Here is a 72,089-nt window from a genome sequence, read left to right as displayed (position 1 = left end):
CAGTGGTCAGGTATTCACTGTGTACTCTCTGTTTAGGGACAAAAAGTAATCTAGTTTTCTCTGGGTAAAATTTTTTTTATTTCCAATGTGTCAAGTAATTATCTTTGTCTAATTGTGTTGCTGTCCTGGGGCTCTGTTTGTGAACAGAGTCCCAGGACAAGCTTGTGTAGCAGTATAACTTTAGACCGTCCCCTCGCCCATACCCGGGTGCGAACCAGGTACCCTCTGCACACATCAACAACAGTCACCCACGAAGCATCGTTACCCATCGCTCCACAAAAGCCGCGGCCCTTGCAGAGCAAGGGGAACTACTACTTCAAGGTCTCAGAGCACCGTTTGAAACGCTATTTAGCGCACACCGCTAACTAAGCTAGCCGTTTCACATCCGTTACACTTGCTTAGGGGGCTCTTCTACAGGTTTATTTCTCTTTAGGTGATGCCTTGTTATGTAAGGTTTGGGGATTGCTTCCTTTTAGGTGGTTGTAGAATTTAGCGTCTCTTTTCTGGACTTTGATAATTAGCAGGTATCGGCCTAATTCTGCTCTGCATGCATTATTTGGTGTTTTAAGTTGCACACGGGGGATATTTTTGTAGAATTCTGCATGCAGTCTCAATTTAGTTTTTGTCCCATTTTGTGAATTCTTGGTTGGTGAGTGGACCCAAAATCTCACAACCATAAAGGGCAATGGGTTCTGTAACTAATTTTTTAGACAGATTCTAATTGGTATGTCAAAATTTACGTTCCTCTTGGTGGTATAGAAGGTCCTTCTTGCCTCGTCTCTCACATCATTCACAGGTTTGTGGAAGTTATCTGTGGCGCTGATGTTTAGGCCGAGGTATGTATAGTTTTTCTATGCTCTAGCCCTTGTGTGGTCTTAACCCTTCTGTTGTGTTTGTTTCATGTTCATTAATTCTGTGTTCCCGGTCCAAAATGACAGCCCCATTATAGCTGATTATAAATCCATAATAATCCATATATTATCACCTAATGTTGTGTTACATCTTTTTATCAACTTTAGTTCTTGTGAACATTACAAGTTTTGAACTTCTATTTGATATTTATGGCCTGTAGGCCTCATTGACCTGAGCTCATTACAACTCGTTTTTGAGAAAAAAGCATAATGTATGGATTATTTTGACTATAACAAATACTCAGATGAAACATATTGTGCTATTTATCACATACTACTTTGTGTCAACGTTTAACAAGGACTCTCTCCTCCTCACCAGTCTCATGATCAAAGATATGTTCAAGAGCCTCACATACAGTATATCGTTAGGTCATTGTGCTGCCACAGAGTGAATTGTGAGTAAGGCCTCAAATAAGCTTTATATACCAGAGCTGCGAGAAAAGTTCTATGTATTATTGAAATAATGTTGTGATTGTTTGTGAGAATACCAACAGGTGTGGTTCCCGTGGGGATTCTATTGGGGAAAGTCAGGTTTCCATGGAAGCCAAGAAGGGGAGTGAGGTGCGTGTGTGTGTGTGTGTGTGTGTGTGTGTGTATGTGCTCAAACACACATGTATTTGGGGGTCTGGGAGAGGAAGTGTGTCTATCTGATGAATAGGCATTTGCCTGAACTAAATTTTATACAATAATTGTAGTCTCACCCATTCATTTCTAATGACCGGTCATTTTTGACCGGGAACACCACAGATGTACAAAGGTAAAAAAATCATCAAAATGTATTTGTCACGCTGGTATGAAGAGATTCGAGAGACAGGCGCAGGAATGTCTAATCGTTTTTTTAAAATGATGTCCCAAATTACGGTGTGCCATGTAAAGGCACGGGGATGAAGACCAAACAAACACACATCAAAAACACAGGGATGAAACCCAAACAAAAGAGCGAGGAGTACCTTGAATAATTAATGATTAACATTGTGATTTGGGGAAATAATAACAAAGATGGCGTAGCAGTCGGACGTGTGTTGTCTTTGTCTAATCCCGTGTCTTATCCTGTGTAAATAGCCATTTTTTCCCGTATATATCTTAATCTCACTTTCTATCTACGAACTAAATATACTTTCCTGCAACCCGCCTCACCCAATGTGATACTGATCTGCTATTTTTATTCCTTATAACTGGAAACTCCATCAGGAGCAAGCCAGCTAACTAGCTGCTAGTCTTTGTTAGCCACGGCTTCACCTTTAGCTCGGACAATACAGTCTGCACAGCGCAATATCAACCCAGAGCATATCGGACTGCTTCTCTCTACCTCATCACCGGATTCCCGCCACTCTGGATCATTACACCGGATCATCTCAGCTAGCTAGCTGCAAACGAGTGGCTACTGTTGGCTAACGCCTCTGTCCCGAAGCAAGCACCAGTTAGCCTTGAGCTAGCCTCGAGCTAGGCCCATATGCCAGCTAGTTCTAGGGCTTCAATACCTCTTTAGCCAATTGGCCTGGACCCTTTATTGTCAACACAGAGCCCCGCCGATCCATCACGACTGGACTGCCAACGTGATTGCCCGATGTGGTCTCAAAAGGCTATTCTGTTACGATAACGCCGAAGAACCATCTGCTAGTCCTGGCCCGCTAGCTTTCTGAACGCTGTGTCCCCTGCTCGCCTAGCGTCGTTGTGACTACCGAACGCCCCCCTGACTCACCTATTGCTGCTCTTTTGAACCAATGATCACTGGGCTACACAGCTGATGCCCCCTGGACTGTTTCAATAACACAGCATGTCATTTTGTTTATCTGTCGGCCCCAGCCTCGAACTCAGGTCCTGTATGTACCTAACTGACCTGCTCTGCCCATTCAACGCCATTTACCCTTTGTTGTCTCACCTCTCCTGATCAACACCTATGACTGCTTTATGCCTCTCAATAATGTCAATATGCCTTGTCTACTGCTGTCTAGGCTAGTTCTTATTGTTTTATTTCACTGTAGAGCCCTCAGTCCCGCTCAACATGCCTAAGATAGCTCTTTTGTCCCACCCCACAGACATGCAGAGACCTCAGCTGGCTTAACTGGTGCCTCCAAAGACAAAACTCTCTCATCGTCACACAATGCCTAGGTTTACCTCCACTGTACTCACATCCTGCCATACCCTTGTCTCTACATTACGCCCTGAATCTATTCTACGCCCAGACTGTTCCCAATACACTAGACGACCAGTTCTTATAGCCTTTAGCCGTACACTTATCCTACTCCCCGTCTGTTCCTCTGGTGATGTAGAGGTTAACCCAGGCCCTGTAGCCCCCAGTTCCACTACTCTTCCCCAGATGCTTTCATTTGTTGACTTCTGTAACTGTAAAAGCCTTGGTTTCATGCATTATAACATCAGAATCCTCCTCCCTAAATTTGTTTTATTCACTGCTTTAGCACACTCCGCCAACCCTGATGTCCTTGCCGTGTCTGAATCCTGGTTTAGGAAGGCCCCCAACAATTCTGAAATTTCCATCCCCAACTACAACATTTTCCACCAAGATAGAACTGCCAAAGGGGTGGAGTTGCAATCTACTGCAGAGATAGTCTGCAGTGTTCTGTCATGCTATCCAGGTCTGTGCCCAAACAGTTTGAGCTGCTACTTTTAAAAATCCACCTTTCCAGAAATAAGTCTCTCACTGTTGTCGCATGTTATGGACCCCCCTCAGCCCCCAGCTGTGCCCTGGACACCATATGTGAATTAATTTCCCCCCATTTATCTTCAGAGTTAGTACTCTTAGGTGACCTAAATTGGGATATGCTTAACACCCCGGCCCTCCTATAATCTAAACTAGATGCTCTCAATCTCACACAAATTATCAAGGAACCTACCAAGTACAACCCTAAATCCATTAACACGGGCACCCTCATAGATATCATCCTGATCAACCTGCCCTCTAAATACACCTCTGCTGTCTTCAACCAGGATCTCAGCCATCACTGCCTCATTGCCTGCATCCATAATGGGACAGCTGTCAAACGACCACCCCTCATCACTGTCAAACACTTTCTAAAATTACTTCTGCGAGCAGGCCTTTCTAATCAACCTGGCCAGGGTATCCTGGAAAGATATTGACCTCATTCCATCAGTAGAGGATGCCTGGTTATTCTTTAAAAGTGCTTTCCTCGCCATCTTAAATAAGCATACCCCATTCAAACAATTTAGAACTAAGAACAGATATAGCCCTTTGTTCAGACTTGAATGCCCTTGACCAGAACAAAAACATCCTGTGGCGTATAGCATTAGCATCAAATTGCCCCCGCGATATGCAACTTTTCAGGGAAGTTAGGAATCAGTATACACAGGCAGTTAGGAAAGCAAAGGCTAGCTTTTTCAAACAGAAATTTGCATCCTGTAGCACAAACTCCCAAAAGTTCTGGGACACTGTAAAGTCCATGGAGAACAAGAGCACCTCCTCCCAGCTACTCACTGCACTGAGGCTAGGAAACACTGTTACCACCGATAAGTCTATGATAATCGAGAATATCAATAAGAATTTTTCTAAGGCTGGCCATGCTGTCCACCTGGCTACGCCAACCCCGACCAACAGCTCTGCACCCCCCACAGCAACTTGCCCAAGCCTCCCTCACTTCTCCTTCACCCAAATCTAGATAGCTGATGTTCTGAAAGAGCTGGAAAATCTGGACGTAGGATGGATGTAGTCTATCACAGTGCCATCAATTTTGTCACTAAAGCCCCATATACTACCCACCACTGCGACCTGTATGCTCTTGTTCACTGGCCCTTGCTTCATATCTGTCACCAAACCCACTGGCTCCAGGTCATCTATAAGTCTTTGCAAGGTAAAGCCCCGCCTTATCTCAGCTCACTCGTCACCATAGCAACACCCACCCATAGCACATGCTCCAGCAGGTATATTTCACTGGTCATCCCCAAAGTCAACTCCTCTTTTGGCTGCCTTTCTTTCCAGTTCTCTGCTGCCAATGACTGGAGAATTGCAAAAATCACTGAAGCTGGAGACTTATATCTCCCTCACTAACTTTAAGCATCAGCTGTCAGAGCAGCTTACCGATCATTGCACCTGTACACAGCCCATTTGTTAAAACCTCTTTGGGCTAGGTGGGACGCTAGCGCCCCACCTCAACAACATCCGGTGAAATTGCAGAGAGCGAAATTCAAAATACAAAAATCACACACACTCACACAATGAGAAATTGAGATTATGTGTGCAACTGATTGATCTCAGACAAAACTAAAACCTCCTTGTGCATGTGCAGCATCACCCCTCCATGACCCCCCCCCCCCCCACACACACACACACACGACACAATAAAATAAAACTAATGGGGAATGTAGTCAGAGGCTATAAAGATGCTGCAGATGACAATCCCCCCAGTTCTCTCTTTGCTGAAGCCCTGAGTGCAGGTCTGATTTATTCAGATGTCCAGGAAGAACAAGAGAACAATGATTTAGAAGAGAAGGAGGTATCTGAAGAAGAAGATGGGGAAGAATACAACCCAGAGCATTACGCACCATCTTCAGATGAAGAAGAAATCCCCCAAGCTGAAAGAGAGACATTTTTGTCACCATATGACAACCAGGTCATAAGGATGACCCCAGGGCCCACAAGACATGCAGTTGCCTATGCCCAGGACATCGCCTCAAATATTCTACATGACCATCACACCAGCCATCAAAAAATCATCCTGGAGATGACAAATTTGGAGAGTTTCCGTAAATATGGACAACCGGAAAAGGATGGATGAGATTGACCTGCATGCCTACATAGGGCTGCTAATCTTGCAGGTGTGTATAGGTCCCGAGGGGAGGCTACATGTAGTCTCTGGGATACAGAGAGTGGAAGGGGGATTTTCCGTGCCACAATGCTGCTGATAACCGTGAGTCAAGACCTGCAAGTCAAGACTTGCAACCGTGAGTCTAGACCCCCAACCACCACTCAAGTTTCTGACCTCCCAAAGAGGAACAAGAATGTGATCCTCTTGAACACACTGCACAAAATGGCTGAGATCAGTTATTATGAGGACAGGAAGCCAGCCATCATCCTGGACTACAACCATAACAAAAGAGGCATGGACAACCTGATCACAAGGTGATTGGAACTTACAGCTGCAGGAGGATGACTGCCCGCTGGCCCCTGGTCATCTTCCATAACATCAATGATGTGTCCTCATGCAATGCCTTCGTGATATGGAACAAGATCAACCCTACCTGGATGCCTGATAAGCGGAACAAGAGGAGGGTGTTCCTGGGTCAGCTGGGAAAGACACTTGTAACCCCAAACATTCAGGGAAGAGAGCACGTCCCCGCACAGCAGCCTCTGCAGCGCTTGTGAAAGCTGTTCAGGTGGCTGAATCTTGTCCTGATCCACCTGAGGCTGCAGCTGGGGCAGACAAGAGGAGGAGATGCCAATTCTGCCCCCAAAGAAGGACTGGAAAATAAATACTATATGCTGCACATGTGAGAAATACATCTGCAAAGTCCATGCACACACACTTGCATACTGTCCTACATTTACCAAATGCATGCTTTTCAACCGGTCGCTGCCTGCACCTGCATGCCCGACTAGCATCACCACCCTGGATGGTTCCGACCTAGAATATGTGGACGTCTATAAGTACCTAGGTGTCTGGCTAGACTGCAAACTCTCCTTCCAGACTCATATCAAACATCTCCAATCGAAAATCAAATCAAGAGTCGGCTTTCTATTCCGCAACAAAGCCTCCTTCACTCAAGCCGCCAAGCTTACCCTAGTAAAACTGACTATCCTACCGATCCTCGACTTCGGCGATGTCATCTACAAAATGGCTTCCAACACTCTACTCAGCAAACTGGATGCAGTCTATCACAGTGCCATCCGTTTTGTCACTAAAGCACCTTATACTACCCACCACTGCGACTTGTATGCTCTAGTCGGCTGGCCCTCGCTACATATTCGTCGCCAGACCCACTGGCTCCAGGTCATCTACAAGTCTATGCTAGGTAAAGCTCCGCCTTATCTCAGCTCACTGGTCACGATGGCAACACCCATCCGTAGCACGCGCTCCAGCAGGTGTATCTCACTGATCATCCCTAAAGCCAACACCTCATTTGGCCGCCTTTCGTTCCAGTACTCTGCTGCCTGTGACTGGAACGAATTGCAAAAATCGCTGAAGTTGGAGACTTTCATCTCCCTCACCAACTTCAAACATCAGCTATCTGAGCAGCTAACCGATCGCTGCAGCTGTACATAGTCTATTGGTAAATAGCCCACCCTTTTCACCTACCTCATCCCCGTACTGTTTTTATTTATTTACTTTTCTGCTCTTCTGCACACCAATATCTCTACCTGTACATGACCATCTGATCTTTTATCACTCCAGTGTTAATCTGCAAAATTGTAATTATTTGCCTACCTCCTCATGCCTTTTGCACACATTGTATATAGACCCCCCCTTCGTTTTCTACTGTGTTATTGACTTGTTAATTGTTTACTCCATGTGTAACTCTTTGTTGGTGGTTGAAGATATCCCTCTAGTGGTGTGGGGGCTGTGCTTTGGCAAAGTGGGTGGGGTTATATCCTTCCTGTTTGGCCCTGTCCGGGGGTGTCCTCGGATGGGGCCACAGTGTCTCCTGACCCCTCCTGTCTCAGCCTCCAGTATTTATGCTGCAGTAGTTTATGTGTCGGGGGGCTGGGGTCAGTTTGTTATATCTGGAGTACTTCTCCTGTCCTATTCGGTGTCCTGTGTGAATCTAAGTGTGCGTTCTCTAATTCTCTCCTTCTCTCTTTCTTTCTCTCTCTCGGAGGACCTGAGCCCTAGGACCATGCCCCAGGACTACCTGACATGATGACTCCTTGCTGTCCCCAGTCCACCTGGCCATGCTGCTGTTCCAGTTTCAACTGACCTGAGCCCTAGGACCATGCCCCAGGACTACCTGACATGATGACTCCTTGCTGTCCCCAGTCTACCTGGCCATGCTGCTGCTCCAGTTTCAACTTCCACCTGACTGTGCTGCTGCTCTAGTTTCAACTGTTCTGCCTTATTATTATTCGACCATGCTGGTCATTTATGAACATTGAACATCTTGACCATGTTCTGTTATAATCTCCACCCGGCACAGCCAGAAGAGGACTGGCCACCCCACATAGCCTGGTTCCTCTCTAGGTTTCTTCCTAGGTATTGGCCTTTCTAGGGAGTTTTTCCTAGCCACCGTGCTTCTCCACCTGCATTGCTTGCTGTTTGGGGTTTTAGGCTGGGTTTCTGTACAGCACTTTGAGATATCAGCTGATGTACGAAGGGCTATATAAATACATTTGATTTGATTTGATTTGATTTGTTGTATGCTCACACTGCTATGCTTTATCTTGGCCAGGTCGCAGTTGCAAATGAGAACTTGTTCTCAACTAGCCTACCTGGTTAAATAAAGGTGAAATAAAAAAATAAAAAAATAAAAAAATAAAAAAATGTGCTAATTGGAGTTGATTGATTTATGTTCTTCACGTTTTTGTTTTGTATTCATTATCTTATTTTATATATTTTTTAAATTGTTTTTGTTTGTACACCTTGTGGTTGGGGCAAAGGTTAAAAAAATGGGAGAAGACTAGTATTTTGTAGTTTAATTCCTCAACTGACTGGGGAAGCGGGTTAGGAAACATCTCTCATCCACTCACCACTATCTCCGTGTTGGCGTCGTGTTTGCTGAAGCGGAAGAGGATGACGTGGGCAGAGATGCCCACCACACAGAAGAGGCAGCTCTGCGGGCACCAGCTGACCTTCTGAATGGTGTAAGGGTCCTCCTCTACCAGCTCGACCTTCACCCGCATTGGGGTACAGTATATAAGAATATATCATTATGTTGCCAACAAAGTTCAAGACGACTGTTATTGTTTCCCTTTCAATAAAATGCATTCAAAACTCCTTTCTGCACATTTCTGCTACTTTCTCAGGCTATACAAGTGCTATGTCTTGCTAAGAAAATTATGTTTACACCTTTGCAGTACCTTTAGCAATAATAATAATAACCTTTAGTAAAGAAAACAATAATGACAGGTGTGTTGTAATAAAAACGAGTGGTGTCCACTTATTAAATGCAGTCTTTCTGCATTGTGAAGAGGGAAAACCCAGAAATTCACAAAGTTTGTAATGAATGACATGTTGTTTCTTCATGCAAAATAGATTTGGGGTTTAAAATTCAGTTAAGCTGATTATTTTATGGGTTTAGTTAGTAAAGGCAGGTAATGTTTTACTTTTTACCCTTAGGTCAAAGTATACAGAATGTTAAGCCTACACAAGGGCTAGGGTAACAGTGTCCAGATGGAATTTGTATTTTTTGTCCTGGCGACTGGACCTTTTTTTGGAACACCATTGTTTTTGTCTTACTGAGATTTAATGTCAGGGCACAGGTCTGACATAATCTGTGCAGAAGATCTATGTGCTGCTGCTCTAGGCACTCCTTGGTTGGTGACAGAAGAACCAGATCATCAATAAACAGTAGACATTTAATTTAAATTCTGGTAGGGTGAGGCCAGGTGCTGCAGTTCTCTTCCTCTCCTTACCCCTCTCTCCCTTCAGTTATCTTTCCCTCCCTCCCTCCCTCCCTCCCTCCCTCCCTCCCTCCCTCCCTCCCTCCCTCCCTCCCTCCCTCCCTCCCTCCCTCCCTCCCTCCCTCCCTCCCCCTTCAATTCTCTTCCTCTCGCACACTCTCTCACTCTCTCTCCCTTCAGTTCCCTCCCTCCCTCCCTCCCTCTCTCTCCCTTCAGTAATTTTCCTCTTCCTACCTCTCTTCTTCTCTCCTTCAATACATCCCTCCCTCCATTCTCTCTCTCCTTCTCTCTCCCCTTCTCCCCATGTACATGAGGCATTATTTCCCACATCCACTGATAGACAGAAGGACTCAATGTTGATTGATAATCAGATCCTGTCAGAAGAAACAGCATACATAACCTGTTGCATCAGAGTCACCTGTCAGTCATTGGATATGTTTCCAAAACCAGTTGCACCACAGTCCACTGATATTAGAGTCACATGTCAGACATTGGGATATGTGTCCATAAATTATTTGTCTGTCCCAAATGTATCATCATCAAGTAGAGATTCTCCGACTGCTAGCTCAGTTGCAGAAAAAACAAGATGTACTTTCTAAGTGCTTTGATGCATCTGCGGCACACAGAATTTCAGTTCTTAATGCCTCCTACAGACAAGGGGTCGATGAGGTGGGCGGTACAGACCTGCTCCAATCCAATGGACAGATGGTGGCTCAACTCCACAGCCAGTGGGAGACTGGACGCTGGCAAGGCGTAGGAGGTAGGGTGGGAAGCAGTCTGGTCGGCCTCCATATATCATAGAAGATCAGATTCAGCTATTAAAACCTGTTTAGGATAAGGGGCAGCATTTTCACGTTCGGATGAAAAGCGTGCCCAGAGTAAACTGCCTGCTACTCAGACCCAGAAGCTAATATATGGATAGAAAACACTCTGAAGTTTCTGAAACTGTTTGAATTATGTCTGTGAATATAACAGAACTCATATGGCAGGGAAATCTGAGGTTTGAAGTTTTTCAACTCATTGCCTTTCCAAGATACAGTGTAAATGGGGTCATATTGCACTTCCTAAGGCTTCCACTAGATGTCAACAGTCCTTAGAACCTTGTTTCAGGCTTCTACTATGAAGGGGGAGCGAATAAGAGCTGTTTGACTAATGGGTCTGGCAGAAGGCCATGAACTAAATCATATGCGCGGCCGTGAGAGCGAGCTGCGTTCCTTTTAATTTCTAAAGACAAAGGAATTGTCCGGTTGGAATATTATTGAAGATGTATGATAAAAACATCCTGAAGATTGATTCTATACATTGTTTGACATGTTTCTACAAACTGTAATAGAACTTTTTGGACTTTTCGTCTGAACCTTCGCCTGGACTTGTCTGCGCCTGGTGAATTTCGATTGGCGAACTAAACGCGCTAACAAAAAGGAGCTATTTGGATATAAATGATGGACTTTATCGGACAAAACAAACATTTGTCGTGGAACTGGGATTCCTGGGAGTGCATTCTGATGAAGATCATCAAAGGTAAGTGAATATTTATAACGCTATTTCTGACTTTTACTGACTCCATAACATGGCTTGTTTTTGTGTCTGAGCGCTGTACTCAGATTATTGCATGGTGTGCTTTTTCCGTAAAGCTTTTTTGAAATCAGCTTTCTATGGGCTAGGCCTACTATATTTATTTCTCAACTTTCCTAATATTAACACATTGATTATATTTACAACAGGAGTATAGCCTACCTGGCTGGCATGAAAATGAACCACGGGGAAAAGCTTCCTCCATTCGCTATTTAAGTGCATATATTATTTAGTAAATGTACAGACAAGATTAAATCAAGAATAGTCTGATGGGTGACAGTATTAGCCAATCACTTGTGAATTATATATTATCACTTGTGAATGATACCCAGCATAAGAAACAATGTCTTTTTTTGCAACTTTTTCGAATCATAGTCCCACATCTCATGTAGCCTAGCCCATAGGTCTGTTTTGATAAGGTTTGTATCTAAAGTTGCCAAATAACTTAAATTAACTTAAAAGAGTGTAGAGCCTAACTGGCATACTGTATATACAGTGGGGAGAACAAGTATTTGATACACTGCCGATTTTACAGGTTTTCCTACTTACAAAGCATGTAGAGGTCTGTCATTTTTATCATAGGTACACTTCAACTGTGAGAGACGGAATCTAAAACAAAAATCCAGAAAATCACATTGTATGATTTTTATGTAATTAATTTGCATTTTGTCATGCATATTATTAATATTAGCTCTCAAGTAGTGACACAAGTAGTGATACTCCACTTTCAGACAGGAGAGATTGGAATGCATATTATTAATATTAGCTCTCTGTGTACATCCAAGTGCCAGCCGTGCTGCCCTGTTCTGAGCCAATTGCAAGTCCTTTTTTGTGGCTGCAATCTTATACGTTTTCAGTCAACCTATCAGGGTATTTGTAAACAAATCTGGAACCAGAACGCGTCTATTGATGACATGTTTACTAATGTTGCAGAAATCTGCTCTAAAGCAGTATTCCCACCCATCAGATGTAGTGATCATAATATAATAGCCATGTCTAGAAAAACCAAAGTTGCAAAGACTGAACATATAATTGTGTATTAATTAACAATCATACAAGAGGTTTTCCAATGATTCCTATGTCGAAGATATTTGTTCCTCTGATGTGTGTTATGAGGAACATATTGATGCTGTACTTGAAGAATTTATGAAACTTCTTCTTCCGGTTGCTGATATGCTTGCGCCCATCAAGAAACTGACTGTTAGAACTGCCAAATCCCTATGGATAGATGATGAATTGAAAAAAATGTATAGCTGAGAGGGATGAGGCTAAGAGAATAGCAAATAAGTCTGACAACACAGCAGACTGGCAAACATACAGTAAATTGAAAAATCGCGACTAAACTAAACAAAAAGATGAATTAACCATACTATGGGGAACAAAGATAAATGATATAAAGAATGCTAGTAAAAAAGCTCTGGAGTTAAATGAAATTCTAGGCTAGAAAAGCTAACTCTGCTCCATCCTTCATTGAGGCTTGTTCATAACAAAACCCTTTGATATTGCCAACCACTTTAACAAACAAACTTAGGCCTGACATGCAAACAGCAAATGCTGAGCCTTCATATTCATGCGTAATGGACCAAATAATGGAAGACATACAATGTAGTTTTGAGTTCCACAAAGTAGGAGTGGAAGAGGTGAAAGATTTGTTGCTGTCTATAAATAAAGACAAACCACCTGGTACTGACAACCTGGATGGTAAATTGCTGAGGTTGGTAGCGGAATACATTGTGACTCCTGTTTGCCACATCTTCAATTTAAACCTTATCAACCTCAGACTTGGAGGGAGTCAAAGGTCATTCCACTAGCCAAGAATAGCAGAGTACCCTTTAATGGTTCAAACAGCCAACCAATCAGCCTGTTACAAAGTGCTTAGCAAACTTTTGGAAAAAATGGTGTTTGATCAAATAAAGTTATTTAGTGATGAAGTCGATCTCTCCTCCACTTTCCGCCAGGAGAGATTGACATGCATATTATTAATATTAGCTCTCTGTGTAGATCCAAGATCCAATACTTACCAAATGCACTCTAAGTGGCCATCGGCCAGGAGTCACAAATTTAGCAAAACATTTTCAGAAAGAGAGAGAGAGAGAGAGAGAGAGAGAGAGAGAGAGAGAGAGAGAGAGAGAGAGAGAGAGAGAGAGATTACAGTCAAGTATTCCAGAATAGAGAGTAGGGTCTCATTTTAGAAATCCTTCCCTATCCAGGTTATCTCTTATTTAAAGGTTCATCCTTCCCTATCCAGGTTATCTCTTCTTTAAAGGTTCATCCTTCCCAATCCAGGTTCTCTCTTCTTTAAAGGTTAATCCTTCCCTATCCAGGTTATCTCTTATTTAAAGGTTCATCCTTCCCTATCCAGGTTCTCTTATTTAAAGGTTCATCCTTCCCTATCCAGGTTATCTCTTATTTAAAGGTTCATCCTTCCCTATCCAGGTTCTCTTATTTAAAGGTTCATCCTTCCCTATCCAGGTTATCTCTTCTTTAAAGGTTCATCCTTCCCTATCCAGGTTATCTCTTATTTAAAGGTTCATCCTTCCCTATCCAGGTTATCTCTTATTAAAAGGTTTATTCATATTTCTGATTCATTTTTAATCATCCTCTACACGTTTCTGTTACCACCAGTCATCCTCTACACGTTTCTGTTACCACCAGTCATCCTCTACACGTTTCTGTTACCACCAGTCATCCTCTACACGTTTCTGTTACCACCAGTCGTCTCTCTACATGTGACTCTAATAATACTGTTTCTTATTAGATCGGAATTAAAGTAACTGTGGAGCTACATGTGACAGAATACATTTGAATAAATTATATATGGCAAAATACGCTGTAATGAAAAGGGCAAGACACGCCATATCTTTGTTCAGTTTGACTGACATTAGGCAAAACACGGCGTCATTTCATTGGCTGCAGCAGTCAGGTCAAAGGTGTCTTGTTTTCTTTTACAGTTTGTGTTGCGTAATCCACTGGCTGTGGGTGACTCCATAGATATAAGATGTGACCAATGCATTTACCTGCTGCATGACATTTAGCACATTTCCATGCCGTTCCACTTTGACCTTGGCAGACAGGATTTGAACAAGCAGCCCGCTAGACCAGGAAAACTACTGGGTGTGCACGCTCCAAGCTTTAAGAGAGAGAGAGAGAGAGAGAGAGAGAGAGAGAGAGAGAGAGACCAGAGAGAGAGAGAGAGAGAGAGGGGGAGAGAGAGAGAGAAAAAAAAAACCTGCGCTCACTGACATATTCTGATGTTTGTTTGTTTTTTTGAAGCAGAGGTCCTACACGCTGACGGAGGCTGTCGCTGAAACACGTCTATTTGCTCTGACTTCTGCTGCTAAAAAACGGCATTAAGATAAGATAGTTTGTTATCCCCCACGGGAAAGTTTGCTTGCGGTTCTATGCATACATAACAAAACATAATGGAAGATAGACAAAGGACATACTGTATATAAACAATAAATACAGGTAGAAAAAGTGCAATAGAATATTTCAGTGAGTGCAGGTTTTGTCTTTTCTCCAGTGTATGCCTTTTGAACCCGACACCAAAATATGTTTTGTTACTACAACCTTTTGTGTTGAGCACACCGATTTATCTTTCTACTAATCATCTAACCAGGACCATGATTATCTGAATAAGATGTGTTAGAGCAGGGCTGAAGCAAAAGCCTGCACACCCAGTTCATGAAAGCTGTCACCCACTCCACATTGGTTCTAGTTCTGGTTCTGTTTCGCCTCTGTTTATTCTCCAGGATTTATTTTCTAGTTTAGGAAGTGTGATCGTCATTAGTCAAACTCCGTTATGTTCATGACTAATCTCTTAGCTAAATGTGCTAACACATCCTTGAATCACAAGGATGACCAAGGTTCTACAGTACTGGCCTGGTCTGTAATACAGGGCCAGAGGGCTGCAGTAATGCAGTACTAGCATGCTTATTGAAGGTAAGCCTTAGAAAATCTTGCTGTAAGGTTTGGATGAGGTTTGGTCTTGATAATGGTCAGTGAAGACCTTGTATCAGCAGCTCCTTCATATGAAATGTAATCCGATGAATAGTCACATAAAGACCCGTAACACCTATTTACAGTTTCACCAGAGACTTGTGGCAGTTAGCTTAGTTGTTAGAGCATTGGGCTGGAAACTGTAAGGTTGCCGGTTCAAATACCTGAGCCAACAAGGTGAAACATTTGTTGATTCCGAAATGCTCTTAATCCTGATTTGCTCCGTGGGTGCTGTACTGCTATGGCTGGCCCCGTAAAAACAACACATTTGACTGTCCGGTGTATGTGACAATACAACATCTATCTATTAGTTAAAAGAGAATACCCTATCGGGAAGTTATAATCGTGTCAAATAACACATTCATATCTTATTCACAAATGTATAGCTAGAAGCTGACCACATGATGGTTGTTAACAATATACTAGAGAGAGAGAGAGAGAGAGACAGAGACACAGATAGAGAGAGAGAGAGAGAGAGAGAGAGAGAGAGAGAGAGACAGAGACAGAGAGAGAGAGAGAGAGAGAGAGAGAGATATGCATGCGCGTACACACACAGAGAGAGGAAAATTTACAAAAAACAGAGCAAACTAGAATGCTATTTGACCCTAAACAGAGAGTACACAGTGGCAGAATACCTGACCACTGTGACTCACCCAACATTAAGGACATCTCAGTGTACATAGCCTTACTTGTGAGATAGGCCGTCGTAGGCAGACCGAGCTCTCAAGGTAAGACAAGCCAGGTGTACACTGCCCACAAAACTGAGCTGCACTTCCCAACCTCCTGCCCAATGCATGACCATATTAGAGACACATATTTCCCTCGGATTACACAGACCCACAAAGAATACGAAAAACATATCAAAATTTGATAAACTCCCATATCTATTGGATGAAATCCCACAGTGTGCCACCACAACAGCAAGATTTGTGACCTGTTGAAACAAGAAAAGGGCAACCAGTGAAACACTGTAAATATATTTTCCATTTTGTACTTTAACTATTTGCACATCATTATAACACAGTATATAGACATATGATATTGTACATGTATTTGTATTATTTTCTAACTTTTATAAGTGTAATGTTTATTGTTCATTATTTATTGTTTATTTCACTAAGTGTTTGTTATCTATTTCACTTGCTTTGGCAATGTAAACATATGTTCCCCAATAAGTCTTTAAATTGAATTGAAAATGAATTGAGAGAGACGGACACAGAGAGCGAGATAGAGACAGAGAGAAAGAGATGCACAGAGCAACAACAGCTGCAGGCATAGAGGAGACATCTCTGCCAGGCTGCATGGTTGGCTATTCCTCAGGGACAGGGAGACCCTGCACTCCACACTGCAGCCTGAAGCCCCAGCCGTCCCCCACACTTCTGGCTCACCTCTCCATGACCCTCTTCTCCCTGTTTCCCAGGCAGACAGACTGCTGGGCAGGCCTGCCAATTAACAACAGTATCTCGGCTTGCTCTCGATTTCTCTCTCGGTCACTTTCTCTTGATCTATCAAGATAAGGCTCTCTCTCTATGTCTGTCAAGATATGATGATTAGCTTTTTATACACATTTTTTGCGTTGTATGAGATCTTCAGTTTCTTGGAAATTTCTCGCATGGAATAGCCTTCATTTCTCAGAACAAGAATAGACTGACGAATTTCAGAAGAATGATCTTTGTTTCTGGCCATTTTGAGTTTGTATTTGAACCCACAAATGCTGATGCTCCAGATACTCAACTAGTCTAAAGATGGCCAGTTTTATTGCTTCTTTAATCAGGACAACAGTTTTCAGCTGTGCTAACATAATTGCAAAAGGGGTTTTCTAGTGATCAATAAGCCTTTTAAAATGATAAACTTGGATTAGTTAACACAATGTGCCACTGGAACACAGGAGTGATGGTTGCTGATAATGGGCCTCTCAACTCTACTACTACTCAACTACAACATGGGACTGAAACACGCCCAAACAAGGTTGCCACACACACATGGATATAAAGCGTTACACACAGAGGAGAAATCTCTACTACTAAACTCAACACCAAATGGCACAACTGCCTTGAGAAAAGAAACCCCGTGGTGCAGACACACACCCCTCAATAACGTAACCACAGAAAACAATCCCGCACAAAGACTAGCAGGCAGCGGAGGTAAATATACCCAGCGAAATCAACTAATAAGACACAGGTGTAAACAATACAGACAGACACAAACTAAAAAGAAAAATGGATCGGTGGCAGCTAGCAGGCCGGCGACGACGACCACCGAGCACCGACCGAACAGGGAGAGGAGCCACCTTCTAGTAGGCCGGTGAAGACGACCGCCGAGCACCGCCCGAACAGGGAGAGGAGCCACCTTCTAGTAGGCCGGCGACGACGACCGCCGAGCACCGCCCGAACAGGGAGAGGAGCCACCTTCTAGTAGGCCGGTGAAGACGACCGCCGAGCACCGCCCGAACAGGGAGAGGAGCCACCTTCTAGTAGGCTGGCGACGACAACCGCAGAGCACCGCCCGAACAGGGAGAGGAGCCACCTTCTAGTAGTCCGGTGACGACGACCGCCGAGCGCCGCCCAAACAGGGAGAGGAGCCACCTTCTAGTAGGCCGGTGACGACGACCGCCGAGCGCCGCCCAAACAGGGAGAGGAGCCACCTTCTAGTAGGCCGGGGACGACGACCGCAGAGCACCGCCCAAACAGGGAGAGGAGACACCTTCTAGTAGGCCGGTGACGACGACCGCCGAGCACCACCCGAACAGGGAGAGGAGCCAGCCACCTTCGGTGGAAGTCGTGACAGTTATAGTTTTTTCTGGGTCTATTTAGTAAGTTATGGTCTCAGCAGTATGGTGTTGATAAGGTAAGGGCTCTTCAGAGTCCTTGTCTCTTGTCTCCCAGAGGTCAGGACCTCAGCTACAATAAAACTACATTTTGGTCCATTTTAAAACGTATTGTGCTTAAAGAGATGAGGAGAATATATAAATGCAGTTCAACTTTGCAACTCAGAACCTTTTGTTATTTTTATACCAAAACTATGATTTTTAAAATTTATAATGAAGTACAATACTTCACTCAGAAGTACGATATAGTAATTCAATGGCTTTGTTATAAATCAGGTGCTAGAAAATTGTTTTGATTTTCCTCAGCCACTGCCAGTTCAATTACATACATTTTGCATGCCTGTGCAAATTTTTATTAAATGGCAATTAACACAGTATTATATTGGGCTTTTGCAGGATAAATACAATAACAAGAATGCAATGAAAATGTTTTCTGCATGTTGGTATCATCATCAAAATGTTTATGGTGCGAAAAGGAGAAGTGAAGAAAACTCATTCATTCCAACTCCAATGTGTTGTTCTGTGGGAAGAATGTTTTGCTGTCAATATACTGTAAAATATACCATCAAATCCATGTTTTTACAAAGTAACAATAGATCTTTGGCAATACCATACAATAGCACCGTATGTGTCTCTCTTCCAAATAATTTTCAACATCACAATGAAAGCATTGAAGGGTTGAACTGGTTTGGGGGTTCAAGCACTCAAATAGTTTAAGTTTAATTTACTCTGCACTTAATTTTACCCAAATAGCACAAGTCTATAATTGAGCAATAAGGCACAAGGGGGTGTGGTATATTGCCCATATACCACGGCTAAGGGTTGTTCTTATGCACGACGCATCGCAAACCACTCAGTCTATAAAACACTAAACTGAAAAGTATCCTGATGTGTCAAAGGTATTATAATTTTTTTTTTAGGTAATGACATGTTTACAAAAAAAAAGTTATTCAGGAAATCTAAACAGAAATCAATCCAGGGTCGTCTCGAAGCCCTGATGCAACACCCAGAAACCCCAAATCCAATTTGGAATCCCATTTATTTTACAAGGGGCTGCTGGGTATCTGCTCAGGCAAGTTTGTGCTGCCCACTCCTTCCTGTGTGTTCAAGTGTGCCGCCCACAGAGCAGGGAAGTGTGTGTGTGTGTATGTGTGTGTGTGCGGTGGATATAATGACTCCTGTGCCCCCGACTGCAGCATACACCCGCTCCCGCTAATGAAGGCTAATGACAGTCCAGGGGCGGGACTTCCACCCACCCTCCATCACCTCCTAATGTGCTCTCAGCCATCGCTATTGGACCAGGCTCCCGCCAATCATTGCATGCAAGAGCCTTGCAATGAAGTAGTTAAAACTGATCAAACTTGGTGGACTAGTGTAGAGCTAACAAAGTCAAACTATTTGAAATACACATGTATCATGCATGTAGTAGAAATACTACCCATGTAGGGGTGTGTGTACTGTGTATTTGAAATACTGTGCTTTAACGTAACCAGCAGCATGGATCAATGGACCTTGTCTGCATTTAAATACAATTCCCTGTGTTGTATGTTTGTTCCGGTTGGAGAGCATTGGACTGGAGTGCAACTATCCTGTGTCACGATGACCAAAAATAAAGTTGACAGGAAACCATGGAAGGGTCAGTAGTCCACAGAGTTGGTAATCTTTCAGAAGAAAGTCAAACAGTGGTACTTTGGCAAGCAAACATGTGTCTGTGTCTCTGTTCTGTGATCTTAAAATGTTTAACTGTAAAACTCTGTGTCCTTCTGGAATCTTCCACACAAGAAAAAAAAGCTCAAAAGAAGCATTTGCTTTTTCCCCCCCGGTGTCACCATATCTTTGCATGAAATCTGTGGTTTTTATGTTCACCAGAGAGCAATTAAACATCAACACTGCTGAGGATTGGTCCCCTCACATGGCCTCAGATTCAGCACCGTCTTGGCTCTTCTCAGTCTTCTCTTGCCAATAACCTGCCCTCTCTCTTCAGTCTCCCCTATATACCCAGCCATTTACCATTCCCCCTCTCTTCTATCTCCACTATATACCCAGCCATTTACCATTCCCTCTCTCTTCAGTCTCCCCTATATACCCAGCCATTTACCATTCCCGCTCTCTTCAGTCTCCCCTATATACCCAGCCATTTACCATTCCCCCTCTCTTCTATCTCCCCTATATACCCAGCCATTTACCATTCCCTCTCTCTTCAGTCTCCCCTATATACCCAGCCATTTACCATTCCCTCTCTCTTCAGTCTCCCCTATATACCCAGCCATTTACCATTCCCTCTCTCTTCAGTCTCCCCTATATACCCAGCCATTTACCATTCCCCCTCTCTTCTATTTCCACTATATACCCAGCCATTTACCATTCCCTCTCTCTTCAGTCTCCCCTATATACCCAGCCATTTACCATTCCCTCTCTCTTCAGTCTCCCCTATATACCCAGCCATTTACCATTCCCTTTCTCTTCAGTCTCCCCTATATACCCAGCCATTTACCATTCCCCCTCTCTTCTATCTCCCCTATATACCCAGCCATTTACCATTCCCTCTCTCTTCAGTCTCCCCTATATACCCAGCCATTTACCATTCCCTCTCTCTTCAGTCTCCCCTATATACCCAGCCATTTACCATTCCCCCTCTCTTCTATCTCCACTATATACCAAGCCATTTACCATTCCCTCTCTCTTCAGTCTCCCCTATATACCCAGCCATTTACCATTCCCTCTCTTTTCAGTCTCCCCTATATACCCAGCCATTTACCATTCCCCCTCTCTTCTATCTCCCCTATATACCCAGCCATTTACCATTCCCTCTCTCTTCAGTCTCCCCTATATACCCAGCCATTTACCATTCCCCCTCTCTTCTATCTCCACTATATACCAAGCCATTTACCATTCCCTCTCTCTTCAGTCTCCCCTATATACCCAGCCATTTACCATTCCCTCTCTCTTCAGTCTCCCCTATATACCCAGCCATTTACCATTCCCCCTCTCTTCTATCTCCCCTATATACCCATTCCCTCTCTCTTCTATCTCCCCTATATACCCAGCCATTTACCATTCCCTCTCTCTTCAGACACCAGCACAGTGGTACAAAACTCCAGTGTCCAGTTGATCTACCAAACTGGTTACATTGGAAGGGTAATGGGGCACTGTCCTCCCACAGACTCACGACGCACACACAAAACTGGTGCGGTTGTGGGCTGAGATTAAACACCCAGGCAACACACAGAGGGCCCACTGGTCCAAGTCATCACTAAGCCTCACAAACTGCTTTTAAGAAACACCTCTATCACTCTGTCACGTTCTGACCATAGTTCTGTTATTTTATTCTTTGTTTAGTATGGTCAGGGCGTGAGTTGGGGTGGGCAGTCTATGTTTATTTTTCTATGTTGGTTTTTGTGTTCGGCCTAGTATGGTTCTCAATCAGAGGCAGGTGTCGTTAGTTGTCTCTGATTGAGAATCATACTTAGGTAGCCTGGGTTTCACTTTTGGTTTGTCAATGTTTGTTTCCGTGTGTGTGTTTGGGCCACACGGTACTGTTTCGGTTTTGTAAATCCATGTATTTGTTTATTGTTTCGATTCAGTGTTCAGTGCTTTCTTTAATTAAAATCATCATGAACCCTTACCACGCTGCGCTTTGGTCCGATCCTTACTCCTCTTCAGACAAAAATGACGATATTCGTTACACACCCCACACGCAGCCTCTTTTAGTTGATTCTTAGATCCTGTACATGTGGATGCATCGGTACAATATGTGTTGCTCATCTGTAGATTTACGAAGCATTTTGCACCTGCGGCAAATCTCTTTTGACGGGAATAAAATACTAAAGGTAAAAATGTAAAATTGTCTTATCTAGTTCAGCTTTCTTCCATCTTGACAAAAAGAACTTGCTTTAGGATTTGGCCATCACAATCATTTGAGTTGGGAATGTACAGATTATGTACAGATTAGATGAAATGGACACAAACAAAGATTAGAATAATGAGAGTTTTTATCTCAAATCTACCTGGTTACTTTGACATCCATATCAAACAGCCTACTGAGAACATTACTCCACTGTCAATGTTCAATTTCAATTTATAACCCACATGTGATGTTGAGGATTCATTTTCTTAAAAAATATATTAAAAAATGACTGCACTAAAGATCCATGTGATGTAACAGTGATGCAACAGTCATGTCACTTGGCCTGATGCTTGTAGTCTAGTGAATTAGATGCTTGTAGTCTAGTGAATTAGATGCATCTAATCTACCGAATTAGATGCTTGTAGCCTAGTGAATTAGATGCTTGTAGCCTAGTGAATTAGATGCTTGTAGCCTAGTTAATTAGATGCTTGTAGCCTAGTGAATTAGATGCTTGTAGCCTACCGAATTAGATGCTTGTAGCCTAGTGAATTAGATGCTTGTAGCCTAGTGAATTAGATGCTTGTAGCCTCCCGAATTAGATGCTTGTAGCCTAGTGAATTAGATGCTTGTAGTCTAGTGAATTAGATGCTTGTAGCCTACCGAATTAGATGCTTGTAGCCTAGTGAATTAGATGCTTGTAGCCTAGTGAATTAGATGCTTGTAGCCTAGTGAATTAGATGCTTGTAGCCTAGTGAATTAGATGCTTGTAGCCTAGTGAATTAGATGCTTGTAGCCTAGTGAATTAGATGCTTGTAGTCTAGTGAATTAGATGCTTGTAGTCTAGTGAATTAGATGCTTGTAGCCTAGTGAATTAGATGCTTGAAGTCTAGTGAATTAGATGCTTGTAGCCTAGTGAATTAGATGCTTGTAGCCTAGTGAATTAGATGCTCGTAGCCTAGTGAATTAGATGCTTGTAGTCTAGTGAATTAGATGCTTGTAGTCTAGTAAATTAGATGCTTGTAGCCTCCCGAATTAGATGCTTGTAGCCTACCGAATTAGATGCTTGTAGCCTAGTGAATTAGATGCTTGTAGCCTAGTGAATTAGATGCTTGTAGCCTAGTGAATTAGATGCTTGTAATCTAGTGAATTAGATGCTTGTAGTCTAGTGAATTAGATGCTTGAAGCCTAGTGAATTAGATGCTTGTAGCCTAGTGAATTAGATGCTTTTAATCTAGTGAATTAGATGCTTGTAGCCTAGTGAATTAGATGCTTGTAGCCTAGTGAATTAGATGCTTGTAGCCTAGTGAATTAGATGCTTGTAGCCTAGTGAATTAGATGCTTGTAGCCTAGTGAATTAGATGCTTGTAGTCTAGTGAATTAGATGCTTGTAGCCTAGTGAATTAGATGCTTGTAGTCTAGTGAATTAGATGCTTGTAGCCTAGTGAATTAGATGCTTGTAGTCTAGTGAATTAGATGCTTGTAGCCTAGTGAATTAGATGCTTGTAGCCTAGTGAATTAGATGCTTGTAGCCTAGTGAATTAGATGCTTGTAGCCTAGTGAATTAGATGCTTGTAGCCTAGTGAATTAGATGCTTGTAGCCTAGTGAATTAGATGCTTGTAGCCTAGTGAATTCGATGCTTGTAGCCTAGTGAATTAGATGCTTGTAGCCTAGTGAATTAGATGCTTGTAGTCTAGTGAATTAGATGCTTGTAGCCTAGTGAATTAGATGCTTGTAGTCTAGTGAATTAGATGCTTGTAGCCTAGTGAATTAGATGCTTGTAGCCTAGTGAATTAGATGCTTGTAGCCTAGTGAATTAGATGCTTGTAGCCTAGTGAATTAGATGCTTGTAGCCTAGTGAATTAGATGCTTGTAATCTAGTGAATTAGATGCTTGTAGTCTAGTGAATTAGATGCTTGTAGCCTAGTGAATTAGATGCTTGTAGCCTAGTGAATTAGATGCTTGTAATCTAGTGAATTAGATGCTTGTAGCCTAGTGAATTAGATGCTTGTAGCCTAGTGAATTAGATACTTGTAGCCTAGTGAATTAGATGCTTGTAGCCTAGTGAATTAGATGCTTGTAGCCTAGTGAATTAGATGCTTGTAGCCTAGTGAATTAGATGCTTGTAGCCTAGTGAATTAGATGCTTGTAGCCTAGTGAATTAGATGCTCGTAGCCTAGTTAATTAGATGCTTGTAGTCTAGTGAATTAGATGCTTGTAGCCTCCCGAATTAGATGCTTGTAGCCTACCGAATTAGATGCTTGTAGCCTAGTGAATTAGATGCTTGAAGCCTACTGATTTAGATGCTTGTAGCCTAGTGAATTAGATGCTTGTAGCCTAGTGAATTAGATGCTTGTAGCCTAGTGAATTAGATGCTTGTAGCCTAGTGAATTAGATGCTTGTAGCCTAGTGAATTAGATGCTTGTAGTCTAGTGAATTAGATGCTTGTAGCCTAGTGAATTAGATGCTTGAAGTCTAGTGAATTAGATGCTTGTAGCCTAGTGAATTAGATGCTTGTAGCCTAGTGAATTAGATGCTTGTAGCCTAGTGAATTAGATGCTTGTAGCCTAGTGAATTAGATGCTTATAGTCTAGTGAATTAGATGCTTGTAGCCTAGTGAATTAGATGCTTGAAGTCTAGTGAATTAGATGCTTGTAGCCTAGTGAATTAGATGCTTGTAGCCTAGTGAATTAGATGCCTGTAGCCTAGTGAATTAGATGCTTGTAGCCTAGTGAATTAGATGCTTATAGTCTAGTGAATTAGATGCTTGTAGCCTAGTGAATTAGATGCTTGTAGCCTAGTGAATTAGATGCTTGTAGTCTAGTGAATTAGATGCTTGTAGCCTAGTGAATTAGATGCTTGTAGCCTAGTGAATTAGATGCTTTTAATCTAGTGAATTAGATGCTTGTAGCCTAGTGAATTAGATGCGTGTAGCCTAGTGAATTAGATGCTTGTAGCCTAGTGAATTAGATGCTTGTAGCCTAGTGAATTAGATGCTTGTAGCCTAGTGAATTAGATGCTTGTAGCCTAGTGAATTAGATGCTTGTAGCCTAGTGAATTAGATGCTTGTAGCCTAGTGAATTCGATGCTTGTAGCCTAGTGAATTAGATGCTTGTAGCCTAGTGAATTAGATGCTTGTAGTCTAGTGAATTAGATGCTTGTAGCCTAGTGAATTAGATGCTTGTAGTCTAGTGAATTAGATGCTTGTAGCCTAGTGAATTAGATGCTTGTAGCCTAGTGAATTAGATGCTTGTAGCCTAGTGAATTAGATGCTTGTAGCCTAGTGAATTAGATGCTTGTAGCCTAGTGAATTAGATGCTTGAAATCTAGTGAATTAGATGCTTGTAGTCTAGTGAATTAGATGCTTGTAGCCTAGTGAATTAGATGCTTGTAGCCTAGTGAATTAGATGCTTGTAATCTAGTGAATTAGATGCTTGTAGCCTAGTGAATTAGATGCTTGTAGCCTAGTGAATTACATGCTTGTAGCCTAGTGAATTAGATGCTTGTAGCCTAGTGAATTAGATGCTTGTAGCCCAGTGAATTAGATGCTTGTAGCCTAGTGAATTAGATGCTTGTAGCCTAGTGAATTAGATGCTTGTAGCCTAGTGAACTAGATGCTTGTAGCCTACTGAACTTGTGCAAAATGCCACTTTGCAAAAAAGTGGGACTTTCTACTCTCAACCATTCACATGACCACAAGACTTCCCTTCAACCGTCACCAGGTTCATTTTGAACAACAGTCTATGGCATTATGGCCCAATGTAGAAAAACATCCAGCCACAACAACAGTCTATGGTCTTATGGCCCAATGTAGAAATACTATGACTGTCTCCAACAAAGCCATAGTTCACACACTTCAGCACAAGATGATGAAGAGCGAGGGGGAGGAAGAAGACAACACGAAACCTATAGATATTGGAACCTCACTAGGCTACAATGAGACTGCAAATAGGCGTACTTCTTACCTAGGGGAAAGGGTACAGTACAATCTCGTTTTAGTGATTCAGCAGACGCTCTTATGCAGAGCGGTTTACAGGCGCAATTAGGATTAAGGGCCTTGCTCAAGGGCACATCGCTTGATTTATTTTAACCTAGTCGCCCGTGGATTCGAACCAGCAACTTTTCGGTCCAACGCTCTTAACCGCTAGGCCACCTGACAATATTGAATGCAGAAATAATCTTTAGGGGGTGGTGGGAGGGGGGGGTCAACTAACAATGTTGAGTTAGAGACTCTGAAGGGAGGTTTATAAGTGTCTGAAAAACAATCAGTGGTATTAGCATAACACGGGGAGACAGGCAGCAGGAAGCCAGTCAGTGTGTGAGACAGTAAACCCTCAGCCTGGCGTGGGCGTGCCTGTCAGGAAAAGCCGCCGCCATCATCAGCATCCTAGAGAAATGAGAAAGCCGCCATGCGCTGCCTGCTGCGGGTGTCCGCCCACCACAAAAAAATCCCCCTTCCACATTTTCAAAGGGCTCAGAAACAGCAACTGAGATGACATTCTCATCTGGCCCGCTTTTAAGTTTTTTGCTGCTTTTTTAATGTGCTTTTTCCCTTCTTCTTTAGTCTGTCTTAGTCTGAAGTATGTAGAAGAGAGAAGTGACTTTGCATCACCTGCTAGGGCTGCACGATATGAGCAAAAAGTCTAATCACCATTTTTTTTAACCAAATATTGCGATTGTGATTTGATTTGCGATGAAGATGAAATGTATCTTGTTTGGAACAATCTCAACAGAACAGCATGCAAACGTAGCCTATAGTGACTCTACCAGCGAAGAGAAGGAACTGCAGAGGGCGGGGTTTGGTGTGTGTGGGAAGCAGCTGTAAGAGGAGAAAACAACAGTGTAAACTTTAAAAACAGACGTTATATGCAGCTAAGTGGTGTTTCAAAAATATTGCATGTGATATTAATCTCTTGCAATACGGATATTGCATTTGTCAATATTGCAATTTCAATGTGAATTTGATTCATTGTGCAGCCCTATCTAGTGGTGACCCCTCATTCAGGGCAGGTGGAGCCTCACATTTGTTGCAAAAAACAACAACAAAAACATTGAGTTAACAAAGCTGAAAACAAACATGGTTTCTTTTTTACTTTCTTGAGTAAGGCAGATCCAAAATGCAGTTGTTCCAGCCAAGCTCAGTGCTTTCTGTGGTGGTGGGGCATTCAGCAGAAAACACGGAGAGTAGGTGTTGGTCATTTTCTCTTGTTGCGCCATGATTAGCTCAATGTTCTGTCATTTGTGGGGACAGTACGTTACCACCAAGTCTAAGGGTAGACCTAAACAATTCAAGCCCCTTGGGTGCTGTCATGGAGTTAGGGTTAAGAAGTGCCCATCCAAGAAGGCTCAAGGTCATTGGCCACAGATAAAATTGTTATATCACGTTATATCTACAGTTCATTCAAAATCTTAGCTAGCATTCATCATCATGAATCAAGTCGACAATCTACTGGCAAATACTTTTTATTCCTTGTCAAATTAAGAGAAATACTGAAGACAAATTATAGATAAAACATATCGGTGCTCGTTGGCCATTGAACATGAATATTACACGACAAGTTGGAAATAGCAAATTCAACAACGAGTGGTTTGGAAGGAATCAGTGACAGTGGCTAACTGCAAGCATTGCAAAGCAATCACTAGCCTGCAATTCAGTGGAGTGGCTGTGTGGTCCTAAATCTGGGATTAAGTGTCTCTTTTCCAAGTTTAAAAGGATAAACATTCAACATTGTCCATGCTGTCAGTGAAGCATGATTTGTGACGCGCACAAAACAACTGTTAACTCGGGACTGTGAAAACTTGACTTCAGCGAGTTCAAGACAACTGGGAATTCCAACAAAACGAACTCCGACTGGGAAATACGTTTTGAACGGTCGTCCAACTCAGAATTGGAAATCGGGAACTCGGGCGTCTTTCTAGAGCTACGACCTGAGGATCAATGACATCATCATGATTCAACCTTGTTTTTTTTCCGAGATCCCAGTTATCTTGAAAGAACAATAAATCCAGAGAATGTCAGACTTTGATGACAGAATTTGCCCACGAAGGACCGCCGTACCACGTTCCTTTCAAGTGAGCACAGCAGAACAATGTGAGTCCAAAAATGTCTTGTATGCTGCTGCATAAATTATGTAATGTGCCAGGGAGATATGTATACTGTAGCTAAGAAAGTAATACTAAGTGTATGTTGTGCAGTAAGCTTTTATTAGCTCATGTGCCTCACCCCTTAATTTCACCCACTGTTCTGACTTGGTGGTGCACATGTTGCCTATAACCTGTTTTAGAGAAATTAAATCATCACATTTTGTAAGAGCTTTCATTGTATGCTTATATGCCCCCTTTATTTATCCTATGGTTCTGACTTAGTGTACAGGGAGAACACAGTAAGAACGGTCCATGTTCTGAATTCTTTTGCTGTACATTTCAAGTGTTAAACAAATAGTTCTATTGACTATGTCCGTCCTAGCTCACTCACTAATGTCTTAAATGAAATTACGGATTGCCTCTTATCCCCTTTTTGTCCTCTTATGCCATAGTTGGTACATCCCAAATGTCATTAGAAACCACATTTGTTTTAGCAAGTCAGCCATTTCAGCTATGTAAATGAGGCTGAATGAACTGTTTCGCTGCCAGACAAGGCTCTGCTGAAAGCCAGGCGTAGCAGTGGTAAAATGTTGGGATTGCTGTTGGGACAGCTTTATGTAGGCCCTAACAGTTTATGGGCACCGCTTCTCACCGTTATAGTGCAATTAATGTATTTTTAGTGTTGTGTTGTGGCTTTGCTGGCAGTGTTTGATTTGAGCCAGATCATGCCGGAACAGGATACAGCACCTCTCCATTTTGGACTTCTGGTATTAAAAATAAATCTAACTTTTTGCAAATAAAAGAGATCAAAGTTATTTCGAGTTGCCTTTTCATTCATTCTCCTGTCCCCCAGGCCTGATATTACGCAACGTTGTAACCTGTTTGAGACCAACGCTGTATCTCTCAAAGAACTAGAATGAGATTCACTTTCTATGATCTATCTCCCTCTCTCTGCTCTGATTGACATGAGCCTGCAACTTTCATCTCTCCAGCTTTGCACATCATAATTTACCTCCTTAAGGAAGCTGCGCGAAGGGTGACACCCCTGATAAATTTAAATACATTTGCCAAAGTTATAGAATTATTATAGAATTACTGCTGTTTGTTCATAAATCATTCAAAATAGTCTACTACACCATGAGAACCCGTGAATTTTCCACCCTTTGACATACACGCCTCAGAACCGCCATCCCACTTCTGACACCGACGTAGCAAAGTTGGGGGTACCCCGACCGGGACTCGCACCTGGGTCCAGTGATTGTCAAACCAACCCCCTAACCATTACGGCTAAAACAATCAATCATGGTAGGTCAAACTTACACTCTGGAAAATCAAGTAATGCAATCTCTAGCTCAGTGGATCCCAAATTGAAACAAACTGTAATCTTATAAAAGTAATCACTTTTTTTTTTTATCTTCAAATATGTATAGAATACAACGTTTTAGTATCAACTATGGGCCTTTTTCAGTATTATAATGTAATATAATTATAATGTACTTATTATTATGTGTTGGGACAGCCTGCAGACTTTAAATTGAGAGAATATGTACACACAACATTAACTAGGGCAGTGGTTCCCAACCAGGGGTAGGAGGACCCCTGGGGGTGCTTGGTCTAGCTACAGGAAATACTTGAGAATGTTCATGAGACCATAAGCCTACTGGCAAAATGCACACGAGGGGGTATTTCATGGGTAATCCGGGAAGAGCAAAATTCAGTTGGTGGTACAGTAACCGAAAAAGGTTGGGAACCACTTTACTAGTGGGGTTCCCTATATTTTCCAGTGTCAATTTGGGGTCGTGCACAGAAAAAAGTTTGGGAACCCTTGTTGTAGTTGTTAAACAATTGGAAAATGATAGCAAAACATATAAATCATATATATTGATTTCCTAACGTTGTAAACGTTATAAAAACTTGTTCTGGTTGTCAATATAATTTACTTTGGTCTAATTCCCAACCACCGAACTGAAAGTACAGTAACTAGCTTGCTAACAACAATAGCTTGCTTGCTAACAACAACTAGCTAGGAATGACAAATAATTTCTCTGATATAACAATTGTATCCATTGTAGGGGTAATAGCAAATATCTTCTATGTACAAACACATGGTTTGATGTCAATCCATTCACTGCATTCCAGCCATTATTATGAGCCGGCCTTCCCTCAGCAGACTCCACTGATATATATATATAAGCTATATCTGACTAACAAGATACTAAGCAAACTATCTAACGTACTAGAGTACTGTTGTAGTTCTCCAGACTGCTCATATGTGAAATAAAATCTAAATAGCACACATTTTGGAACGAGATGCTACACCTCTGGCACAGTGATCAAATTGAAAGACATCTGGTCCACCTTCTAGGTAAGAACACTACAGCTGTCCTGTAGGTCTGATAAACTGGTGTTAGTCCTGGGTAGCCTAAAAATACATACACACTCTTCATACTTACCGGTGTCTCTGACGTGTCTCTGACGTTATGTATGCTTATCAATGCAAAATAGGTTACTTTGATGCATAGGCTATGACCTAGGGGTACTCAAATCTTACCCAGCAAGTTCCGGATTCTGCTGTTTTTTTGTAGCCCCACGGCTACACAAGGAATGATATGGTACGTTACAATTTTCATGTGGCACAGGAGTACATTGAATGTCGGAGTGCACTACAAGTTTTTGTGACAAAAACACATTGCAACACTTTACAACGCTCCGCAGGGTCCGTCTCCGTAGGGTATAAATCAGCCTTTAGGCCTGAAAGTGCATGAGTACTGTAATAACCAGACAGTTGTCACTAGACTATTATGTAACGGCAATAACAAACTAAACTTTCAATCAATCAATCAAATGTATTTATAAAGCCTTTCTTACATCAGCTGATGTCACAAAGTGCTGTACAGAAACCCAGCCTAAAACCCCAAACAGCAAAGCAATGCAGGTGTAGAAGCACGATGGCTAGGAAAAACTCACTAGAAAGTCCAGAACCTAGGAAGAAACCTAGAGAGGAACCAGGCTGAGGGGTGGCCAGTCCTCTTCTGGCTGTACCAGGTGGAGATTATAACAGAACATGGCCAAGATGTTCAAATGTTCATAGATGACCAGCAAGGTCAAATAATAATCATCACAGTGTTTGTAGAGAATGCAACAGGTCAACCCGGACAGGGGGATCACGTCAGTGACTCAACCCACTCAAGTGACGCACCCCTCCTAGGGACGGCATGGAAGAGCACCAGTAAGCCAGTGACTCAGCCCCTGTAATAGGGTTAGAGAATCCCAGTGGAGAGAGGGGAACCGGCCAGGCAGAGACAGCAAGGGTGGTTCGTTGCTCCAGTGCTTTTCCGTTCACCTTCACACTCTTGGGCCAGACTACACTCAATCATAGGACCTACTGAAGAGATGAGTCTTCAATAAAGACTTAAAGGTTGAGACAGAGTCGGCGGCTCTCACATGGGTAGGCAGACCATTCCATAAAATTGGAGCTCTATAGGAGAAAGCCCTGCCTCCAGCTGTTTGCTAAGAAATTCTAGGGACAGTAAGGAGGCCTGTGTCTTGTGAGGCAGGATCAAGCCCATGTAATGCTTTGTAGGTTAGCACTAAACCCTTTAAATCAGCCCTTGCCTTAACGGGAAGCCAGTGTAGGGAGGCTAGCACTGGAGTAATGTGGTAAATTTTTTGGTTCTAGTCAGGATTCTAGCAGCCGTATTTAGCACTAACTGAAGTTTATTTAGTGCTTTATCTGGGTAGCCGGAAAATAGAGCATTGCAGTGGTCTAACCTAGAGGACACAAAGCATAGATTCATTTTTCTGCATCATTTTTGGACAGAAAGTTTCTGATTATTGCAATGTTACCTAGATGGAAAAAAGCTGTCCTTGAAACAGTCTTGGTATGTTTGTCAAAAGAGAAATCAGGGTCCAGAGTAACGCCACAAGGTCCTTCACAGTTTTATTTGAGACAACTGTACAACCATCAAGATTAATTGTCAGATTCAACATAAGATCTCTTTGTTTCTTGGGACCTAGAACAAGCATCTCTGTTTTGTCCGAGTTTAAAAGTAGAACATTTGCAGCCTCCACTTCCTTATGTCTGAAACACAGCCTTCCAGGGAGGGCAATTTTGGGGTTTCACCATGTTTCATTGAAATGTACAACTGTGTGTCATCCGCATAGCAGTGAAAGTTAACATTATGTTTCCGAATGACATCACCAAGAGGTAAAATATTTAGTGAAAACAATAGTGGTCCTAAAACAGAGCCTTGAGGACCACCGAAACGTACAGTTGATTTGTCAAACCATCCACAGAGACAAACTGATATCTTTCCGACAGATAAGATCTAAGCCAGGCCAGAACTTGTCCGTGTAGACCAATTTGGGATTCCAATCTCTCCAAAAGAAAGTGGTGATTGATGGTATCAAAAGCAGCACTAAGGTCTAGGAGCACGAGGACAGATGCAGAGCCTCGGTCTGATGCCAATTAAAGGTCATTTACCACCTTCACAAGTGCAGTCTCAGTGCTATGATGGGGTCTAAAACCAGACTGAAGCATTTCGAATACATTGTTTGTCTTCAGGAAGACAGTGAGCTGCTGCGCAACATGTTTTTAATTTTTTTTGGAGAGGAACGGGAGATTCGATATAGGCAGATTGTTTTTAAAATATTTTTTGGATCAAGGTTTGGCTTTTTCAAGAGAGGCTTTATTACTGCCACTTTTAGTGAGTTTGGTACACATCCGGTGGAGAGGGAGCCGTTTATTATGTTCAACATAGGAGAGCCAAGCACAGGAAGCAGCTCTTTCAGTAGTTTAGTTGGAATAGAGTCCAGTATTCAGCTTGACGGTTTAGAGGCCATGATTATCTTCATCATTGTGTGACGAGATATAGTACCTTTAAAACTTGAGTGTCTCCCTTGATCCTCGGTCCTGGCAGAGTTGTGCAGACTCTAGGACAACTGAGCATTGGAGGAATACGCAGATTTAAAGAGGAGTCCGTAATTTGCTTCCTAATGATCATGATCTTTTCCTCAAAGAAATTCATGAATTTATCACCGCTGAAGTGAAAGCCATCCTCTCTTGTGGAATGCTGCTTTTTAGTTAGCTTTGCAACAGTATCACATTTTCTGGGGGGATTGTTCTTATTTTCCTCAATTAAGTTGGAAAAATAGGATGATCGAGCAGCAGTGAGGGCTCTTCGACACTGCACGGTACTGTCTTTCCAAGCCAGTCAGAAGACTTCCAGTTTGGTGTAGCGCTGTTTCCGTTCCAATTTTCTGGAAGCTTCCTTCAGAGCTCGGATATTTTCTGTATACCAGGGAGCTAGTTTCTTTCGACAAATATTTTTTGTTTTTAGGGGTACGACCTCATCTAGGGTATTGCGCAAGGTTAAATTGAGTTCCTCAGTTAGGTGGTTAACTGATTTTTGTACTCTTTGTACTTTTTGTACTCTCTCATTGAGGAGATGTCTGGAAGGGCATCTAGGAATCTTTGGGTTGTCCGAGAATTTATAGCACGACTTTTGATGACCCTTGGTTGGGGTCTGAGCAGATTATTTCTTGCGACTACAAACGTAATAAAATGCTGGTCCGATAGTCCAGGATTATGAGGAAAAACATTCAGATCCACATTTTTTTTTCCATGGGACAAAACTAGGTCCAGAGTATGACTGTGGCAGTAAGTAGGTCCAGAGACATGTTGGACAAAACCCACTGAGTCGATGATGGCTCCGAAAGCCTGTGGACTTTTCCATGTGAATATTAAAGTCACCAAAAATTTGAATATTATCTGCCAAGACTACAAGGACCGATAGGAATTCAGGGAACTCAGTGAGGAACGCTGTATATGGCCCAGGAGGCCATATAACCCTAACCCTAACTCTATAAAAAGTGATTGAGTAGGCTGCATAGATTTCATGACTAGAAGCTCAAAAGATGAAAACGTCTGTTTTTTTTTGTAAATTGACATTTGCTATCATAAATGTTAGAAGCACCTCCGGACTTTATGGGATGCGCGGGGGATATGGTCACTAATGTAACCAGGAGGTAAGGCCTCATTTAACATAGTAAATTCATCAGGCTTAAGCCATGTTTCAGTCAGGCCAATCACATCAAGATTATGATCAGTGATTAGTTCATTGACTATACCTACTTTGGAAGTGAGGGATCTAACATTAAGTAGCCCTATATTGAGATGTGAGGTATCACATTCTCTTTCAATAATGGCAGGAATGGAGCAGGTCTTTATTCCAGTGAGATTGCTAAGGCCATGTTTAGTTTTGCCCAACCTAGGTCGAGGCACAGACACGGTCCCAACGGGGATAGCTGAGTTGACTACACTGACTGTGCTAGTGGCAGACTCCACTATGCTGGCAGGCTGGATAACAGCCTGCTGCCTGGCCTGCACCCTATCTCATTGTGGAGCTAGGGGAGTTAGAGCCCTGTCTATGTTCATAGATAAAATGAGAGCACCCCTCCAGCTAGGATGGAGTCCGTCACTCCTCAGCAGGCCAGGCTTGGTCCTGTTTGTGGGTGAGTCCCAGAAAGAGGGCCAATTATCTACAAATTCGATCTGTTGGGAGGGGCAGAAAACAGTTTTCAACCAGTGATTGAGTTGTGAGACTCTGCTGTAGAGCTCATCACTCCCCCTAACTGGGAGGGAGCCAGAGACAATTACTCGATGACGACATCTTTCTAGCTGATTTACACGCTGAATCTATGTTGCGCTTGGTGACCTCTGACTATTTCATCCTAACATTGTTGGTGCCGACGTGGATAACAATATCCCTATACTCTCTACACTCGCCAGTTTTAGCTTTAGCCAACACCATCTTCAGATTAGCCTTAACGTCGGTAGCCCTGCCCCCTGGTAAACAGTATATGATCGCTGGATAATTCATTTTAAGTCTAATACTGTGGGTAATGGAGTCGCCAATGACTAGGGTTTTCAATTTGTCAGAGCTAATGGTGGGAGGCTTCGGAAGCTCAGAATCCGTAACGGGTGGAGGAGAGGCCAGAGAAGGCTCGGCCTCTGACTCCGACTTGTTGCTTAATGGGGAGAACCAGTTGAAAGTTTATGTCGGCTGAATGAGCGACTGGTTGAGCATTCCTACAACATTTCCTTCCAGAAGCCATGAAAAAGTTATCTGGCTGCGGGGACTGTGCAAAGTGGATTTATACTAACGTTACTATCTGTACTTACTGGTGGCACAGACGCTGTTTCATCCATTCCTACACTGAAATTACCCTTGCCTAGCGATTGAGTTTGAAGCTGGGCTTGTAGCACAGCTAACCTCGCCGTAAGGTGATCGTTCTCCTGTATATTATGAGTAGAGCAACTGCAATTAGGAGGCATCATGTTAATGTTACTACTTAACTTTGGCTGTTGGAGTTCCTGTTTGAATGAAATCCACTTAGAAATATGTTCACATTACAGACATGATACAGAACTACATTCATGACTCATTATCAGGGTCAGACTCAACATAAAAGGAGGACCAAGGTGATGTGAAGTAGCCTACAGTAACTGACTGCCTCACCACACCGGAATGGAGTCTATTCGCTACCAAATCATTTTTTTGCCCTCTCTATGCACTCACACTGGATGTAAGTCAATGTGGAAACAGTTGAATCCTCAGGTTTTTAGGATCAAGAGAGAGTGGCGATGCTGCTGGAACGTTGATTTCTATGCTGGAAACAAGGGCTTTGGGGGATTAGCATTTAAACATGTTATTTTCACCTTTACTGGCATGCCTCAAATCCACTGGGTCTCAGTGTTCCACTTACACAGGGCTTTCAATGGGAGTATTTCATGTATCCGGTTAGGTTGCATGTGCATGTGAACTCTGTGAAGCATTTATTTGGGCTGCAATTTCTGAGGCTGGTAACTAATGAACTTGTCCTATGCAGCTGAGGTAACTCTGGGTCTTCCTTTGCTGTGGTGGTCCTCATGAGAGCCAGTTTCATCATTGTGCTTGATGTTTTGCGACTGCACTTGAAGAAACATGTCTTAAAGTAATGATGGACTGTCATTTCACTTTGCTTATTTGAGCTGTTCTTGACATATTGACTTGGTCTTTTACCAAATAGGCCTATCTTCTGTATACCACCCCTACCTTGTCACAACACAACTGACTGGCTCAAATGCAATAAGGAAAGAAATTCCACAAATTAACTTTTAACAAGGCACACCTCTTAATTGAAATGCATTCCAGGCAACTACCTCATGAAGCTGGTTGAGAGAATGCCAAGAGTGTGCAAAGCTGTCATCAAGGCAAAGGATGGCTACTTTGAAGAATCTCAAAAATAAAATATATTTTGATTTGTTTAATACTTTTTTGGTTACTACATGATTCCATTATGTGTTATTTCATAGTTTTGATGTCTTCACTATTATTCTACAATGTAGAAAATTGTCAAAATAAAGAAAAACCCTTGAATGAGTAGTTGTGTCCACAGACAGTTCAAAACCGTGTTTCTTATCATTTATTTTTGGACTGTCCTTTCTGCCATTCATCAACGTGTCATTCAATGCATTTCTATGGGCTTTAATAGTAAAGCTTAAAATCAACATTTAATCAAATAATTGTTTAATGTTATATATATATACACATACACACACCTAAAGGGGTCCTAAAATTCCAAATCACTAAATGATCCATCTTAAAACAATTCCATGTCAGTTTTGGAAACCACCAAATTCACATTTTAGCTTCAAACAGCTGAAAATGCTATATTTTGGCGGCTATGGAAAATATATTTCACAGCGGTTTAGATGGTATAGTGATTCTCTACACTATACGTATGTGTTTTGCCACATATAAACTGAAATCAGGCAAATTTTTGCAACCAGGAAATGGCACCGGCATCTTTTTAAGTATCACAAGTAAATTATGAATCATTTAAAATGCCTTATATTAAGTAAACCAGATGGCACAATGTTCTTGTTGTTTTAATGTATGGATAGCCAGGGGCACACGCCAACACTCTGACATCATTTACAAACGAAGCATTTGTGGTTAGTGAGTCCGTCAGATTAGAGGCAGTAGGGATGACCTGGGATGGTCTCTTGATAAATGTGTGAATTAGCCCATTTTCCTGTCCTAAGTATTTAAAATGTACCGAGTACTTTGGGTCTCAGAGAAAATGTATGGAGTAAAAAGTACATTATTTTCTTTAGGAATATGGTGGTGTAAAAGTTGTAGAAAATATAGTAAAGTACAGAAAAACTACATAAGGAAAATTACTTTAAAGAACTACTTAAGTACTTTTGACCAGCAAAGACGAGATGGACAGCTATGCCCAGGATCCGCCTACATCTAACTCCGTCCCTCTCTACACTCCCATGCCCTGCCCCCAGCACACCTCTCTCACCCCTCCCCCAGTGCCCCTCTCTACCCCCCCTACCTGCCCTCCCCCAGTGCCCCCTCTACCACCCGCTACCTGCCCTCCCCCAGCGCCTTCACCCCACCTCCAGAGCCCCTCTCTACCCCTCCCCCAGGGCCTTCACCCCACCTCCAGAGCCCCTCTCTACCCCTCCCCCAGGGCCTTCACCCCACCTCCAGAGCCCTACCTCATAGGGGACGAGGATATGGAGCTCTTCTAATATCAATTTCAACCTCTGTGGTGAACCGGAGGACCCTAAAATGGCCAGTAAATTAGCAGTAGGCAGAACCTCTCATTACCTCTCGGCTTCACCTTCCATGATAAAACACCTAATGAGAAGAGAAGTCCTGTAACCGGGGGCAACAGAGACTTTAGGGGACTTGAATATTCCCATCATTCCCCAAAGGCTCCCTCCTGATTCTCCACCCTTTTCCAGAAGTGTGTACTTGAACACTCCCTGGCATGGATTTAAAAGCATAGGATTGGTGTAAGCATTGGCTGGAGGGAGTTTCCACCATTTGTTAAATCAATGGGAGAAAGTATGGAAGTGTAGACTTAGGGAGAATCGGGGATGCCCCAGAGTCTCTCAGAGCTATCGTCTCTCTCAGTGGGTTTGACTTCATAGTGACCCAGAAACTCTTCCTCAGGCTGTCATCCCACTATAATCATAGTCAAAGCAGACATCTGTCTTCCTCTGGAATCAAACATTCTGCATCGTAGTTACAACTATTCACCAGAATGACTTTCAAATGGTGCTTATAGCTCTCAGGTTAACTGGCAGCAATCATTAATACATTTGTTGTTTTTCTCCTCCTGTGTGGTAAGTGCCTGGGGCATTGAGACCTGCTCCCCTACTGGTTACTATAACAAGCTCTCATGTACTCCCATTGCTGTGGAATCCAGTGTACTCCCATCTACTGCCCCAACCTGGCTGCTTAAGAAACTGCAGCCTCGGGGACAGCCAATCACATGCTGGAAACATCAAATGGAGATTTTGATAGGACCATGTCTTTCAAGAGCAAAAGTTTTCTCCCTCATGGCTAGAAAAATGCCTATGTTTTTTCAAGTTTTTTTTTACATACATTTGATATCAAACAGCATTAAAGTGATTTCAAATTTGGTGCATATTCTTCATATAAAATGACAAGGATACATTTTTGGTAGTTAAAAAAAACAAACTTTCCAGTGACGTATTGCAAACTGTTGTTTCACCTTGAAAAGATAAAAGCCACAGTGCACTAGGAGTATTAGTTCTCAGGTAGAACATAGGCTATGTACAGCAGACAAGGCATGAAAAATGGTCATTACAATACAATTGTTTAAGATAGTCCCTTGGGAGGAAAGCAGTTTGATATTATTGACAATTATTTCTGTCTAAATATGATCATAGTGAAATATTTGACGTTTAGACATCTTGGCCTGAAGACACTTTATCAATACATATAGAAAGTCTCTACAGAACTCATGGTGTTATAGTTTGTAGTAATTACAGACCCTAAAAGCCTGGTGGATATCATAAATCCTTTTAGGTATCTATTCTTCCACAGCATCAGTGGCGGATAGGTGGTAGACTCGTCACTAGACACAGGAAACATTTACATATAAAAGCAGGGCCACTTTCAAGAGAGCACGAAGTTGTGGGAACAGGTGGATATCAACATAGTATGTAGAACAGTGGAGGCTGCTGAGGGGAGGACGACTCATAATAATGTCTGGAACGGACCGAATGGAATGGCATCAAACACCTGGAAACCATGGAAACCATGTGTTTGATGTATATGATACCGATCCACTGATTCCGCTCCAGTCATTACCACGAGCCCTCTCCATTTAAGGTGCCACCAACCTCAGAACACACGTCTCTCTGACATGTAGAATAAGTAATAAAACCAGTTATATTAATAACATTGCTATCTGCAACGTTCCACAACATTCACCTATTGAATTGGCACCTAAACTTGATGTAAAGAGGAATCTCTACAGTCCACATCAAGCAAAGCAGCCATTACACACAGCGTTTTAGATTCAGTGTGGCACTGCTACAGGAGTGTGAATCACCGACCTACAACAGCACCGCGGCTCAGGCACTTCGAGGGCCAGCGAGACAAATGGAGCCTTATTCAATCGAACCCACTATCCCAGATTTCCAGGATGAGCAAAATAAATACAACTCTGTTACTCGTTTGATGTCCACTTGACAGAGTAACAATAGATCGGTCAAAGAGTTTTTCTCAGCTGGTTAAGACCTGTCTTGCTAGGAGGACGAATTCAATCTCCTTAATTTTGGTCATTATTTCTCTCCTGTCCAGTCTGTATAAATCATACTCCTTACTCCTTTAGCTGGACTTCCCAGCTGTGCATGGGCTTTGACTTGGTGTTGCTTGGAAGGAAAACATTTTAGGGCAGTTCCTCAATGTGCAACATGTCCCCTCTTTCCAGTCCCCTACTGTGTGTTGGCCCGTGGAGAGGGGTGGTTGATCAGCAGGCGTAGGGGGGGTCTCTTGGTCAGAGAGCGGGTCCCACTTGAGAGGGACCAGTCTGGGGAGGTTCTAAGGATGGGGACTGGGATCAGTTGGTTCATCTGTGCCGATCTCATTTATCTCCTACCAATCAGAGCAAAGGTAAAGTGTTACATTAATACTGTAATAATACTACTTAGCAAAATGTTGTAGATATTGTAGAGAATTCGGGTCCAGCGAAAGTCAAAGAGGTCCAAACCTCTTGCCGAGCTCGCTAGGACTTGGGTTAAGGTCGCTACAATATGAAAAAACACCCTCATAAAATACCGTTCTAAAGGCAGGTATTATATTCTCACCTTTCTTCAAGATGTGATACATGAAATAAAGAAGACAATTCTCAGCAGGACATGATACAACATGGAACCTTGGCTGGAACATTGCTAGATGAACATTCCGGTCACATTTCATTATCACAAATGTAAAAATCACAAACATTACCTGTTTATTTCTCTGCCCAGTGATACAGTGCCTTGCGAAAGTATTCGGCCCCCTTGAACTTTGCGACCTTTTGCCACATTTCAGACTTCAAACATAAAGATATAAAACTGTATTTTTTGTGAAGAATCAACAACAAGTGGGACACAATCATGAAGTGGAACGAAATTTATTGGATATTTCAAACTTTTTTAACAAATCAAAAACTGAAAAATTGGGCGTGCAAAATTATTCAGCCCCTTTACTTTCAGTGCAGCAAACTCTCTCCAGAAGTTCAGTGAGGATCTCTGAATGATCCAATGTTGACCTAAATGACTAATGATAATAAATACAATCCACCTGTGTGTAATCAAGTCTCCGTATAAATGCACCTGCACTGTGATAGTCTCAGAGGTCCGTTAAAAGCGCAGAGAGCATCATGAAGAACAAGGAACACACCAGGCAGGTCCGAGATACTGTTGTGAAGAAGTTTAAAGACGGATTTGGATACAAAAAGATTTCCCAAGCTTTAAACATCCCAAGGAGCACTGTGCAAGCGATAATATTGAAATGGAAGGAGTATCAGACCACTGCAAATCTACCAAGACCTGGCCGTCCCTCTAAACTTTCAGCTCATACAAGGAGAAGACTGATCAGAGATGCAGCCAAGAGGCCCATGATCACTCTGGATGAACTGCAGAGATCTACAGCTGAGGTGGGAGACTCTGTCCATAGGACAACAATCAGTCGTATATTGCACAAATCTGGCCTTTATGGAAGAGTGGCAAGAAGAAAGCCATTTCTTAAAGATATCCATAAAAAGTGTTGTTTAAAGTTTGGCATCACCCTGAACACACCATCCCCACTGTCAAACATGGTGGTGGCAGCATCATGGTTTGGGCCTGCTTTTCTTCAGCAGGGACAGGGAAGATGGTTCAAATTGATGGGAAGATGGATGGAGCCAAATACAGGACCATTCTGGAAGTGGAGGAGTCTGCAAAAGACCTGAGACTGGGACAGAGATTGTTCTTCCAACAAGACAATGATCCAAAACATAAAGCAAAATCTACAATGGAATGGTTCAAAAATAAACATATCCAGGTGTTAGAATGCCAGGGTCAAAGTCCAGACCTGAATCCAATCGAGAATCTGTTGAAAGAACTGAAAACTGCTGTTCACAAATGCTCTCCCTCCAACCTCACTGAGCTCGAGCTGTTTTGCAAGGAGGAATGGGAAAAAAATTCAGTCTCTTGATGTGCAAAAGTGATCGAGACATACCCCAAGCGACTTACAGCTGTAATCGCAGCAAAAGGTGGCGCTACAAAGTATTAACTTAAGGGGGCTGAATAATTTTGCACGCCCAATTTTTCAGTTTTTGATTTGTTAAAAAAGTTTGAAATATCCAATAAATGTCGTTCCACTTCATGATTGTGTCCCACTTGTTGTTGATTCTTCACAAAAATACAGTTTTATATCTTTATGTTTGAAGCCTGAAATGTGGCAAAAGGTCGCAAAGTTCAAGGGGGCCGAATACTTTCGCAAGGCACTGTATGTCTTTGGGCCCAGCTTCAAAGCACAGCCTGAGCCCATCAGTCTAACCCTGAACCCACCAGTCTAATCTTGAACCCACCAGTCTAATCCTGAACCCACCAGTCTAACCCTGAACCCATCAGTCTAACCCTGAACCCACCAGTCTAATCCTGAACCCACCAGTCTAATCCTGAACCCACCAGTCTCATCCTAAACCCACCAGTCTATCCCTGAAACCGCCAGTCTAATCCTGAACCCGCCAGTCTATCCCTGAACCCACCAGTCCAACCTGAACCCACCAGTATATCTCTGAACCCACCAGTCTATCCCTGGACCCACCAGTCTATCCCTGAACTCATCAGTCTATTCCTGAACCCACCAGTCTATCCCTGAACCCACCTGTCTATCCCTGAACCCACCACTCTAATCCTGAACCCACCAGTCTATCCCTGAACCCACCAGTCTATCCCTGAACCCACCAGTCTATCCCTGAACCCACCAGTCTATCCCTGAACCCACCAGTATATACATGAACCCACCAGTCTATCCCTGAACCCACCAGTCTATCCCTGTACCCACCAGTCTATCCCTGAACCCACCAGTCTATCCCTGAACCCACCAGTATATCCCTGAACCCACCAGTCTATCCCTGAACCCACCAGTCTATCCCTGAACCCACCAGTCTATACCTGAACTCATCAGTCTATCCCTGAACCCACCAGTCTATCCCTGAACTCATCAGTCTATCCTTGAAGCCCACAAGCTGCCAGCCACCCTGTCTACCTACAGTACCTGCAGCGGCGGATGGTTGTTGTCAGGGCTGCTCCTGGCAAGGGTAGCCATCTCTCTGATCTGGTGCAGGGCGAAGGCCAGGGAGACCCAGGGCGAGGCGGACACCACCCAGGCAGGCTCGCTCAAATCCTCCTGATCCTCCTGGTGCTTGGTCTTCCTCGGTGGTGTCATTGTGGCGGCTCCATTATTTGATTGGATAATGTCTATGGTCGCTATGGGAAAAGGGCTGGAGGGGACTGGGATGTTCTCCGCCAGCATTCTGGGATCTGGAAAACAACTCAAGCTAAATGCTTCATAACAATTCCTGGCATGCTTCAAAATGATTATTCCGTTAACGTGTCTGACCTAACAACAATCTCCACTATTAAGATCCTAAATACGATTCATGCTGCATTCTAATGTCTATGAATTTCTCAGTTGCTGATTGAGAAAGAGAATAAAAAGTAAATGGCAGTAAATGTTATGCTTGCCAGATTGGGAGCCAGTCACTTCTCCACTAAGGGGTTTAATAGGTGAAGTAAATGTTATGCTTGCCAGATTGGGAGCCAGTCACTTCTCCACTAAGGGGTTTAATAGGTGAAGTAAATGTTATGCTTGCCAGATTGGGAGCCAGTCACTTCTCCACTAAGGGGTTTAATAGGTGAAGTAAATGTTATGCTTGCCAGATTGGGAGCCAGTCACTTCTCCACTAAGGGGTTTAATAGGTGAAGTAAATGTTATGCTTGCCAGATTGGGAGCCAGTCACTTCTCCACTAAGGGGTTTAATAGGTGAAGTAAATGTTATGCTTGCCAGATTGGGAGCCAGTCACTTCTCCACTAAGGGGTTTAACAGGTGAAGTAAATGTTATGCTTGCCAGATTGGGAGCCAGTCACTTCTCCACTAAGGGGTTTAATAGGTGAAGTAAATGTTATGCTTGCCAGATTGGGAGCCAGTCACTTCTCCACTAAGGGGTTTAACAGGTGAAGTAAATGTTATGCTTGCCAGATTGGGAGCCAGTCACTTCTCCACTAAGGGGTTTAATAGGTGAAGTAAATGTTATGCTTGCCAGATTGGGAGCCAGTCACTTCTCCACTAAGGGGTTTAATAGGTGAAGTAAATGTTATGCTTGCCAGATTGGGAGCCAGTCACTTCTGTTCTCCTGTAGGCCTAAGTCCATGCAGACGCATGCCATGAAGGGTACAGTGTAGGATCAAATAAACATTAATGACACATACCTTTGTTCCCACTCTGCACAGCCAGCCACTGGATGAGAGCGAAGAGGAGGAGGATGACGAGGGACACCATTCCTATCCCTCTGAAGGTGTGTGCCGCTCCTAAACCATAACCCAAAAAGACAAAACGTGTGCTCCACAGGCTTTTGGAAACAAAATCTCAAAATAAATGTATTTATTTCACTCATTGCTTTTCATGTAATGTCCATTTCAGGACTGTAAAGGATATATGTTACCACAGTCATCAAGATGCGTTTCAGAACACAGAGAGAGACACACAGTTGTTATTCTGGGAGAGCTGCCAAATGCATTCCAGACAATCAAATTCCTATCCTAATGATTGAAGATGGGGCTGCTGGTAGTTTATTAAGAGAAAACCATGGAGGACAGGGCATCCTTTTAAGGAGAGGAGGCGTTGTTCAACAGTTGGAAAGGCATCTGAGAGTATGACACGTGTGAGTACAACTAGCTGCTCAAGTAGGAGTGAAGCTACATTCTGTTCTGTTAGCCACTGTTAAATGTACAATCTACAATAGTTACTGCTGTTCTCAATAGTCATTTCAATTCATGAACATTGAACAGCAAATTGAACATCGAATAGCAGTCTTTACTCCTGATAGTACCTTTAATGGGTGACGCCAATAGATCCATCTCTCTTTGGTTGAATGTGTTTTACATACTCTAGAACTGGGGGACACTTAATTCGATTAAATACAACTTCTCCTCACACAGTGGTTCTTCTTACCAAAAACACTGACGAAGCCTCCCCCCACCATGGCCCCACAGCCCCGGCCCAGCCCTAGGTGCAGGCCCTGGAGGATACCCTGGGCAGAGGTCCTCAGCTCTGGAGGCACTGCAGCACTGAGGTAGGAGATACAGGCTGCCCACACTGACGCATGGGTCACACCTAGATACACAGAGATACAGACAGACGGAAAGAGAGGGACAGAGACAGAGACACACAGACAAGGAGAGAGAGAGACAGAGAGTGTGGGATGTGGGGTCAACTTGCAAAACAAGATTTCACCAAAATGGGACAATCACCCCCATTGAAAACCTACATGCAGAGTTCTGTAAGATTCTCCTACACGTCCAGAAGAAAACTACAAACAACGCATGCAGCGCAGAATTAGGTCAATATCCACTAATAATAAAAACTCAGAAAAGAACAATTCAGTTTTGGAAACATCTAAAATACAGTGACCCCCTCTCATCATTACCAAGCCCTGCAATGCCAAGAGCTGAGCAAAGAAAAGAGTTCCCTCATCCAGGTGGTCCTGGCGCTGAGTTCACAAACCTGTTCTACTAACACACTGAAGCCTCAGGACCAGAACATCCAATCAATCAGATAAAAACAATAAACAACAGTCTAAACAAAACTACATTGCTTATTAGGAAACACAAGCAAAAGCACAAAGCAAAATGCAGTGCTATCTGGCCCTAAATCGACAGTATACCGTGCGTGGCTAACTATTTGACCATTGTTACTGATCAAAACCTTAGAAAAACCTTGACAAAAGTACAGGCTCAGTGAGCACAGCCTTGCCATCGAGAAGAGTAGACACAGGAAAACCTGGCTTCCTGTAGAGGAACAACTACTGCACAACAGCGGAACCCGAGATAGAGCGTTCAGGGCAGGCGACAGACGAGAGAGAGAGGACTTAACCCTCACTGGGTGTGGCGTGTTTGAAGTGGCTCAACCAGCTAGTTCCAAGTCAACATGTCTCATTGTACACCAATAATAGAACAAAGCCATTGAACCTGCTACCCTCCATAGTCCGGCCTGGCCTTGCCCCCTATTCAGCTCTTTAGCTGGCCCATGTCGTCACGTGTGTCGTGTTCACGTCATGTCGAACACTGAAATTTCCAACTTGCTTACTCGTTGTAAAAAGATGATAGAGTTTCCCACTTGGGAATGATCAGAATCAACCAATAGGAAGCGCTACACAAATAACATAGGTTCATTTTAAGAGTTCCCGAGTTTCCAACATGACGTGAATGTGGCATAACCTCCCAATATTAGAAAACAATGGCCAGACCAGAGCTACGGCCATTTTGTTTGTGTTGCAGGCTGTATCATGATTGGGAGTCCCCATAGGGCCGCGCACTATTGTCCCAGCATCTTCTGGGTTTGGCACGGGGTAGGCCGTCATTGTAAATAAGAATTTGTTCTTACCTGACTTGTCTAGTTAATGATTACAAACATTTTAAGCGTCCTTTAATGTTAATCTTTCGTGTGCAGCTGCAACATTGTTATTCATGGCCTAAGTGGCTGTTAGTGAAGTCTAGATACAGAGGAAAAGGGTGTTTTCCAGGCAAAGGAAAAGCCTTTCATTTCGTTGAGAGGAGAGTTCCTGTCCGGCCTGATATGAACTCTGAGCCAACATGCCAACAATGTAAGTGCACTGGTGCAGCCAGTTCAAACACTGCTTCTGCCTTCTTTCTATCTAATGTTAACATTGGCTAAGCTAAGCTAAGTCAACATATGCCACGCCGTGACACCCAGTGTAGCCTAACCTTGAAGGACCTCCATGGGCAGGACGATCCAGGCGTTCTCCAGGTAGGAGATGTACAGGAAACGAGCCGTGTTGCAGGCCAGACCGATGTACAGCACCCTGTGGAGGGAGAGGGGAGGAGAAGGTCATGGAACACAGATGTGTTATTGATGTTCTGGAACTATCACTACTGACTACACTGTTCAAATAACAATCCACCAATCACAAACATAACCCTATCCTAAATTGTAACCCTATGCTAAACCCTAGCCCTAACCTATAGGAGGTTATTGCCACAACAGAGTTGCAGGTGAAAGCAAGGCCAAAGTTCAGAAGTCAAACCTGAACTGTCCCTGGATTGTGGTTGGTTTGTCATTGTCATTCTGAACTAGGGTTGCACGGGGAGGGTATATTACTGGAAACATTTCTAAGTTTACCAGTAAATTACCAGGATTTTGGTATCTTTCAAGGATTTTACATAATCTAACACATGACATCTAGTGGCCCTTTTGGGTATTTCAGATTATGACAGTCTCTGGCCCTCTGTTGGGCCTTATCACATGTAAAATATATTCAATAATAAGATGGTTTTAAATATGGTTTAAATATAAACCATCAACTCAGTGAATAACATTGGTGTTTAATGTGAGGGTTACCAAAGCTACGATAGATTACCATAGATAATCTGTTAATTACCAAAATTACTGAAGATTCCGGTAACTTTGGTAAATTACCTATGCAACCCTATTCTGAACAGAATATATTTCCTTCCCAGACCGTTGGATATTTGGTGCCCATCTGCCATGACAACGTCCTGTTCAATCAAACCACTGACCTGACAATGTAAATACAATGCAAATATACTGACACATTTACCAAACACTTAAATGATTCCAGTTTACAAACTTCTCTCTATTGCCTCTCTCTCATGAAACAAACGCGACCTTTGAACTTAATCTAAAAGTAAACGAACGCAAAGGCTGATTGTAGTATATTATTCGCTAACAAGCTATAAATGTCCAGATGGGCCGGATATGAGATGTGGTGGATGAGAGAGAAAGAGACAGAGAGACAGAGAGACAGAGAGAGAGGAGACAGAGAGAGAGGAGACCGAGAAAGAGGAGACAGAGAGAGAGACAGAGAGACAGAGAGAGAGAGACAGAGAGAGACAGAGAGAGAGAGACACAGAGAGAGAAAGACAGAGAGAGAGAGACACAGAGAGAGAGAGAGAGAGAGAGAGAGAGAGAGAGAGAGAGAGAGAGAGAGACAGAGAGAGAGACAGAGAGAGAGAGACAGAGAGACAGAGAGAGACAGAGTGAGAGAGACAGAGAGAGAGAGAGACAGAGAGAGAGAGAGAGAGGGAGAGACAGAGAGAGAGAGAGAGAGAGACAGAGAGAGAGAGAGACAGAGAGAGAGAGACAGAGAGAGAGAGACAGAGAGAGAGAGACAGAGAGAGAGACAGAGAGACAGAGAGAGACAGAGAGAGAGAGAGACAGAGACAGACAGAGAGAGACAGAGAGAGAGAGAGAGAGAGAGAGAGAGAGAGAGAGAGAGAGAGAGAGAGAGAGAGACAGAGACAGAGACAGAGACAGAGACAGAGACAGAGACAGAGACAGAGACAGAGAGACAGACAGAGAGAGAGAGACAGAGAGACAGACAGAGAGAGAGAGACAGAGAGAGAGGAGACAGAGAGAGACAGAGAGGAGACAGAGAGAGAGGAGACAGAGAGATAGTATAAGTAGCACTACTACCATGTTGTGGTAATTTTTTCACCCCTGATCCACCATAATACTCAACTACAAACATCTTAAACTAAAATAGTTCACACAGGAACAGGACAGGAAACACAGCCGTGGGAAGTAGGGCTGTAAAAAATCTATATTAATAACAGTCCTGTATTAGTGGACTGATATAGACAACTGTAGTGCGGGCAACAACAACAACAACAAAAAACATTTTCCCACGACCTTGGCAGGAAATGAAAGAAGGTGAGATGACTTTCAAAATATTTGGCCATTGTTTAACTTCACCGACCAAAAACAGGGAACAAGTGAAAAGTCTGACCAAATCTAGATTTTTTTCATCCTTTCTCATCAAATCTGCGAGAAAGGTGAGCTATTCGGTGGAATTAAATTAAACTGAAGGACAGAAAATAATACTGCAACTGTGTAGGATTACTATAGCAGACTGAGCTGACCTGGGTTTTATAGCCTGGTCCCACAATACCAGAATGAGCTGACCTGGGTTCTGTAGCCTGGTCCCACAATACCAGAATGAGCTGACCTGGGTTCTGTAGCCTGGTCCCACAATACCAGAATGAGCTGACCTGGGTTCTGTAGCCTGATTCCAGAGCAGTTTGTGCTATCTTGCAAACTCCTATAGTCATTGTCATGCAGGAGATGACTAGACATACAGATACACAAACAGACCTGAGGGGTATACTACAAACAGACCTGAGGGGTATACTATTGTACAAACAGACCTGAGGGGTACGCTACTGTACAAACAGACCTGAGGGGTATACTACAAACAGACCTGAGGGCTATACTACTGTACAAACAGACCTGAGGGCTATACTACTGTACAAACAGACCTGAGGGGTATACTACTGTACAAACAGACCTGAGGGGTATACTACTGTACAAACAGACCTGAGGGCTATACTACTGTACAAACAGACCTGAGGGGTACACTACTGTACAAACAGACCTGAGGGCTATACTACTGTACAAACAGACCTGAGGGCTATACTACTGTACAAACAGACCTGAGGGGTATACTACAAACAGACCTGAGGGCTATACTACTGTACAAACAGACCTGAGGGGTATACTACTGTACAAACAGACCTGAGGGGTATACTACAAACAGACCTGAGGGCTATACTACTGTACAAACAGACCTGAGGGGTACACTACTGTACAAACAGACCTGAGGGCTATACTACTGTACAAACAGACCTGAGGGCTATACACTACTGTACAAACAGACCTGAGGGGTATACTACAAACAGACCTGAGGGCTATACTACTGTACAAACAGACCTGAGGGGTACACTACTGTACAAACAGACCTGAGGGCTATACTACTGTACAAACAGACCTGAGGGGTATACTACAAACAGACCTGAGGGCTATACTACTGTACAAACAGACCTGAGGGCTATACTACTGTACAAACAGACCTGAGGGGTATACTACTGTACAAACAGACCTGAGGGGTATACTACTGTACAAACAGACCTGAGGGCTATACTACAAACAGACCTGAGGGCTATACTACTGTACAAACAGACCTGAGGGGTATACTACTGTACAAACAGACCTGAGGGGTATACTACTGTACAAACAGACCTGAGGGGTATACTACAAACAGACCTGAGGGCTATACTACTGTACAAACAGACCTGAGGGCTATACTACTGTACAAACCGACCTGAGGGGTATACTACTGTACAAACAGACCTGAGGGCTATACTACTGTACAAACAGACCTGAGGGCTATACTACTGTACAAACAGACCTGAGGGCTATACTACTGTACAAACAGACCTGAGGGGTACACTACTGTACAAACAGACCTGAGGGCTATACTACTGTACAAACAGACCTGAGGGGTATACTACAAACAGACCTGAGGGCTATACTACTGTACAAACAGACCTGAGGGGTATACTACAAACAGACCTGAGGGGTATACTACTGTACAAACAGACCTGAGGGGTATACTACAAACAGACCTGAGGGGTATACTACTGTACAAACAGACCTGAGGGCTATACTACTGTACAAACAGACCTGAGGGCTATACTACAAACAGACCTGAGGGGTATACTACTGTACAAACAGACCTGAGGGGTATACTACAAACAGACCTGAGGGGTATACTACTGTACAAACAGACCTGAGGGCTATACTACTGTACAAACAGACCTGAGGGCTATACTACTGTACAAACAGACCTGAGGGCTATACTACTGTACAAACAGACCTGAGGGGTATACTACAAACAGACCTGAGGGCTATACTACTGTACAAACAGACCTGAGGGGTATACTACAAACAGACCTGAGGGCTATACTACTGTACAAACAGACCTGAGGGGTATACTACTGTACAAACAGACCTGAGGGGTATACTACAAACAGACCTGAGGGCTATACTACTGTACAAACAGACCTGAGGGGTACACTACTGTACAAACAGACCTGAGGGCTATACTACTGTACAAACAGACCTGAGGGCTATACACTACTGTACAAACAGACCTGAGGGGTATACTACAAACAGACCTGAGGGCTATACTACTGTACAAAAAGACCTGAGGGCTATACTACTGTACAAACAGACCTGAGGGCTATACTACTGTACAAACAGACCTGAGGGCTATACTACTGTACAAACAGACCTGAGGGCTATACTACTGTACAAACAGACCTGAGGGGTATACTACAAACAGACCTGAGGGCTATACTACTGTACAAACAGACCTGAGGGCTATACTACTGTACAAACAGACCTGAGGGCTATACTACTGTACAAACAGACCTGAGGGGTATACTACAAACAGACCTGAGGGCTATACTACTGTACAAACAGACCTGAGGGGTACACTACTGTACAAACAGACCTGAGGGCTATACTACTGTACAAACAGACCTGAGGGCTATACACTACTGTACAAACAGACCTGAGGGGTATACTACAAACATACCTGAGGGCTAGACTACTGTACAAACAGACCTGAGGGCTATACACTACTGTACAAACAGACCTGAGGGGTATACTACAAACAGACCTGAGGGCTAGACTACTGTACAAACAGACCTGAGGGCTATACTACTGTACAAACAGACCTGAGGGCTATACTACTGTACAAACAGACCTGAGGGGTATACTACTGTACAAACAGACCTGAGGGCTATACTACTGTACAAACAGACCTGAGGGGTACACTACTGTACAAACAGACCTGAGGGCTAGACTACTGTACAAACAGACCTGAGGGCTATACTACTGTACAAACAGACCTGAGGGGTACACTACTGTACAAACAGACCTGAGGGCTATACTACTGTACAAACAGACCTGAGGGGTATACTACAAACAGACCTGAGGGCTATACTACTGTACAAACAGACCTGAGGGCTATACTACTGTACAAACAGACCTGAGGGGTACACTACTGTACAAACAGACCTGAGGGCTATACTACTGTACAAACAGACCTGAGGGCTATACTACTGTACAAACAGACCTGAGGGGTATACTACAAACAGACCTGAGGGCTATACTACTGTACAAACAGACCTGAGGGCTATACTACTGTACAAACAGACCTGAGGGGTATACTACTGTACAAACAGACCTGAGGGGTGCACTACAAACAGACCTGAGGGCTATACTACTGTACAAACAGACCTGAGGGGTACACTACAAACAGACCTGAGGGGTATACTACTGTACAAACAGACCTGAGGGGTACACTACAAACAGACCTGAGGGGTATACTACTGTACAAACAGACCTGAGGGGTGCACTACAAACAGACCTGAGGGGTATACTACTGTACAAACAGACCTGAGGGGTACACTACAAACAGACCTGAGGGGTATACTACTGTACAAACAGACCTGAGGGGTACACTACAAACAGACCTGAGGGGTATACTACTGTACAAACAGACCTGAGGGGTACACTACAAACAGATCTGAGGGGTAACCTAAACTTGAACATGGGTTGTTGGTTTAAACAATTAAATCAATCCATGCCAATTTCAACCATATATTCCCACCAAAAGTTATTTCTGAACATTTAAGCAAGTTAGCTGGCTAACTCATTGATCCAGCTTTGAGACATAACCCCCCCCCCCTGGGCTTTTGACCCATGCCCCCTTTTATAAACCTTATATGGCCAACCAGCTCGATGAGCTTGTGGCTGGTGAAGTAGGCAACCAGCTCTGAGATGTGGCTCAGCACCGAGCACACTCCAAATAGCGTGGTGGTCCCTTTCAGGTCCTCCAGGTGCCAGTAGAGGAACGTGAACACAAAGCCGTAGCCGAATCCCATAAACCAGGCCACGAAGAGCACTGAGCCGTACTGCACGCTACACAGCAGCCGAATGAGGTCCTGATAACGAAACGGTTGGCTGACGACACTTTGGGATTCTAACGATTCCACCGCATGCCCTTTGGGAGATGAAACACCACTGGACATTTGAGGAGACTCTGCCTCCTGTCTCTTATCCTCCTCCAGCTGAGCCTCCATTGGCTGGTGGTCACTAGTACTACTCTCAAAGTAAAACTGTGTGGACAATATCAAAGCTACGGCCATCAGGACTCCAAAGACAATAAAGGCTATCTGATAGTTCTTGTAGTCGGGCACGATGCAGCCGGTGCCCTGGATGAAGAGCTTGATGTGGGTGTGGTCGATCCAGATGCCTACGCAGAGCATGGCCAGGCCCCAGCCCAGGGAGCCCCACATCCTCTGCAGGCCGTAGCGGTCCTGGTGGGGGCCCAGGTACTGCAGGGTGCGCGTGTCCACTATGGTGACAGCCGGAGCACTGAAGAACTCGCCGATGATGATGACGAGCAGGATCAGGAGGAAGATGGTCTCCACCTGGTCGTGGTTGGAGATCATGTGGTAGACTTTGGGAATGGTTGTGGTGGTTGGTTTGGTTGTGGTTAGATTTGAGGCAGGTTTTGAGCTGGCTGTTGTAGTGGGTGTGGTGGAAGGGGAAGATGTTGTTGTTGTGATGGTGGGGGAAGGCACAGGTCTAGTGACATTACCACCATCGCTCCTCACATACCTGTGCAGGGGACCGCTACTAACTGTGTCTGATGCTAAACCGTGTTGATTCGAGGAGAGGGAAAACAAGTCTCCAATCACACCCCTGCGGTCCCTACTGTAATTGGCCAGCAGACCGGGGTGGGCAGGGCTGGTGGGGCGTGCGACTGTGGGTTTCCTCTCCACGCATGTTATGGTGGCAGGCTTGATGAAGCCGATGCCGCAGTTGAACACCAGCCAGCAGAAAACGGAGAACACAAGCACCATCTTGCCCTTCTTGAAGCGGTCCGCCACCACCCCCCAAAAGGGGGCGCTACAAAATTCGATGAAGTACCGGATCCCGACCAGCAAGCCGCTCTGACTGGGAGTCATCCCCAGCTGTTTGTAGTACACAGGCAGCAGTGGGTGTAGGGACCCATAGGCTGCATAGAAGAAGAAGTAGAAGACCTTGGAGATGAGGAGGTGGTTGTCGATCCGCACGCAGTTCCTCTCCAGGCAGTCATTACTAGGGTTGGAGGAGGGGGAGTCAGGTTTGTCTGTGGGGGGAGACTCTGGACCTTGGGAGGCAGAAGTGGGGCCCGCGCCCACCGGTATCTGCTCCAGGGTGTTGGACAAGGTGTTGAAGGGTTCTGCCAGGACATACTTCCTCTTCTGATACCCCTCGTCATCCGTCAAGATGGCCACCTGGTCGTCACTCGCCATCTCTCTCTCTCTGTGTGTGTGTGTGTGTGTGTGTGTGTGTGTGTGAGTGAGTGAGTGAGTGAGTGAGTGAGTGAGTGAGTGAGTGAGTGAGTGAGTGAGTGAGTGAGTGCAAGTGAGCAAGAGGGGAGAGAGCGAGAGAGGGAGAGAGAGAGCGTGAGAAAGATAGGGGGAGAGAGACAAAGAGAGAGAGAGAGGAGATAGAAAAAGAACACAAACAACTTTGTAAATACAACCTATATTTATCTGATCTTGATTGTCCCTTTCATACTTCAACTATTTGCACATCGTTACTGTACATAGCCACTAATATAACACATTCCTATATTATTTAAAAACTTTTATGAGTAATGTTTACCCTTCATTTTTTTGTATTGTTTATCATGTATTTCACTTGCTTTGGTAATGTAAACATATGTTTCCCATGCCAATAAAGCCCATTAAATTTAAAGTGAATTCAGACAGACAGACAGACAGACAGACAGACAGACAGACAGACAGACAGACAGACAGACAGACAGACAGACAGACAGACAGACAGACAGACAGACAGACAGACAGACAGACAGACAGACAGACAGACAGACAGACAGACAGACAGACAGACAGACAGAGACTTGTGACATTTTGGAACATGTGGTTTATGGGCTGATAAAAAGCACACCTTCAATTTCTGAACCAGACACTTTTGGTAAACCGTTGGGAAATGGGGCTAGCATGTAAGGACTGACAGCCCATAAGATTGGCATGTAAAGACTGACAGCCCATAAGATTGGCATGTAAGGACTGACAGCCCATAAGATTGGCATGTAAGGACTGACAGCCCATAAGATTGGCATGTAAGGACTGACAGCCCATAAGATTGGCATGTAAGGACTGACAGCCCATAAGATTGGCATGTAAGGACTGACAGCCCATAAGATTGGCATGTAAGGACTGACAGCCCATAAGATTGGCATGTAAGGACTGACAGCCCATAAGATTGGCATGTAAGGACTGACAGCCCATAAGATTGGCATGTAAGGACTGACAGCCCATAAGATTGGCATGTAAGGACTGACAGCCCATAAGATTGGCATGTAAGGACTGACAGCCCATAAGATTGGCATGTAAGGACTGACAGCCCATAAGATTGGCATGTAAGGTCTGACAGCCCATAAGATTGGCATGTAAGGACTGACAGCCCATAAGATTGGCATGTAAGGACTGACAGCCCATAAGATTGGCATGTAAGGACTGACAGCCCATAAGATTGGCATGTAAGGACTGACAGCCCATAAGATTGGCATGTAAGGACTGACAGCCCATAAGATTGGCATGTAAGGACTGACAGCCCATAAGATTGGCATGTAAGGACTGACAGCCCATAAGATTGGCATGTAAGGACTGACAGCCCATAAGATTGGCATGTAAGGACTGACAGCCCATAAGATTGGCATGTAAGGACTGACAGCCCATAAGATTGGCATGTAAGGACTGACAGCCCATAAGATTGGCATGTAAGGACTGACAGCCCATAAGATTGGCATGTAAGGACTGACAGCCCATAAGATTGGCATGTAAGGACTGACAGCCCATAAGATTGGCATGTAAGGACTGACAGCCCATAAGATTGGCATGTAAGGACTGACAGCCCATAAGATTGGCATGTAAGGACTGACAGCCCATAAGATTGGCATGTAAGGACTGACAGCCCATAAGATTGGCATGTAAGGACTGACAGCCCATAAGATTGGCATGTAAGGACTGACAGCCCATAAGATTGGCATGTAAGGACTGACAGCCCATAAGATTGGCATGTAAGGACTGACAGCCCATAAGATTGGCATGTAAGGACTGACAGCCCATAAGATTGGCATGTAAGGACTGACAGCCCATAAGATTGGCATGTAAGGACTGACAGCCCATAAGATTGGCATGATTGTTTTACAAACAAATGTTGAAGTTCTCTATTTTTTTAACATAAATAATATATGGGTCATGGCAAGGTCAGACAGGAGTAACAAAGCTCACCACTGATGAGTCATCACAAGGCTTTTATTATTTAGTAGAAAAATCTAAAACATCTATAACAATAACTTATAAATGCTGTCAAAAATACAATAATTTGATTAGCAAGATAATTGAGTATGATGTTTAAGCTCTTACATGTTGTTATATAAAAGACTCGGGGAAAACCTATCCATTAGACTACTGCCTGTACAGCAGGATACATGACTCCACATTTCCCTGTAACGTACCAATAATATAACTGTTAGCCTGTTGACTAGCTGTGCATTGCGCGAGACAAATATATTCGGGCATTAATGACAAGACAACATCACATAACCATTGATAATAATAAGCTGCTTTTTCACTGCAGCTGGCTATTATTTACTAGGCTATACACCTGTCGTGAGGCGTTTCTTCTTGCAACAATACATTACAAATGTAGATCTATATTCAATGTAGAAATTTTATTATTATTATTATTTTTAAACAGAAGGCGTATCTAAACGTGTTATTCTATTTAACACAAATTAAGCCAATAGTAGGAAGTTAAAATTAAAATTAAAAACAGCAAAGCTATTTTCTTACCCAAATTATTGTTTCAATGTCTCAATGTTGTCTGAGTCCGCTTTTCTACAATGTATCTTCTCGAGCCCATAATTTAGCTGTCCTATTGGCGACGACTTTCATAGGATGAATATGCGGACAGGCAGCTAATGTCACCGTCAAAAAATTCCGTTCTATAATTATACGCTTTCAAACGTATACGGGGCTATTCATGTTGAACACACATCTTTTTCGGAGAAGTCTAGACTGACGTAATTTCACGACTGCCGGACTATTTCAGAGTCCCAGACTGTTGTGGCGTGCGTGCAGCCTAAAATGAGACTGACTGCGCATTTACTCAATGATGATGAATGCACTGATAGTCCAAAGTGGCTTCTTGTCCTCCTCGATATTGCTTTCTGCATGTCCAGTTCTTTCATTTAAGCAGACATAAATAAAAAGCGCAGAGCAGATTAAGCCACTCGCTTGTTAGAGTAGCTGCATTTCAAATCAAATCGTATTTGACACATGCGCCGAATACAACAGGTAGACCTTACAGTGAAATGCTTACTTACAAGCCCTTAACCAACAATGCAGTTTAAAATATATTTTTTTTATTATATCAAAAAAAGAAATAAGAATAAGAAATAAAAGTAACAGATAAATAGCAGCGTTTGTTCCCCTTGACAGGCTGGTCTCATAGACTGGATGTAACATAGTAAACCAAAATCCGGGACACTCAAATGAGTATGATATGTTGCGTTTGGTATGGTTAGATAAAACAGAAGGTTGCTTCAGGCAAAAACGAAAGGAGGATGGTTGGATTAGCTAATTAGCAACTACTTCATATGTCTGAGCTCCTTTGCATCTACTTAGCATGTTAGCTAACCCTTCCCCTAACTCCAAACTCCTAACCTTTACCCTAACCCCAAACTCCTAACCTTTACCCTAACCTAGCTAATGTAATCCACCTAGCTAGCGTTAGCCACAACCAATTGGAATTTGTAATATACACTATGTGGACACCCTTCAAATTAGTGGATTCTGCCATTTCAACTACACCTGTTGCTGACAGGTTACTGCGTTACTGAAGAGCTCAGTGACTTTCAACGGGTCACCGTCAAAGGATGCCACCTTTCCTACAAGTCAGTTTGTCAAGTTTCTGCCATAATAGAGCTGCCCCAGTCAACTAAGGGCTGTTATTGTTAAGTGTAAACGTCTGGGAGAAACAACGGCTGAGCCACAAAGTGGTAGGCCACACAAGCTCACAGAACAGGACCTGAAGCATGGAAAAATCGTCTGTCCTCTGTTGCAACACTCACTACCAAGTGTCTAGTACCTACTCGCCGTGGGGATACGAGGGCGAGGGAGAACCCAGACCCGGGGTCAACTCTGCAGGGAACGGGCTGTGCTCACTCTCCGATCACCCTCCCCCGCCGTGAGAGGACATGGAGGCCCAGTGCGAGGCTCGCATTGTTTTAGTTCATGATTTATTACTTGTCATTATTAGAGCAATATTAGTAGATATAGTATTCTAAGGAGTTATTGATAATTCAGTGTTTTGAAATGTGTGCTTTAATTTTGAAGGTAGTCTAACTCTCTTTCCAGAAGTGATGTTAACCCACATGATTTCCTTTGTGGGATCTTTATGAGGTACATTTTATATTCACAAATGCAAAAGGGCTAATTCAAAACCAAACTTTTTTCACTTTATAAATGAATTTAAACAACATGGCTGTTCAAAAATGAAAAACAAAATGAAAAATAAAAAGGCAATTAAAACTAGTATTATTAAGATGATTTGTTTGATAATAAAATTAAAAAAATCCACAAATATTTATTATCCACCCGCACAGTAGGTGGCGGAATGTACATCCAATTGTTTGCAAACACCATTATACAAGAGAAGAAGATGAAGAAGTTTGCTGTCCAAACACTTAAAAGACACACCCTATCCCCTCAGCCCTCAAATTAATTAACACTTCTGATGATGTTTCATTTACGTCTGACGAGAATACACTTGCAGGGCAAAAGAGGAAGAGATAGTTTTTTTGGTAGACTGGTTATTACAGCATAGCTAAATGCTAGCTAGCTAGCTATATAACTATATAATATTGATTGCATTTCTCGTGTCACAGGCGGGCTCATAGCCGGTGACATAAATGAGGGGACACCAACAGGTATCGGCCAATCAAAAAGGTTCTTTATTATAAACCAAAAAGTATTAACTTTAAACAAAGAAAAGGGAATGAGGTGTGAAAGTATCATAATGTAAGGTGTATGTAAAGTATCATAATGTAAGGTGTATGTAAAGTATCATAATGTAAGGTGTATGTAAAGTGCAGGGATGCATGAATCTGTTTGTGTGAATTTGACGGAGTGAAAACTACATAAAACTACAAAGGAACAAACAAAACAGGATCATGCCTGGAGGAGCAGAGAGAGAGACAAGAGTGGTTAGTGAAGCAGTTTAAGTACCCTGAGGAACCGCCCCTGCAATGCAGAGGAGTGGCCGTGACACGATCCATCGTTTGGATCTTTGAACTTTTCTTGAATTAAACAACATCTCTCTAGAAAAATTATCCCAGAGCTGTCCAGTCCCTCAGTCTGTATGAGGGACCCTCAGAGGGTGGAAGAGATCATCAAGGCCATGCAGAAGGCTGGCACCAGCACGATTCAGGTGATTTCAGACTTCGACATGACCCTCACACGGTTTGCCTACAATGGGAAGCGGTGCCCTCCCAGTCACAATATCCTGAACAACAGCAGGCTCACCAGTGAGGAGTGCAAAGCACAGCTGAAGGACCTGCTCAACACATATCACCCCATAGAGATCGATTCCAAACAGACAGCGGAGGAGAAGCTGCCACTCATGGTGGAGTGGTGGACTAAAGCCCATACTCTTCTGGTGCAGCAGCGCATCAGGAAAGACCTGCTGCAGGATGTGGTGAAGGAGTCCGATGCTATGCTCAGGGAGCTCTACCAGCTGTTCTTTGACCACCTGCACGAGCACAGCATCCCTCTGCTCATCTTCTCTGCTGGGCTAGGAGACGTGCTGGAGGAGGTGATCCTCATCTATAACAAGAGGGAAAGGGGAGCTGATCCACATCTATAACAAGAGGGAAAGGGGAGCTGATCCACATCTATAACAAGAGGGAGGGAGCTCTGCTGAACACGGGCCACTTCCAGGAGCTGAAGTCACGCCACAACGTCCTGCTGGTGGGAGACTCTCTGGGGGACCTGACCATGGCTGATGGGGTGCACAGCATGGAGAACATCCTCCAGATAGGCTTCCTCAACGACAAGGTGGAGGAGCGGAAGACGTCCTACCTGAATGCTTATGACATCGTGCTGGTGAAGGATGAGACCATGGAAGTGCCGAACGCCCTACTGCTCCACCTCACCAGCACCAAGTGACCTGACCATGAACTTCATCTCACTGGCCAATCAGTAACGAGCGTTCCGACGCTACAGGAAATATGTTGTGCTGGTTTAGGAAGCTCTTGCTCAGGAAGTGCCAGTAGTCAGATGCCATGAGCCAAGTCAGAATGGTATTGTTTTTGGTTTGTCTTCTACTAAAGCTCCAATGGCTGTTTGTGTGGGTCGCTGGGATGGATTCCAGACTGTGTTTTGGAGTCGCCCTTCCACGCACCTCCAGTTGAATCCTTGTTGAACACTTACAACTTGAGAGCAACATCCTTTATAGTCCTACAATTTGATTTGATTTGCTCAGCAACCCTACTGTCACATTCTCAATTGTTTATGAACCCTCAATAGTCCAACTGAAATGGAACAGGAAAATTCGGTGACTTCCCCGTCTGGTAAATGTGTATTGGGTTTGTGGGGAGAGAAACGTTACTGGGGATATGTATGCTCTGTCTACATATGAGAAATGTATGGCACCGGTGGGACGTTTGGACACACCTACACATTCAGGGTTTTTTCTTTGTTTTTGCTGTTTTCTGCATTTTGGAGTGGTGGTGAGGACATCAAAGCTATGAAGTGGCACATTTGGGGTCATGTAGTGGCTGGGGGAGTGTTGAACAAATCAAAATATAGTTTGTATTTCAGGTTCTTCGGGGTGGCCGCCCTTTGCCTTGATGACAGCTTTGCGCGCTATTGATATTCTCTCAACCAGTTTCACCTGGAATGCTTTTCCAACAGTCTTGTTGAAGGAGTTCCCACATATGCTGAGCACTTCTTGGCTGCTTTTCCTTTACTCTGCGGTCCAACTCATCCCAAACCATCTCAATTGGGTTGAGGTCAGGTGATTGTGGAGGCCAGGTCATCTGATGCAGCCTGGAGGTGTGTTGGGTCATTGTCCTGTTGAAAGATAAATGATTGTCCAGCAGAGGGTAAACCAGATGGGATGGCATATCGCTGCAGAAAAAAGACTTATCTTTTGTATACCACCCCTACCTTGTCACAACACAACTGATTGGCTCAAATGCATTAAGAAGGAAAGAAATTCCACAAATTAACTTTTAACAAGGCACACCTGTTAATTGAGGTGCATTCCAGGTGACTACCTCATGAAGCTGGTTGGGAGAGTGCCATGAGTGTGCGGGGCTGTCATCGGGGCAAGGGGTGGCTACTTTGAAGAATATCAAATGTGGAATATGTTTTGATTTGTTCGGCACTTTTTTGGTTGCTGCATGATTCCATCCATATGTGTTGTTTCGTGGTTTTGGTGTCTTCCACTGTTGTTCTACAATGTGGAAGGTAGTACAAGTGGGGAGACACCCTGGAGTGAGTAGGTGTGTCCAAACTTTTGACTGGTACTGTATGTATGCATGTTGGTGCTGTTGTTTGGATATAGAAGTTGTTGTCTTCTCTGTATAGATGAAAGTTGAATGAGTTACGGTTTGTTTGTCATGTGGGACCTATCTTTGTCATATGAAGGGAAATAAGATAGGACAATCTAACTTGACTTTTGCCGTGTCAGTTTGAAACGCTAGGGTTTTATCTTCGTGTTCTATACACCATACGCCATCTTTTTTGTTGTTGTTGAGAAGTGTCTATTCTATGAGAATGATTACAGTAAATTATGTTCATGTTAGGCACTTATTTATTTTCAGCTCTTAACAATAGACTACTGTTTTATGTGGATGTCATCAGTATGGAATCTGATGATACGGTGTCACGGTGTTATGGCATAGGGTTGTGTGCGTGGCTACGTTTTACAATGGACTTTTGTGGCGCCACAGTGCCACCATGTGGTCAAAGTAATAGTAATTCGAGCCATGTGTAAATAGTGACATTTCACAGTATCACTCCATGCTGGTCTCAAAGAATACATCCACCTTTAGCCTTGATACATTGAAAGTACATGAGAAAAGTAATAGCATTTTGAACATTTGCCATGTTTATATTTTCTCTGAAATGACATCACTTTCTGTAAAACAGCAGAGTTTTGATTATGTTTGATCTTTTAGAGTCCTATAAAGGTCATGGTTGACCTATTCGGTTTATGGTGAAGAACATCTGAATATTTAATACTTTTAATGTTTTGTATGATGGCAAAACATTTAATTGCCACATAATGGAGGTTTGTAGTTCTTGGTACAGCCAAGGCATCTGTTTCTATTGCTATTATTAGTATGTTTCGCCAAATTATAGTATAACATTTTCACCCAGTTACATGTTTAAAGATTTGAAGTGGAAATATTAAATGGCGATGTCACTGGTACAGTACGCAAGAATCCGGTCATACATTTCCCTTGAGACGTGTGTTACTGAGGGGACAGTGTGTTCGCTACATCATGTCACTAGATTGTATTTTTCACCTGTTTGAGATACGTAGGCAGAACAGGATAACCTCTCCACAACTGTAATAAAATGGGAGATGCCACGATGGCGGCTTGAACAGACGCATTTTTTACCGAGCTCCGTACCAAACTTCAGAAAGATTGTTGGAAAAAAAAAAAAAAAAAAAGTTTACAGTCATTACTATTTTTATTTGTTCAAGATATAAGTCCTTTCCTGTGACAGGAATGATAATTGGATCATTTATTTCGGCATGTCCATGCAAACTCGTGACAAAAAAGAAAGGAAGAAGTTAGCCGTTCTAGAGAGAGAAACAATAGAGAAACGTGCTTATAGACAACTTCCTTTCACTGCAACGCAACACACGGTATATGGGAGACTTATCGGCTTGTACAGATAACCTTTCTACCCGTCTCAGCTAAAGTGAGGTGGGAAGTACTCAATAGGGTCTCTACTAACCAAATATGGTTAGTTTTGGTTGGGGACTGTGTCCTACCTATCCATCAACAGAGCTTTAAATGACCTGGTGCTTTTCCATGAACCTGAAATTAATACAAACTCAATCACAACAACAAAACACAAAAACCAAGTTTCACCACTTTTTTATTAAACAAAATTAATTTACAAGTTAAATGTAATGAATATTAACCAGGCTATTAGGATACAGTATAATCACACTTTCAATGGAGAAAATGAAATGATGATATCTATCAAGGTTTGCAGTATAAAGTAAAGGCCTATTACCCATGTAAATACAATAATAAACAGAGATACGATCATTTACAAGCTATATTGTCCTCATTGTCAATCAAGGTCAGCAAATGCACTTTTTTGTTGAGTTGAAACTGTATTACAAGAGACAACAAGCATACACGGCTGACAGTACAATCAAGCTTTCAGAACAACAATGGAGAATATTATTTACAAGTTAATGGCCTGTATGTGTTGCAGCTCTATAAAGCTTAGCAGTGTACTGTGAAGGGCTATTAACCAAGTTGTCTAAACCAATAACCAGAGACAACACAACACAATACATGCTGATTATCTATCAAGGTCAGCAAAGTCATTTTCTGTAGAGTTTAAATGTACTTCTTAGTCATTTTCTCTCCAATAACTGATATAAAACATACTCTTGCATGCCATTGTGACAATGCGTGTTCACATTGCCCTCTTATAAGACTGCTTTAGAGAATAGACAAACACCACAACTACTACCGTACAACTACTACCGTACAACTACTACCGTACAACTACAGCGTACAACTACTACCGTACAACTACTACCGTACAACTACTACCGTCTGACTGTTTTCTAAAATGGAGGCACCAATGAGAAAATTCAGTTTAGTGTCACATCCATCACAAATCCATGTATTGCCAGATATAATTTTTTTTAACCTTTATTTAACTTGTCAAGTCAGATAAGAACCTATTCTTCTTTACAATGACGGCCTACCAAAAGGCAAAGTAGGCAAGTAGGGTATCCTTTAATAATGATCTATAATGTAAAGACTTAATGTAATTACTGCTACTAACTATATGTTGCATATCTACGGCTATAACTCTCCAATGTGACTTTAAGTTCACAGACACTATCACATGCTTAAAATGCTACCATTTGCACACCGTTTTAGGCACATTTGGCATAACCTCTTTGCTGTCACAAAACAGACTAATTCCTGACTCGCAGGGGTTAACACAAATTGTTCCTTCAGATGTGACTTCTAAATAAAATTGTACTGGTCAATTATTCGGGTCATTGAACTGCTTGTTGTCATTGGTTAATATTTTATAAATCCTTTTTAGTAAAGTGGATATGGAAGAGTTTTGGTTGTATTTGGAATTAGACGTTTAGACACAGATGAGTCATTCTTTGTGCATTTGAGAGAGCACATATGACTTTTGTCTTTCTGAAGAAAATGTGGTAATTTTTCACTGTGTTTCTTTTCATATGATACCAGAAAGAGCACAGCTTGCTTCAGGAATTCTTGGACCTTCTCTAAGGTAAAGCCCGCACTTGATTTTGATACTCGAGTGCAGTCGATATACCACAGCTTTCCATGTATCCCTGTACGATTTCATTTTAGAAAATGTTCTAAAACCAGATCATTCTAAGAGGTGTATGTTGTTGTGTTCTGAGAATATGAAATGTACTTATTCATGTCACTGAGGGAGAGAGGGTAATGTATAACATTTACATTATGTTATTGTTAGCTATCAGGGATCCTATGGGAGGGATCCTCTGGGAGGAGAAGAGACAGTCTGGTACCAGTCACCATGACAACAGAGTTGGGGAGGAGTGAGAACTTTGGGAGGGGTCCTCTGGGAGGAGAAGAGACAGTCTGGTACCAGTCACCATGACAACAGAGTTGGGGAGGAGTGAGAACTTTGGGAGGGATCCTCTGGGAGGAGAAGAGACAGTCTGGTACCAGTCACCATGACAACAGAGTTGGGGAGGAGTGAGAACTTTGGGAGGGATCCTCTGGGAGGAGAAGAGACAGTCTGGTACCAGTCACCATGACAACAGAGTTGGGGAGGAGTGAGAACTTTGGGGTAGATGTCGGGGTCTGATGAAGTGAGGAAGAACAGATATCACTAAGGTTCTGTCTAGCAACAGAGTTGTATTGGCTGTTCAGATGTGTAAGCGGAGACACAGACTAGGAGAAATGGTTCAATCAAATCAAACTTTTTCACATGTCGAATACAAGTGTGGACTTTACCGTGAAATGCTTACTTAAAAATGGACTAAGTAGACTGAAATAAAAAAGTAATAATGAAAAGTAACACAATAAGAATAACGAGGCTATATACAGGGGGCACAGGTACCGAGTCAGTGTGGAGGGGTACAGGTTAGTTGAGGTCATTTGTACATCAAATCAAATGTTATTTGTCACATACACATGGTTAGCAGATGTTAATGCGAGTGTAGCGAAATGCTTGTGCTTCTAGTTCCGACAATGCAGTAATAACCAACGAGTAATCTAGCTAACAATTCAAAACTACTACCTTATACACACAAGTGTAAAGGGATAAAGAATATGTACATAAAGATATATGAATGAGTGATGGTACAGAGCGGCCACTCAATGTTAGTGGTGGCTGTTTAACAGTCTGATGGCCTTGAGATAGAAGCTGTTTTTCAGTCTCTCGGTCCCAGCTTTGATGCACCTGTACTGACCTCGCCTTCTGGATGATAACGGGGTGAACAGGCAGTGGCTCGGGTGGTTGTTGTCCTTGATGATCTTTATGGCCTTCCTGTGACATCGGGTGGTGTAGGTGTCCTGGAGGGCAGGTAGTTTGCCCCCGGTGATGCGTTGTGCAGACCTCACTACCCTCTGGAGAGCCTTACGATTGTGGGTGGAGCAGTTGCCGTACCAAGTGGTGATACAGCATGACAGGATGCTCTCGATTGTGCATCTGTAGAAGTTTGTGAGTGCTTTTGGTGACAAGCCAAATTTCTTCAGCCTCCTGAGGTTGAAGAGGCGCTGCTGCGCCTTCTTCACGATGCTGTCTGTGTGGGTGGACCAATTCAGTTTGTCTGTGATGTGTACGCCGAGGAACTTAAAACTTACTACCCTCTCCACTACTGTTCGCCACAACGTTACAGGCTTATTCTAAAATTGATTGAATAAATGTTTTTCCTCATCAATCTACACACAATAGCCCATAATGACAAAGTGAAAACAGGTCTGCTATGTGTAAGATGGCACAGTGATGCCATCTGTTGGTAAATGTTAATTACTGCAACTCCAGTGTTTTACCGGTGTGCCTGAGATACCCGGATGTTTTGTAATGTACTGAACACGACTGGTTACTCGCATCAATGCCTCTGTCTCGTCATTTAACATTTAAGTGTTTCGATATTTTTGCAAATGTATTCAAAATAAAAAACAGAAACACCTTATTTTTCAGACTCTTTAATATGAGACTCTAAATTGAGCTCAGGTGCATCCTGTTTCCACTGATCATCCTTGAGATGTTTCTACAACTTGACTCGACTCCACCTATGATAAATTCAATTGTTTGGACATAATTTAGAAAGGCACACGGGTGTCGATATAAGGTCCCACAGTTGATCATGCATGTCAGGGCAAAAACCAAGCCATGAGGTTGAAGGAATTGTGCGTAAAGCTCCGAAACAGGATTGTGTCGAGGCACAGATCTGGGGAAGGGTACCAAAACAATTCTGCAGCATTCAAGGTCCCCAGGAACACAGTGGCCTCCGTTATTCGTAAATGGAAGGCGTTTGGAACCACCAAGACTCCTCCTAGAGCTGGCCGCCAGGCAAAACTGAGCAATCAGGGAGGTAACCAAGAACCTGATGGTCACTCTGATAAAACTCCAGAGTTCCACTGTGGAGATGGGAGAACCTTCCAGAAGGACAACCATCTCTGCAGCACTCCACCAATCAGGCCTTTATGGTAAAGTGGCCAGACGAAAGCCACTCCTCAGTAAAAGGCACATGACTGCCTGCTTGTAGTTTGCCAAAAGGCACCTAAAGACTCTCAGACCATGGGAAACAAGATTCTCTGGTCTGATGAAACCAAGATTGAACTATTTTGCCTGAATGCCAAGTGTCACGTCTGGTGGAAACCTGACACCATCCCTACGGTGAAGCATGGTGGTGGCAGCATCATGCTGTGGGGATGTTTTTCAGCGGTAGGGACTTGGAGACTAGTCAGGATCGAGGGAAAGATGAACGGAGCAAAGTATTGAGAAACGTTATGAAAACCTGATCCAGAGCGCTCAGGGCCTCAGACTGGGGCAAATGTTTACCTTCCAACAGGACAACGAGCCTAAAGACAACACAGGAGTGGCTTCGGAACAAGTCTCAAATATGAGTGGCCCAGCCAGAGCCCAGACTTTAACCCGATTTAACATCTCTGGAGAGACCTGAAAATATATGTGCAGCAACGTTCCCCATCCAACCTGACAGAGCTTGAGAGGATCTGCAGAGATGAATGGGAGAAACTCCCCAAATACAGGTGTGCCAAGCTTGTAGCGTCATTACCAAAGAAGACTCGCTGCCAAAGGTGCTTTAACAAAGTACTGAGTAAAGGGTCTGAAGACTTATGTATTTGCATTGTGTGTAGATTGATGAGGGAAGTTTTTTCTTCTCCATTTTAGAATAAGGCTGTAATGCAACAAAATGTGGAAAAAGTCAAGGGGTCTGAATATTTTCTGAAGGAACTGTATATTGTTTTTATTGTGTTACCATCTCCTTTTCTTATAGAAAAGATTTGTTTTACTTTTGGGAACGGGCTCGTAAGTAAAGTCTACTACACCTGTTGTATTCTTCACATCTGGCCAATACAATTTGATTTGATTTCTTGCACTAATTGCAATTTTGAGACCACAAACTGTGTATGTGGAGAAGACAATTGGCTATTAAATGTGCAGATTCTCTAAAATTCACAAAAGATTCTATAATGTCACAACTATTGCTGTTTTGAAGCCTCTGTTGAAGCAATGGTTGTGTAGTAGTTCCTGTTTTCACTGCATTCCACTGTAAAATGACTTCAGCTGAATTGCTGATTTGGACTCATACTGTTTGCTTTAAGTAATCTTTTGTGACATTTATGAAAGCGGACATTTTCTTCAGAAATGTCAAAACAGGAAAGGCTTTACCCTCAAGATGTTTGGGGAAATAGTTAGATGTTAGAATAACAATAGTACAGTATCTGAATCTGACTCACATGGCTGTACTTACTCACTGATTTTTGCGAAGGCCCTCATTACGTAATTAATACAAAATATATAACTCCTACTGTGTCCTTAATGTTTTTTAGGTTAAGATTATCTCTATAGAATCTACAAAGAGTCAAATATAAACTGTACCCAGTAGTGTCTTTTTTGGGGGCGTTCATCCCCGAATGACAGATTACTAAACTCAATCTGTAGGTCAACCTGTCATTGCCAACAGCTGGAAGATCGATGAAGTGAGATGGGGATATAAGATTTCACATTATATTAGTTAATTTTGACCTTACACGAGTAACATAAAGTGTAAGAATATCTGGAATGCTGGTCCCAAATTTTTGGTCTAATGACTACTGCTGCACATTGACTGTGTGTGGTGCTTCTCCCTTTGTAATAATTAGCTTGAAAATAATGTAAGGCACATATTTTATGTTTGGAAGTGGAACATTGAAGTTTCTAATAAGGCCAAGTAATAATCACTTGTATTTTGTCAGAAATTACCATTTGGAACGATTGGCTGTGATTCATGAATCAGTCCAACACCTAAGTCCAAGAGGCCAACCGTTGGATTGATTGCGACCAAGTGACCAAGTTGGGTTTTATAAATCGTTGGAAGGCTACGCATAATTGGGGTGAAATAAACCTATAGCACCATGTTTTACTAGGATACTACCTCAAAAACATTTTATGAGTCAGGCCAAGCAAATGACCTGATGCATTTTTTTTCCGCACATGTCAAGGCTGGCCTTGGGCTGATTTAAATGTGTAAAGGTTAAACCATTACCAGGTTAAAGGTCGTTAACAGGTTTGCCTGTCCATCATTGTTTACATTGGGTCTTTATATTTTTACAAATATTTTATTCACACTGGAAGCAAACAAGGTTATAAAAATCAAAAGTGGTCAAGTTTTTTGTCTTTCCAACTGATATTCCACAAAACAACAGTAAAGGAATGTATTGTTTTGGAATTAATCATTAATATAACACAGATATGTCTATAACACAGTGCCCCTCCAGAACTAATCAAATTTGAGTATTTCCCACTTCAGCTGGGACAGGTAGAAAAGTTCTCGTTACAAGCCTATACAACCCTACCAAGCAAAACGTCAGTAAATGCTCATAGCATGGAATTGAGAAAAAATGCTTTTACTTACCTTTATATATTTACATTGTGACATGACCCCCATTTTCTCCAAAACACAATACAATAGAAGCATCTATATAACCATCGCAACTGGGTTGAGGTCAGGTGACTGTGGAGGCCAGTTCATCTGATGCATCACTCCATCACTCCATCACTCTCCTTCTTGGTCAAATAGCCATTACACAGCATGGATGTGTGTTGGGTTATTGTCCTGTTGAAAAACAAATGATAGTTCCAGTAAGCGCAAACCAGATGGGTTGGCGTATCGCTGCAGATTTCTGTGGTAGCCATGCTGGTTAAGTGTGCCTTGAATTCTAAATAAATCAAAGATAGTATCACAAGCAAAGCACCCCCACAGCATCACACCTCCTCCTCCATGCTTCACGTTGGGAACCACACATGCGGAAATCATCCATTCACGTAGTCTGACCCTCACAAAGACACAGCGGTTGGAACCAAAATCAAAAATCTCAGATTTGGACTCATCAGACCAAAGGACAGATTTCCACCGGTATAATGTCTAATTTGCGTGTTTTTTGGCCCAAGCAAATTTCTTCTTCTTATTGGTTTCTTCTAGTAGTGGTTTCTTTGTAGCAATTCACTGCTGCAGTTCACTGCTGATTCATGTAGTCTCCTCTGAACAGTTGATGTTGAGATGTGTCTGTCACTTGAACTTTGTGAAGCATTTATTTGGGCTGCAATTTCTGAGGCTGGTAACTCTAATGAACTTATCCTTTGCAGCAGAGGTAACGCTGGGTCTTCCCTTCCTGTGGTGGTCCTCATGAGAGTCAGTTTCAACAGGGTGCTTGATCGTTTTTGCGACTGCACTTAAAGAAACGTTACATTTCGTGACGTGAGTATATTTAGTATAGTTTTATGTAAAAATAACATTGTTTTAAATGTTTCACTATTTTTATATTTATAAAATTCACCGATGAGCCTCCACTGTGTAACATCTACTTCCAGCTCCCACTCTCAAACACATAGATCCCCTGAACACAGCTCACTCTCCAGCCCACTTTCCAGCTCACACTCTCAAACACATAGATCCCCTGAACGCAGCTCACTCTCTAGATCCCAATCACCTGAATTCTAATCACCTGCTCACACACCTGTATGTCATTTACACACACTATTTAGTTCACTTTTTTTGCACACCATTATTGTGAGGTATTGTTTGTTTTGTGACGCACTTCTAATCTGAGCTCTGTTTATCCCTGTATTTGACGCCTCCCGTGTATGACAGTTTTTGCCTGCCTCACTAACGATGCCTTTTGCCTATTCCCTGCCTGTACGGATTTCCTGTTATCAACCTATTGCCTGATCTCCGGACGACATTACTAGCCTTTTTGGACCCCCTGTGTATGACCTTCTGCCTGCCCCAGGACCCAGCTACCTGCCTCCTCCTGTGTATGACCTTCTGCCAGCCCCTGGACCCAGCTACCTGCCTCCTCCTGTGGTGCTCCACGCCGGCTCCCTGCACTCGCCCTGAGGAGCGTGTCATCTGTCCGGTGCAACCTGTGCCGGCTCCCCGCACTCGTCCACCAGTGCGTGTGTACAGTCCGGAGTCTCCGGCGACGGTCTACAGCCCGGAATCTCCAGCGACGGTTCTCAATCCAGAGCTTCCAGCGACGGTTCACAGTCCAGAGCTTCCAGCCACGGTTCTCGTTCCAGAGCTTCCAGCGACGGTTCACAGTCTAGAGCTTCCAGCGACGGTTCTCGTTCCAGAGCTTCCAGCGACGGTTCACAGTCCAGAGCTTCCAGCGACGGTTCACAGTCTAGAGCTTCCAGCGACGGTTCTCGTTCCAGAGCTTCCAGCGATGGTTCTCAGTCCAGAGCTTCCAGCGACGGTTCACAGTCTAGAGCTTCCAGCGATGGTTCACAGTCTAGAGCTTCCAGCGATGGTTCTCAGTCCAGAGCTTCCAGCGACGGTTCACAGTCCAGAGCTTCCAGCGATGGTTCACAGTCTAGAGCTTCCAGCGACGGTTCTCGTTCCAGAGCTTCCAGCGACGGTTCTCGTTCCAGAGCTTTCAGCGGCGGGTCTCGTTCCAGAGCTTCCAGCGATGGTTCACAGTCTAGAGCTTCCAGAGACGGTTCTCGTTCCATAGACTCCAGCGACGGTTCTCGTTCCAGAGACTCCAGCGACGGTCCACGGCCCGGAGCTCCCCTGTGATGATCGATGGACCGGAGCTTCCTTCGCTGGTGCCATAGTCGGAGCCTTCCACTGCTCCGATGCCCAGTCCAGGCACGGCGTTCAGTCTGGCTCCATGGCCGGAGCCTTCCTCTGCGCCGGTGCCCAGTGCACGGCGTTCAGCCCGGCTTCATGGCAGGATCCGCGGTCTGAGCGGGTGCTACGTTCCGCACCGGAGCCGCCACCGACGCTAGTTGCCCACCCTAACCCTCCCCATCTAGTTTCAGGTTCTGCGGTCGGAGTCCACACCTTTTTTTTGTGGGGGGGGGGGGTACTGTCACGCCCTGACCATAGAGAGCCCTCTGGGTTCTCTATGGTGTTTTAGGTCAGGGCCTGACTAGGGGGGTTTCTAGGTATTATATTTCTATGTTGGTGTGTGTGTATGGTTCCCAATACACACACACTCACGCTGCGCCTTGGTCTAATTATTCATACGACGGTCGTGACACTCAGGGTGTTTAGTTGTTCCACTGATACCCCTCAAGGTGTTTAGTTGATCCACTGATACCACTCAGGGTGTTTAGTTGATCCACTGATACCACTCAGGGTGTTTAGTTGATCCACTGATACCACTCAGGGTGTTTAGTTGATCCACTGATACCACTCAGGGTGTTTAGATGTTCCGCTGATACCACTTAGGGTGTTTAGTTGATTGGGTGTACAACATGTCAATTGAAATGCATTCCAGGTGACTACCTCGTGAAGCTGGTTGAGAGAGCACACACACACACACCACACACACACACGCATTACACACCACCAAACTCTGCTACTCCAATTTAGAGATCTGCTCCCTCGTCATCAGTAGATGTTTTTCAGCTCTGGGAGATTCTCTCACACTGTATATTCAAATATACATTATACATACTGTATTGAATAAGGGGAAATAAAAAGGCTGTCCCCTACTCTGTGGAACTCTGTCATCATCTCTGTAGCTTGTCTCAAACCTTATGTGGTTCTGTCTACTTCCCTAAGTTTCTCTAGTGTAGTAAACGTTGATCTGTTGATGTCAAACTGTGGACACTAGAGGACTTCAGTCTAGTCTTAGAGAAACAAACTTGAAAATAATTTAATTTCAGTTCAGAAGTGCTGAGACTCCGAGACAGACACTCCTCCCTGCTCCTAACGTTTTCATCTGCTTTTCTAAGCTGTCAAGTGGACATGTAAAGCCAGGT

General features: G+C 43.2%; 2 protein-coding genes and 1 pseudogene across 2 annotated transcripts in view; 2 read left to right on the top strand and 1 right to left on the bottom strand.

Moving 5' to 3' along the window:
* Nucleotides 1-36,219: 36,219 nt before the first annotated feature.
* Nucleotides 36,220-56,684, bottom strand: LOC109870842 (major facilitator superfamily domain-containing protein 6). Its single transcript, XM_020461505.2, has 7 exons — nt 56,157-56,684; nt 52,000-53,592; nt 46,119-46,216; nt 44,347-44,508; nt 43,605-43,703; nt 42,390-42,655; nt 36,220-39,737 (listed from the first exon to the last, which is right to left on the bottom strand). Exons 2-7 carry the CDS (start codon nt 53,580-53,582, stop codon nt 39,684-39,686), a joined length of 2,262 nt encoding a protein of 753 aa, XP_020317094.1. The 5' UTR covers nt 53,583-53,592; nt 56,157-56,684; the 3' UTR covers nt 36,220-39,683.
* Nucleotides 56,685-58,691: 2,007 nt separating this feature from the next.
* On the top strand, nt 58,692-59,638 carry LOC109905254 (cytosolic 5'-nucleotidase 3 pseudogene; annotated as a pseudogene).
* Nucleotides 59,639-71,826: 12,188 nt separating this feature from the next.
* LOC109903337 (C-X-C chemokine receptor type 1-like) overlaps nt 71,827-72,089 on the top strand; it is a 3,422-nt gene continuing 3,159 nt past the window's right edge. The window contains exon 1 of the mRNA XM_020499972.2: nt 71,827-72,087. The gene's annotated coding sequence lies outside the window, so the exon portion shown is untranslated. The remainder of the gene's footprint in view (nt 72,088-72,089) is intronic.

The sequence above is a fragment of the Oncorhynchus kisutch genome, linkage group LG2, assembly GCF_002021735.2.
Source record: "Oncorhynchus kisutch isolate 150728-3 linkage group LG2, Okis_V2, whole genome shotgun sequence".
Lineage (NCBI taxonomy): Eukaryota > Metazoa > Chordata > Actinopteri > Salmoniformes > Salmonidae > Oncorhynchus > Oncorhynchus kisutch.
The sequence above is the reverse complement of the archived record's forward strand: the minus strand, read 5'-3'. Positions and strand labels throughout refer to the sequence as shown.

Excerpts from the sequence above, each read along its gene's own strand:
- LOC109870842 (XM_020461505.2), bottom strand. The coding sequence starts at position 53,582 with ATGGCGAGTGACGACCAGGTGGCCATCTTGACGGATGACGAGGGGTAT. Across the intron at positions 43,704-44,346 it reads AGGCTTCGTCAGTGTTTTTG|GAGCGGCACACACCTTCAGA; the intron begins GTAAGAAGAACC and ends GTTATGGTTTAG. Across the intron at positions 42,656-43,604 it reads TGTGCAGAGTGGGAACAAAG|ATCCCAGAATGCTGGCGGAG; the intron begins GTATGTGTCATT and ends GTTGTTTTCCAG.